The 72,089-nt window shown below is 41.1% G+C and overlaps 1 long non-coding RNA gene across 1 annotated transcript; it reads right to left on the reverse strand.

Moving 5' to 3' along the window:
- Positions 1-22,012: 22,012 nt before the first annotated feature.
- Positions 22,013-22,783, reverse strand: LOC134461498 (uncharacterized). Its single transcript, XR_010037301.1, has 3 exons — positions 22,643-22,783; positions 22,310-22,370; positions 22,013-22,190 (listed from the first exon to the last, which is right to left on the reverse strand). It is a non-coding gene; the product is annotated as an uncharacterized LOC134461498 (long non-coding RNA).
- Positions 22,784-72,089: the final 49,306 nt, after the last annotated feature.

Consider the following 72,089-nt stretch of genomic DNA (forward strand, 5'->3'; position numbering starts at 1 on the left):
TTCTCACATACACAATCTAGTATAAAAGCTTAAATCTCAACATAAAACATACACACACACACACACACACACACACACACACACACACACACACACACACACACACACACACACACACACACACACACACACACACACACACACACACACACACACACACACACACACACACACACACTAAGCTAATACAAAACATTTTAAAATGCTAAAACTGAACAAGAATGATAGAGAGGACGAATATGCATGAATCAGCACTCTTCTGTATTCTGTAGGTGTAAAATATGTCTGTGTATCTACCTGTGGATGTCAGAAGCAGGCCCCGCAGCTCTCATAGCACCGACAAAAGTAGTAGTATGCCTCTAGGCTGGTTCTGAGAGCAAATAGGTCTAACACAAATTAGGAAGCATGTTTGAAGTGTCCAATGGGAGGAGCTTTCTCAAGAGCATCGCTATTGGTCAGATGCAGTAGGAGGTTTAAACTTACAGAGAAGGGTTGGTTGGTGTCAGACAGTATCTGGTCTCTCTGGTGTGATTTATAAAACTTTCTCTAATCCCAACCAACTCTAAAGTTGCGGCACTTGTGCGTACCTGTGGACACACCCATAATTAACCATGAATATTCAGTAAAACGCCCAAAATTAATATTTATATCTGTGGAAGGTGTGCGAAAAGAAGAGTGGACATTTAACAAATGTGGAGAATACACTTTTATAGAGAAAGTTGAGCAATGTTGAGCTGTTAAGCTTGGGAGGCCATACAAAAAACAAATGCGAAATCCCTCGGATTGCAGCATGTGGGGTAGAATGCCCTAAAGTGGGACGATGCCTAATGTGGGACACCTTAAGGTTTAAGGGGTGTAGCTTTGCCCCAAGTTGGTAAATGTTTACAAAACTATAACCAAATAAAAGCCCTATCATCCTGTTATCATAATATCATGATTTAGTAAATGTATAGTAATACTCCAGGGAGGGGTTACAATTAAGAGGAAGGACCCTGGGTGAAGTCCATCAAATGGCAAATTACATAGCATTTGGCCAAATTTGTCTTTAGGGTATAAATCAATTCCAATCAAAACAACATTGTCATTTTTTTTGATAAATATGTTGGGTAGGTATATGTTCATCAGAAAATAATGTGTGGTGTATATAAAATTATGTAATATAATGTCAGCACAGCTATAGCCTATCAACACAACATTTGGGTCCAAAAACCGGAAGTTCTTTCCTCAAATAGAGCTGCCATGTTGAAGTGACCAATTGTGTGCAATGGGTTCAAACAGTCTCAGTCATATTTACCAATAAAAGAAAGCAAAATTAATTCATAAAACATGCTCTAAATGTGTAGCTGATATGTCTTAAAGAGTGGCAGATCACATTTTGAATTAATATTTTACACAAACATGTTTTAGAGACCTTTTAATATACACTGTCCCACATTAGGAAACTGATTGTCCCACTTTAGGGATAACCATGGTTTTTGACCAACTTACATTAATATCCACATTATTCAAATTAAAAACACTTAACATGTTTTTAAAGGTTTTATTTGATTAGAGAACAACTAGAGGGTGAAAAGGGTGTAATTTGTTTGTATTGAAATGTTGTCATTAAATTTTAATAAACCACCAAAGTTGAAGTGACAAAAATTGTCCCACATTAGGGCATTCTACCCTGGGTGGTAATTCACAAAGGCCACCAAACCAGAGGTAAAAAAAAGGATCTATTCTCCGCCTCATCTATATAGCGCGCCTCATATCCACCTTGTACGCTACACTGAGCAGTGTGCAGCTGTCTGTTTTCAGTTAAAGCATCTCCAACTCACGCCTTGATTGACATCTTCTAGTAAGCTACCACGGACACCTTCATGCACCAAAGTGATGTTTACACAAATTGTAATTAAAATAGGCAGGCAAACATGGATCACCCCTGAAAAATATAAGGCTATTGGAAGCTCAGTGGAAGCTTCAAGGTTTTAGGCTATAGTCAGGCTGCAGTTCAATTCCCACTTCTTACAGTTTATTCTCAACAATACCCACAGCTGCCAGAAGGCGGCAGTATTGAATTCGTAATTAATTATGGGGACCTACACATTGTTTCCTCCCATATCAACGAAATAGAAACCCCACAGCTGAGTTCATTTTTAGGTTATTAGGCATAATACATTTATGAAAGGCAAAGATTGCATGCAGTGCTCCCATCAGAACACTAATTAGTATGTAATATACCCTTTCTTTCACACCTAGATATGTCAGGCAACCATACATTACTGTAGTTCCAGGCGACCCACACGGTATCCCGACCCCGATGTGGAAAACACTGATTAGAGTTATAATCTTAACAACCGAGTCATCTAGGCATAATAGGCCACCCCCTGGCCAGTACACAACTGTTGACGGGCCTGAGCAGGGATGTACTGTATTTCTACTATCATGCCTATATTAGTCAGTAACTGCACTCTCAATGTGACTGGCTACAGTACAGCCCCTTTGCCTTCACACTTTTTGTGACTGGGGCCATAGTATGTGTGTGTGTGTGCAGAGGTTTCAAAAGTGAAAGTAAAAAAAAGGAAGACAGTTTCCTTCCAAATCAAGTAACTTATCTGAGTAACCAGTGGACCATATGTACTTGTCTTACGATCAGCTAACTCTGCACTGGTTGGATCAAGTTTGAGGTGGGTCCTTAGGTTTTCAGCGTTTTGTAAGTAACAACACAGTCTATCTATCTAATTAGGTACAATGGAGTAAAGGGTGTAATAGCTACGTAATGTCATGCACTAGTGTTGTTATTCAATGCTCAATGCTCAGACAGGATGATTGGAGCAGCAAATGTAAATGGTGGACCAGCCACACTACATAATGGGAAGTACAAAGTGCTACAACAATCAAAATACTGTAGACATCACATGGACACTATGTGAAGAAATGGACAGAAATGTGGTTTTCAATTGGAACATCTTTTTCTTCTTAAATTCGTCAGTAATCGGAGGACATTAAACATCAGTCATCATGAAGGGCCAATTATTCATTCTACATAGGAGGGTGGATGCTTGAGGATTTGCTGAGTGGGGGGGGGGGGGGGGGTGTTGAAGGATGACCATGTATGCCCACCTCCTTACTACATAGAATACAGTAAAGGGAGACTGACCGTCATGTAACAGTAGACGTAAACAATAATTGTAGATTTACAGTACAGTGTTAGGGGCACTGTGCCACTGGAAGCACATTGATCTGCCGAGAACCAGGTTACGGAAGCCCCACCTCACAACAGCCTAACACCTCAACTCCTCCTGCTGGCCAGCCACGGCATTGCAACAACAATGCCACAGCTTGCATGGGAGACAGTGGTGTAATGGTACAGTGGCCTTACGGACCACAAGTTATGGTGCAGTTGAGCTGTGGTGTGATCGGTGGTAGGCAAAATGGATTCAGTACTTACAATCAGGTGGCACATATTCCAAATGACCTTGTTTTACCCCTCCCATGCAGCCAGGTGATTGATTGGCTGGTGGAATGGTCACCTGGTTCAATTTGACAGGTAAACACCAAGTCATGGGGACATGGCACTAACTAATGAATCAGTTTTACCCATCATTTTGAGGACTGTACTTAAGGCTAAGACAGTTATCCAATCAGAGCCTTAAATCCCTTCTCTAAGGAGAGGGTGAGGATGAGGAGGATTGAGGGATGATCCTGAGAGTCTCAGGTCTCTGATCAGGCGTTGCAGGCTGATCAACTGACTCCACCTACGTCTTGCTGGCAGTGACACACCCTCTGAAACATACAACAATAAGCTGTGAACAATGTTTTTAAGTTTCTGCATGTTCACAAAAGGTACAGTAAACTGCTACCTTAAGTGGAAAGAATGAGTGTTAAATTAAATGCCAGGGTCCAGTATGCATAGTTGTGTTTACCTGGAGAAACGTCAACTTACGCTTCTCCAAGCTTGGTTATGCTTGAGAGAAAGGTGTTTTCATGTTCATCCTTTTTATTTCCTGAGGGCCGTTTGGCCTGAATCTGAAAGAATACAGTACGGAACATGTAAAAAAAAACCACACTCTCCCCCCACAAAAAATAAATGTTTCTGTAATTACTTACAGTAAAGGGATAACACAGGAAGCGAATGGGACAGAGAGACGGGGGAGGATTGGGAATGGTCCCCGGGGTTGGGCATGCAAGCCCAAATGTGGGGGGCTTAGCACGCTGTGCCACATCGCCCCCGAATCTAGCCATTCTAAAAAAGAAACAAAACCTGCAATAAGGGGCATGTGTTTACCGGTACCTGGAAATTGAAACCTACCCGAAACGTCAAGGAAGAATAAAAAATAATCCTGGTTGATTATTTCTCTCTTTTTTTTGTTTGACCTGCTCCTAGGTCAGACATTTTGGATATTAGAGCTTTTACTTAAAAAAGCTTTCTACTTAAAAATGAAACACAGCTAAATACAATGCATTGTAATATAATTACTATAAATTAATTTAATTATTTCTAATTCAACGCTTTAGTGGTGTGTGTGTCTGTGTGTCTGTGTGTGTGTGTGTCTATGTGTATGTGTCTGTGTGCGTGCGTGTGTGTGTGTGCGTGTGAAAAGTGGAAGTAGGAAAGGGTGCCACAAGTTTCAATTCTTCATGAAGGGTGAATACCCGAAACGTCACGGAAAAATAAAATAACAAATGGGAGTGGACTTTTTTCTCTTTCTGATCAGAGTAACATGACTCAGACTAGTGGTGTAAACAATGATCGATTCGGCGATCCAATCCAATGCGGGGCATGGACGATCCAGGATCGATGCGGCAAGTTCCAGGATCGATGCGGCAATGTTTTTAAGTTTCAATTACTTCTGTGGATATTTCGAGAGCAAATTAATGTTAAATTAAATAAAAGTACTTCAAAGCATTGCAAGACTGATACAGACTGATCCAGACTGATATAGAGCCAATAAATTGTTGCTCAGTATCTGACTACTTGCATTGCCTCATCATGACTGATTAAACATTTGCCTTGCTTTCAGTAGAAATGTATAGCATTGCAATGCATTGTAGAATTGAATCGGATCGAATCGCACAGAATCGAATCGAATCGGATTGCTACTTCCCGAATCGTGATCGAATCGGATAGTGAGGGCAGTGCCAATCCACACCACTAACCCGGACTCACATGCCTCAGACTAACATGAAGAAATGACTGAAGTTTTAGTAACAGGATTCACCAGCAATTGGCATGACCATCCATCAGAATAAAAGCCCCACTTCATGGGAAAGGGATTGCGTGTAGGGATAGCCGGGGCAGTAGAACAGGGAGGCAGTCAAGAACGGATCGGAATCACAGGCAGGAGTCAGAGAGAAAACAGGAAGGTTACTGGTCCAGGTTTGAAGACGATCTGACAGGGCTTGGCTGAAAAACAGGGCTTTATATACTGGGAGAGGTTAGTGGAGAAATGCAGTGCAGCTGGCAGAGTAATTTCCATGTTGTCCATGAGGTCAATTTCCATGTTGAAATTCAGGTGATTATGAGACCTTAGTCCATGCTGATGACTTCTGGCATGGTTGCCAAGTTTCAACAAAAAATAACATCAAAATGTTTATGTAGGGTCATGGCTGGTTGTCTGTATCCTCTGTCTGTATATTGTCTGTATTCTCTCTTGTATTGCTTGTATGGCATATCTTGCTATAGGCCTAGAGCTCGAAAGTGACGTCACTTCCCCCGATTTCATGGGACCTCAACAGCGTTTTAGCCGAAAATCGTAGCATGTAATCCAATGGCAGTATTAAAATGATATTTCGATCGCCTTCGAGTTGCGCCACAAGCTCCATATATGTTGTTTCTGATATTTTTATTAAATTTTTCGTACGAACCCCCAAACCTTTTAGAAAGCTGTGTTTCTTCACATTTTTCATGCAGACGGCCTCGGAACAAACTTCTGCATGAATAATCTTTATCTAGCCTCTTAAACAGCATATTTGGAGCTCAGCGCATATAATGACTGAGATCAGCAGATATTTACTCGCTACCACGTTGTTAGATGGTCAGCTTAGGTCCCGTGAAATGCGGCACTAAGGGGCGGGACTTTCAAGCTCTATGCCAAGCAACTTCCTCTTCCCACTTTCAGCTTTTTAAACAGCTCTGCATGTCTCTGTTCATGTTGTTTCTTGTTATTGTCAGGACACACTGTGCTGTTGCTGCTACTCCTACTTTGTGCAAAAGTGCCTCATCATGTCCCTCTCAGCTACAGGTAGGAATTCATTACAAATTTAGTTTAACACCAGAAATACACTAGCAACAAATATTATGATATAAATATGTCTTTCAAAGAAGGATGACGAGGCAGAATTCATTACAACGTAACTGAATGTTGATATGGCTGTTTTTCTGCTAGCAATCAAAAGGGTAATTTGGCAGTTAGGCCTACATGTTTTTACCAAAGCAACAACAATCAATTGATACCCTAATGTAATGTAATTCTGTTTTAAATGTTTTTCCAGATACTGTAATTATCAAGAAAAAACAGATAGTCAAGAAGACCAATTCTACACCTCATTTTAAGCCAAACTTCAGTAACCAGAAGGTAAACAAAAGTTTTAGTCGCATGTAGGGGAGAACAGGGTTGCTTGTCACAAGTTATGGTTGTCACACCCGTCATATCTCAGCCTCTGAAGGTCGCTGATCAAAACCGTTGACACAGAAATGTTTGAAAATAGTGTTGCAGGACATCTACGGGGTTGCTTGTCACATTTGAGCAAGGTGCCTTCCATGGAATCTCAAATGTACCTGACAAATGTAGCATCGAACCCATATCCTGAATCCTGAATTTCCCCCTGGGGATCAATTAAGTTTCTCTACTACTCTTCTCTACTCAACTCTACATAGAAATGGTTTCCTTGCAATACAATGTTTTTCCTGAAATCAGATTTAAGTAAAAAGTGTTACAACTGCTTTTGGAATGACTTCCTGAGGAAGTTGTTAGACTATTTTTAGTCTGTAATCATAGCCGTAGCCAGCTAAGAGGTCAGGAGCTCCCTAATTTCTCATGGAAAATAATATTGTTTCTAAATTATATTTAAAAAAATATTTTTTAATCTCTTTTTTTGCATACTTTCAATTGACGTTTCTATCACGTTCGTGTATGGGTGAGTGTACCATTGAAAAGATCTCTTGTTGCCCTTTCCACTGTTAGACCTATATATTACATTTGTGAAGCGAGAAGTCGGCTAGAAGTTAAGAGTTGCATAATCCACAAAAATATGATGATGAAATAGGATCGATTTCCTCAGCCATTCTGCAGCATACAGGTAGTACTTGTCATAGACTGAGCTTGCACTCTTTTATATCATGTCGTTGTCATGTATGTTTCATCAGTAATGATGCAGAGAAGCTTTTGAAAGACAACACCTGAATAGCCTGATTAGCAATACACACGTACACTCGCCTCCAAAAGAGTTGTCGCCTATCCATCTGTTTGGAATAACAGCTAATAACCTGACTTTCAATTAATCACTTGGCTTCAGAAGTCACTCATATGAAAGCTACAACCCTCTCGAATGAAAATGTATGTACAAAAATAAATTTCATGCACCAAAGACAGATTGACCCTTTATTGAACACAGACAGGGCAGATTTTCACAAGACAAAAGTTTTGTCGCCTATGGAACATAATGTGAAAATGAGCAGATAAGTCACTTCAAAACACTTCAAATACGCAGATCGGGTGTCATACTTAATCACTGGTTCACTCACACCTCTCCAGAAAATCAACTTTGGCCTTAGGTGTATGTTTAGGGTCATTGTAATCATGGAAAGCAACACAATGAAAAATCAATGGAGTTCAATGAGAGATGGTGACATATTTGCTATTCGTAGAGCAATACATTTTTAACTTCATGATGTAATCAATGATAAAAGCCCTCACACACCAGCAGCATGCATGCAGCTCCACATAAGAGCTGTATCCCTCCCATGTTTGACTTTAGGCACCATGTATTTTTTTTTCCAAATTCTTCACCTTTTACACCAAAGAAGTCTCTCCCACTGTCCTGTCTCAAAAAAGCCAGCCAAGAGTATGTCAGGCCTAATTCTGACAAAAATGAAGGCTAATGGGACTCATACTCTGAAATCAAGATCCCAAGATCAACCATTGTAGAACTGATAGCATCAGAACTATATGGTGTTGGAGATGAAGAATATGAAAAAAGAGAAATGGTGCCTAAAGTCAAACATGGGAGGGATACAGCTCTTATGAGGAGCTGCATGCATGCCGCAGGTGTTTGAGGGCTTTTGTCATTGATTAAATCATGAAGTTAAACATGTATTGCTCTACGAATAGCGAATATGTCACCATCTCTCATTGAACTCCATTGATTTGCATTGTGTTCCTTTCCATGATTACAATGACCCTAAACATACACCTAAGGCCAAAGTCGATTTTCTGGAGAGGTGAGAGTGATTCAGTGATTAAGTATGACACCCAATCTGCGTATTTGAAGTGTTTTGAAGTGACTTATCTGCTCATTTTCACATTATGTTCCATAGGCGACAAAACTTTTGTCTTGTGAAAATCTGCCCTGTCTGTGTTCAATAAAGGGTCAATCTGTCTTTGGTGCATGAAATTTATTTTTGTACATACATTTTCATTCGGGAGGGTTGCTTTCATATGAGTGACTTCTGAAGCCAAGTGATTAATTGAAAGTCAGGTTATTAGCTGTTATTCCAAACAGATGGATAGGCGACAACTCTTTTGGAGGCGAGTGTATAGGCTATAATCTTGAACTGGAATTTCCACTTTCAAGTTAATCACAAAATCAATGTAGCCCATAGACTTTCATAGGCTGTTTAGAAAAGGCTATACATGATTTTGAACTGTATTTTTCTATATTGGTCAATTAGCCTACTCTGCGCCTGGACAAAAAGCATTTGCTTATTATACCAAACACTTGTATAGACTACTTTTCCCAGATTTTCCAAACTAGCAGATTTTTGTTGGTTCTGTACGTGTTACTTTTTCAGAATGGGGAGACTAACTTAGAAGACAGCTACAGCCTGGAGGAGTGTCGACTCTTCATACTGCAATGGTCCAAGGAACTCAACAACCCGCCACAGGTACATTACACCTAAAGCATGTGTACATAATCACCACCCTGTACAGGTTTCGGGTTTTATACCATTAGACCCATTATTGTGATTGCGATTATGATATATTTTCCCACTTACTGTCTGACAACTGTAAGCAGCATAATTAACCTGAAATGGCAATGTTACATTGATGCCTTCATGTCCATTCTGTTTGTTCTGCTGCAGTTCTGTGACCCCCCTGATGTGTATGAAGACAAGAACGAGATGGAACAGACGGAGGCTAACAGGAGACTGAAGGCAGCCTAGAAACTGCTCTTCTCCTGGGCCACACAGTGAAATAGGCACAGGCGTGCATAGATCCTGCATGACATTATGTAGTTCATCATAACTAATTTAGAGCTTCTGTCTGTAACAGCCGAGATGTACCAAAGCAGTGAATAGAAGTCTTAATTGTACGTAGGCCTATAAGGTGTCCCAAATTTGTGTACAATTTGAAGCACCTTGTACACGTCATTGTACAACATGAAGGTTGTACTTGTACTTGTACTCTGGGTCCAACTCAAACCACAACCATTTATGAGCAAAGGCATTCATTCATTCTTTGACTGCCTTGTTATGATACTGGCTAAGAAAGTGGGTAGGCTAATAGCTGAATGTTCAGTTTCATTTTAATTCTTGTACTTCGAATCCCGAATGCCTGCTGTAATATTTGGTTATTTACTGTAAACTGTAAAAGTGCTACGTGGTTATGACTATGTGCCCTCGAGTGAGCTAGGCTAGACACCCCAAATTGTTATGTTGCCAACCAGTGATGGAACTGCGTATTTGTACACTCTTCCCACAGTGGTTTCCTCTTCTAAACAAAATGTTCTTTACTTCCAGTGCTTCTCTCATTCCTGCCAGAGATTCACATCCACCAATACTCAGCTATCCAACTTCTTTACATGGTGGATACGCGTTTTTGTGGGTGGACACCTGCTTGCATGCGCGCCCATAGAAGTACTGTATAATAATTATGACAATATCAAGAGAAGTGTTATCCGTGGGGAGCGATCCCCACGCTAAGTTTCATATGACTAGTATAAGGTCTGTATTTTTTCAATATTTCGTTAGTTTTGTAATATTTGAAGTGAATGGAAGCTGCAAGGTTAGGCTACAGTCAGTAGGCTGCAGTTCAACTTCCGCTGTCCACTTCTTATGGTTTACTCTTAACGATACCCACAGCTGCCACAAGGTGGCACTAGATAATCAGTAATTAATTATGGGGACATCACAGACATATGCTGGATCTCAAATGGTGCACTTGTGCACTAAAGTATTGATGTATCAGTGTGCATGGCGTATTACAGTTTTTTTCAATCGCTAACAAGCACTTACCCATACTTTGGATACTTTTTCTAAACTCTTAACACAGACTACCACCAACAAAACACAATTGGCCAAACAGTTAATTTTCTTCTCAAAAGCACACACTGTTAAATATACACAAAGTACTCATTTCAAAATAGATCACATCTTTTTCTGTACACACTCACTTTACCAAAACACTAGATATATGGCTCAAAATGAAATACATCTGTCAAAAAATAACACTTGTTGTCATTTCACAAGGTACATTGAGTCAATCAAATAACACAAGACTTCAAAACACTGGCTATTGAGAACATTACAAAAGTTGCATAGACTTTTATGTTCCAATTTTACAGGTAGCCTTTTGCATGTATTCAAATTATGCAATTCACTGCTTGCACTAAATATCCAAATGCAACAGCACTGTGACCTCAAGTGTTGTTGACATTCAAGATGATTCCAGTAAGAAGCATTTTTTTTTTACTGTTGACTACAGGAGGTACAGTAGAAATACTGTTTATAGTATGATAGAACATATACAATTCCAATATTACTTATGGAAAGTGAACAAAATATCATGAAACAAATACACATTACAGTAAAGCACAAACAAGACGGTTGCCAAGGGTGCCAAATGTCTTGGGAGGATAAAGCCTGAAAGTCCTGCATGGCCATGGAAAGCCCTTGCTGTGTTAAATGTGTAAAGAGTTTTGCAAATGTCGCTGAGAATTAGACAAAAGCTTGTTAGTAATTGAAACAAGGCCGACAGGCGGACAACAGATGCGTCCCTCTATGCCAGTTCCAACTATGCCATCCACCCCCCCCCCCCCAAACGCCCCCCTGGCCTCCTCCTAGCCTGTCAACGCCCCCCGAGGATGTACTTTTTGTTTATTGGTCATCATGGACACTCCAAATATTGTGGCAGGCAGCAAGGCAGCAAAATGGCGAGACATGGCTTTATTTTTTGCAGTTTAGGGTATAATAAGCTTATCATCATTATTGGATTTGGAAAAGAACCATAGGCTATGATTTGAAATTTCACATAGCCTAGATGAAGTGAACATTACAAATTACCAGACATTTATTAGGCCTAACAACCTTTAGTATCACGCCATTTCAGCAGTATGTGCATGTGGGAAAGAATCTAAACATCGACAAATAATAAATAAATAAAACCGTTTGGGTGAATCATGCGCTTATGGACTTTTTTTTCAATACCAGCTTCACCGTCAAGGCACAAAGCAGTGAAACTCAATTACCCAGAATGCTGCACGTGAGCTCTCTACCCGGGGTGGTGATTCTGGAAAACAAACATGGCGGCAACTCGCTTTACTACCTTAATAATGTGTTAATCCGACGCTAGATTTCTTAACTGATGAAAATCGAAGGCAGAAATCAACATTGTAGTGTCTAAATATGAGGTCGATTGGTCTATTTGTGGCGTACATCACGATCGGCTGAGTTGTTGGCCTCACGTTTGTCAGTTAGCCTGTGGCTAGGCTACTTTTCGCCAACGTTAGTATCCGGTTAGAAAGGCTATGCTTGCACGCATTCGCTCCGGTCCAAAATGGCAAGTCTGCCGCCTTGTGGCCACATGAAGGAACAATTGAAAGAATGCGTTTCAGACACAATTGAAGGAATGCGTTTCAGACGGACGGACGGACGGACAGACAGACCCTCTTATAGAGATGCTGGGACGCATCTAAAAACTGTAGTTAGTTAGTTAGTTAGTGCCCGAAGTGCACAAGTGCTCCATTTGAGATCCAGCATACACTCCACCTCTGAGTTCATATATATGATATTAAACATACAGACATTTATGGAAGTCTAAGATTGCATTCTGTATTTCCATTACAATATTATTATGTAATGTTATTATGTAATATAAATCAGTAATATTTTCAGAACTCTTTTTTTCCACACCTAGATATTTCAAGCAGGCCCACACAGGATCCTGACCCCAATGTTGAATGCACTGGTGTAAGGCCTACTCACTGATTACTCTAATCTGTATCTTTGGGCCTAGTGCAGGGGTGTCAAACGCCAGAGGGTTCAATCCGGCCCATATGTAAAAAAAAAAAAAAAAAAAAAAAATCTTTTTCAAAGAAATAACCGAAATACGCAATTACGCCACTGGGGGCAAAGTCGAGACCTGCATGACATTTACCCAATGGTCCTCTCTCTTATACTGTACGTAGTAAAGTGCACATCACACTTCTATTATAAATGGTGAATTTGTACTGTGCCAGGCATTTGATAAAGCTCATATATAGATCTCATATATAGAGATCAAATGTTAATACTTCTTATTGGTATTGTATTGGTATTGGTTATAATTAAATAATAAATCTATTTGTATTTGTATTGGTTCGTATTGAGCTCAAATGGGAAACGGGATGTTAAAGTGCATTAAAATGCAGGAAATTACATCTAAGAAATAAAAAATTTTCTGGGGGAAGACCCCCAGACCCCTGCAAAAAAGAACTGTCCCGTATTTCAGTCATTGACGGTTGCCAATGAATTACTGTAGGGTCATTCCACGCCAAATCAACAAGTGCCCGCGCACTTAGGTCTCAAAAAATTCTGAAAATATTACCAAGTGTACCCATGGTACTTAAGAGAAACACTGTAAATGTATTTGAATGTAAGATGTATACTCTCCGTGTTACAGCCAATTTTACTGGGGGAGGGGGGTGCCCATTTTGTTCACATTCTTTTTTTTGTCAAAGTTCACAAGCCCCTAGCTCAATAACTAAACCATGTATGAAGCTCAAATTTGGCATGCTGGTACATAGATAGGAATAGTTTGTTGCTAAACTGTCAGTTTTGGTCTGTATGATCGTGCATTGTCAAAGCATTCCCTCAAAGATGATACAAATTGTACTGGAGTTATTGGCTGTGCTCTGTTTATGCCTTCAGAAGACATATTTGTGCCCAACATAGCCTCTTGATTTTTTTCCCTTGTAGAGACAAGTAGGAACACTCTCATAAAAATCTATAAATAGAAAGGAAACCCCATCAGTGTTTGAAAAGAAGACCTCACAAGTCTGACAAATCATTTTGGGTGTCATTTTCAGAGCTCCAGAACCCCTTGTGGGATTGTCCACAGATTTTTATTTTATTTTTTTCTTCATTCTCCATGAATTCTTCTTTTTAAAAATGCCAATGAGACTTGTCTTATGTGATGTTTTCTTATTTAATTTCCACCCTGAACATGCACATGCACCATGCACATTGAGAGCAATATGTTTTCTATGCGTTTCTTCCGCTGCCATCTGCTGGTCAAAAAAAGTAACAACATGACTCTTTGTGCCTGACCTACTGTCTCTTTTGGTGTGCGAACCTGCTCCCACATTGAACGCTCGTGGGTCATTCCAGCTGGAATCAGCAAATTTCTGAAAAATCTCCCACTCAACCCCCTCGGATTTGCCTGAAAAAAATGTATGTGATGGCTTAAACATCCAATAGATCATATCCACAATATCAGAACTCAACTCTGGATACTTTTGGCACAAAAAATCTGTAAATAAGTACACCCCCTACGCTTGTTTTAGCGGCATTGCATGAGTGACCATGTTCAGACTCAATTATCTCCAGAACTATTTGTGTCAGATTAATTATATTTTCAGGGCTAAGAGTCCCAGACCTGAATATCATATATTACAATTTGCAGCACTGTAAGTCAAATCACACCGTAATAATGTGCCTCTACTCTGTGTAGATATCATATGTTCTAGGGTTTCCAAATGTCTGTAAAAACCTCAAAGTTCTACATGTAAGGTTCATCCTTGGTAAATGGTCTGATATGTACCATGACTTTCACATCATAGTATATCTAACAAAAGGCTCCAATGGTTGTTGAGATACAGAGGTCCAAAGATGGGAAAAAAAATAATTTGCACCAATGTTTGGAGCAATATACAACTAGTTAGGAACTTTCTGTTTGGTGTTTCTGAAAGAGGATGTTTTTTTAACAACATATACAAAAATTGGGATGGTGTTTTGCCCCATTATTTTTATAATGAATTTTAAAAACTCAATTGGCTACAATTACTTGAAGCTATGAGGACCATGTCACCAACCGACTTGTCGCAACTCTCAAATCCATGGCTCTGATGTCACCTTAATAGTGAAAACAAGATGGCTACCCTGTGAATGACAAAGCAAATTCTAGGGAAACCATAACACTTGTAAATGAATTGATTGATGCCACACAGCAAGAATAGCACATTGCACATGGCTTTGATAGACATTAATAATTTTAATTGTAAAATCATAATAATCATCATCATCATTTTAGTAGTAGTTGTAGTGGTGGTAGTGGTAGAGGTAGTAGTAGTAGTCTTGGAATAAAGTGGTGAAATAGGAGAAGATTAAAGAATTGTAGCACTCTTGTTTGCAACAAGGACTCCCATCCTAACTAGTCTTTCAATCAGCACCTGTAACTTTATATTTGCTATGAAGCTTGTGTGTGTGTGCAAAATAACTTAATTCATACTGGCTACAGATTCCCTCAGACAATTTTGACAGCATGGTCCTGGAGTTTTAGTTGGAAGAGTTTGCTTGCATGCAGTATTCAATATCAGGTGAATATTGAAGGCACAGGAGTTCATATTGGCACCAGACAACCAGGTGGTTCTTGTCACATTGTAGCAATCTACAATGTAATTCAACTGCTTGCATTAATATAATATTATACCACTGCAATGCTAAGAAGGGAGTTGTAGATTATCATCAGTGATTGTAGACAATGTTCAATACTTGTAAAGTTCATCATCACATTGATCCAGGTGAGATGGTGGAAGCCGAAAGGAAGCTTTGCAGCATGCAAAAGCGTTCAGATATGGTGGTGGATTGGGGGCGGGGCACAGTTCTACAGTCAGGGTACCTCTGTCGTGGTGACTGTTGGCGGGGGTGGGACTGTTTTATGGTCGCATAGGAAAGTAAAAGTTGATTAGAGATGACACATAGGAGGAGACAGTTTGTAAAGAGGTATCCTGATTGTAGAACTTCCCGCCCCCCATCATCCTCCCCTGACGGAAGTGCCCTGAGCATGGTGGTGGTATCCTTACTGAAATCAATACCTATGTTGCAATAAAGTTTCATTCAAAGTTTCATTCAGGTGTTCCTCATTAAATTGCCAATGACAGATGGTTGCACACAACAATATGAATGAAGATACCTAATGCATCATCAATGACAATGGCAAGCTACATTATATAGTCAACTCATAAGGTGCAGCTGTTGATTGAAAGTTAAGTGTGTATAAAATAATTTGTCACAGGCCAGAGCAAGTTCCTGACTTCTTTAATACATTTTTTTTTTCAAATATTAAATCACCATTAAGGAAGTCAAGGTTGCATCAAGGAAATCATATCAACACCTTGTTTTATTTCCAGAGGTTGTGTTTTTTTTTTTTACTTCTCTCAAAATGGTACTTCTCTCAACCATCTTGAATTTATTGCTAACGTAGCGCCAGTGAGAACATGTTGCGTAGTCACTTGATCATCTGGCCGATAGTAAACTTCAAAAAATGAGGCCAGGGGCCCAGAAAAAAGTCAGAAATACTGAGCTGAACAAACAGCTTTGCCTGGGCCCGGGAGAAAGTCGTCTGAAGAGACCCCTTCCCAATACATGCAATGTAATGAGTACCCAATCTTGATTCCCCCATGTCCTTGGCCCAGAACAATTCACCACTTCCGCTTCCCTCTGCACTATTTGATCACAGGCTTATGTCACACCGCAATGCGCTTTACGATCATTAAAAGGAATGAGGCAAAACACCATTCTATTTTTTTGCTATGTTGTTAATAAAAATATCCTCTTCCAGACACAACAAAAAACAAGTTCACAGCTGGTGTCATACTATGGAGGTATTGCTCTAAAAAATGGTGGGTTTTTTTTTCTTTGGATGGATTTGAGGGATGCATGCCACACTTGAGATTTGAAAAGGCATTATACAAATAAAGGGGAAAAACACCATCCCAATTTTTAGATATGTTGTTAATAAGAATATCCTCTTCCAGAAACAACAAACAGCAAGATCACAACCATCGTCATATATTGGAAATATTGCTCCAAACAATGGTGTATTGTTTCCTTCCCATGATGCTGACTTCCTGGAACTATTTTGGAACTATGCCATTGGCTCCATGAGCCGCCATCTTTGTGTGAAAATGGAACACAAAAATCAAGGGGATTGGCCACCTTCTTAGGACGGAATTGAGGGTTAAGTCAGAAATACTGAAACACTAAGCTGAACAAGTATAAAATCACCTATTTGGTATCAGAGATTTTAGGTTTTAGTGTACACTGACTTGGCTATTCATTTTAGGTGTAGTAAACCCAATTTTTTTCTAAGGTAACAGGGCTTCTAAGGTACACCTGCATGTAACACAGGAATGAGTTTTTAAAATTCATTATAAAAATAATGGGACAAAACACCATCCCAAATTTTAGATATGTTATGAATAATAATATTATCTTTCAGAGACACCAAACAGCAAGTTCGCAACTGGTGTCATAGATTGTGAATATTTCTCCAAATAATGGTATAAATTAGTTTTTGCCCATTTTTGGACCTCTGCATCTCAACCTTATATTAAATATGATGAATATGATGTAATGTGTCAAAGTCATGGAACATATCTGACCATGTACCAAGGATGAACCTTGAATGTTGAAATTTGAGGTTTTTAAGGACATCTGAAAACCCTTGCAATTTTAATTTAAAAGAAAAGTCGAGGGCCAGCATTAAGGTGTAATTTGACATACAGTGCTGCAAATTGTAATGTATGCTTGTCAGGTCTATGACTCTTAGCCCTGAAAAAAATAATGGATCCACCACAAATAGTTTTGGAGATAATTAAGTCTGAATATGGTCACTCAGGCAGTGACACCAAATCAGGGGGAGGGGGTGTCCTTATTTACAGATTTTTTTGTGGAAAAAGTATGCACAGCTGAAATCAGCAATGGTGGATATGTTCCATTGGATGTTTAAGCCATCACATATATATATTTTTCAAGCAAATCCGAGGGGGTCGAGTGGGGACCATTTGCTGATTCCAGCTGGAATGACCCTCCTGAAATCATTGATATTGAAAGGGATTCCTGCACCCCTGCACAAGGACTCTCGGGTGATCATGTCTGGGCAAAATTTGCATTTGATTATTTAGTCTTTACATTAAATGTTATAGAAATCATGTTGCTCTCTTTTTGCATTTTGCCCATGTTCAGGGTGGAAATTAAAAACGAAAACATCACATAAGACAAGTCTCATTGGGATTTTTAAAAAGAAGACTTCTTGGAGAATGAAGAAAAAAATAAAATAAAAATATGTGGACAATCCCACAAGGTGTTCTGGTTCTCTGAAAATGACACCCAAAATGATATGTCAGACTTGTGAGGTCTTCTGGTCAAACACTGATGGGGTTTCCTTTCTATTTATAGATTTTTATGGGAGTGTTTCTACTTGTATCTACAAGGGGAAAAAATCAAGAGGCTATGTTGGGCACAAATATGTCTTCTGAAGGCCTAAACAGAGCACAGCCAAAAACTCCAGTACAATTTGTATCGTCTTTGAGGGAATGCTATGACGATGCAGGATCATACAGACCAAAACTGACAGTTTAGCAACAAACTATTTCTATCGATGTACCAGCATGCCAAATTTGAGCTTCCTACATGGTTTAGTTATTGAGCTACGGGCTTGTGAACTTTGACAAAAAAAAGAGTGTGAACAAAATGGGCACCCCCCTCCCCCAGTAAAATTGGCTGTAACAAGGAGAGTATACATCTAATATTCAAATAAATTTACAGTGTTTCTCTTAAGTACCCTGGGTACACTTGGTGATATTTTCAGAATTTTTTGAGACCTAAGTGCGCGGGCACTTGTTGATTTGGCGTGGAATGACCCTGTAATCAAATCAACGAAATGTTGCATAGGATTATCAATATTGCTCTGCTTTCTCATCACACTTTTAAAACATGCTGAAAAGATAACGCGATAGTACTGAAAACTAATCCTCTGCTTTAAGGTTTTTTTTGCGATGATGTTACTAATGCGGCCCGCTTGAGGTCCACATGGGTTGTATGCGGCCCCCGGACCAAAATGAGTTTGACACCCCTGGTCTAGTGTATGATAAATCCCTTTGGCCGTGTTCATTTATGGAGGCCCCCCATACTGTACGTGTGTGTACATAGTGAGAATAGAATATGGTCACCACCAAGGGCGATGGAATTGTTATTAGCCTTAACTGCATTTAATCTGTGAATTTCCGATATTCTTTTAGCATATTTCTAAAATACCAGACTTAGATTACTTAAATGTCCTCATAGTTTTGAAGAAAGTAGTTAGTCGCGATAGTATTTATATTCCAATACAAGCATCAAGAGCACAGTGAGTGGAGTCTTCCCATGACTCAGACTAACATGACTCCAGGTTTTCACGTGGCAACCACATTGCTAGTTATGAGGATCACCATTTTGTCAGAACACTATCCACTCTCCTGGTGCAAGCCGGATAGTGATTTATTCATTTGCAAAAAAAATTATCAAGGCTGAGAATTATTAATAGGCTTCTGTAACGTGAGAGGTTGTTGTGAAATGTACTGTATGTGTTTAAAAATACAGCATTTTGTGACGGTTTGATTTACAGTTGTCTTGACACTTGTGTACTTGGTCTGTGGGGTCATTCTAAGTGTGTGTGTGCGTGCGTGCATGCGTGCGTGCGTGCGTGCGTGCATGCGTGTGTGTGTGTACTTTGACGTCACTGCTATTGGAGCACACCAACAAGGTGGGGCCCAAATCCTTGACCCCACAGGCCTACACTACAAAGCTGGTTCAGGAGCTAACCAGGTCCAGCCTGGAGTCATCATCTTCTTAAGAAAATGGGGACCCCAGGCTCTTCTATGAGATGATTTCTTTTAACTTCCTGAGACAGCTTTGTAGTATAGGCCCCACAAGTTTCGACCCCTTTTGCTGGGGTAGCTTTTCTGTTACTGGTAAACGTAAAAGTGAAAAAAAAACATTTCCTCACTGACAGGTCAAGGTTAGGGATTGTTTGTTGTTGTAGGGAGGGCCCCACAAAGACATTAAGGTGTGTGTGTGTGTGTGTGTGTGTGTGTGTGTGTGTGTGTGTTTTTTTGTCCCGTGTAACCCGATACTATCCTGAGTTGACAGCTGTTCACTAACAACACCTCAAGCATGCAGCCATACAGCACAGGAGCAGACATGCCTTTAAATGTATTTATTTCAATAGTTGAGACATCTCAAAGTGCAAAGTGCTCATATAACATTTACAATCCGTACAATTATAAAACAAGACTAGACACTATGTTAATATTTTTTGACAAAATTAGTTTTTAACTTCATTTAAATATGTCAGTGTGACCCATCAGTGCTCAGACAGGATGATCAACATCCTCTCTGCAGCTAATATAATGTACCTGTAATGTGCCATCCTCACTGCAGCAAATATAATGTAATGTGCCATCCTCACTGCAGCAAATATAATGTAATGTGCCATCCTCACTGCAGCAAATGTAATATAATGTGCCATCCTCACTGCATAGGGGGGTGGATAAAGTGCAAAGTGCTACAAGAACATGAACAATCAACATACTGTTTAAAAAGACATCACATAGAAACTTAAAAAACACGCCTTTTGACATTATAAAAGGTGTGTGTGTGTGTGTGTGTGTGTGTGGAGTGGGGTGGGGGTGGGGAGGGGTTGGGATGACCATGTGTTAATAACACCTGGTTGTTTGATTGGCTCAAATGACTGAAAATCAAATGACTGTTAGTCTCATGCCATTTCTCAATGTTCCTAGTGTGCGCCTTCCACGTGTGAGCCTAATTATCCACGCTCAGTATTGGATACTCCGTACAGTTCACCAAAGAGTATCCAATCACTGGGAGTGACTAATTAGGCTGATACACTTGGAAAGGCACACACTAGAACATTGATAAATGCCCTTAGTAACAGCACACACAGTCGATAGACATCACCGTTTTTCAGAATAAAAGCCTAAAAAAAATATCACAATTTATAGCCTTTGTTCTCGTGAGATTATCGGATTGGTCTCGACTGGAGTCCAGTATTCCATGATGTCCATTTTAGGCCTTGGTGGGGGACCCTCACTACATAGAGTACAGTACATCCAAACTGACAATAACAAAATACAATGACAATATATAGCAAAAAAACGTAAACAAATGGCAATAAGCAGAAACATCACATGAATACTGTAAAAAAAAAAAAAAAATCTGGACACTGTGATGACTACCTACGTAAACAAATGACAATAAATATCACATAAATACTGTTTAAAAAAACATTTCTGGACACTGTGTGATGACTCACTACAGAAATCCAAACTGACCTTCATGTTACATTAGATGTAGATGTAAACACTAATGAAGGATTTACATTTACCGAGAGCCAGGTTACGGAAGCTCCACCACACAACGGCCTAAACCCTCAGCTTCTCCTGCTGGACAAGCACTGCATTACAACAACAATGCCACAGCTTGCATGGGAGACTGTGGCGTAACGGCCTTACAGACCATAAGTTATGGTGCAGTTGAGGTGTTGCGTGATCGGTGGTGGGCAAAATGGATTCATTAGTTAGGCCTACTTACAATCCAGTGTCACATATTCCACATATACCTTGTTTTACCTGTCCAATGCAGCCAGGTGATTGATTGGCTGGTGGAATGGTCACCTGGTACAATTTGACAGGTAAACACCAAGTCATCGCAACATGATCTGGCACTTGATTGTAACTTATGAATCATTCTGAGGTGTGTGCTTTGCGCGACAGTAAGACAGTTCTTTAAAGGTACACTGTGGGGGATTTTTAGTTGTTTATTTCCGGAATCCATGCTACCCATTCACTAATATTACCTTTTTCATGAATAGTTACCAGCACCATCAAATTCAAAGTATTCATTATGACAAGGAAAAAATTGCACTTTTCATACATGAAAAGGGGGATCTTCTCCATGGTCCGCCATTTTGAATTTCCATAAATAGCCATTTTTAGCTGCAAAAATGGCTGTACTTGGGCCATACTAGAAAATATTAGTTTGTTACTTTGTAACGAATTTGGCAATAGGCAACCCAGTTTCAATGAGCAGCATAGTTGCAGTACCTTTTTTGACCATTTCCTGCACAGTGTACCTTTAAAGGGACAGTTTGGTCAATTTCAACATGCAGTTGTAATGCTCACACTACCCTGGACTTGTCAGTGCCTGAGATTTTTTTTTTCTTCTTCTTCAGCCGTTTCCGAGATCCTGGTCATTGTAATGGGGGCAGCTCTTTGTTTACATTTCAAAAAAACATTTTTATTTATTCCCAAAAACATCCAAAAGGTTATAAAACATCAGTAGACAACTAGCAAACAGCAGTACCTTTTGGGAAAATATTTGGAGTTGGCCTATGTTTAATTTTTTAAAAATGTAAACAAACGCTGCCCCCATTAGAATTGCTCATATCTCGGAAAGGACTGAGCCGAAAAATGTGGCATCACCAGGTACTGACAAGTCAAGGGTAGCGTGAGCAATACAGCTGCATGTTGAAATTGACCAAACTGTCCCTTTAAGTCATTGCCCAAGTTGAGCGTGAGGATGAGGAGCCTTGAGGGATGATGCAGGCAGTTCAGGCCTCTGATCAGGCGTTGCAGGCTGTTCAACATGATGCAGGCAGTTCAGGCCTCTGATCAGGCATTGCAGGCTGTTCAACTGACTCCACTGGTTTCTTGTTGGCAGAGAACACACTCTGAAACACAACAATGACCTTTGCTCATCTTTCCGCATGACTGCTAAACTGTTACCTTGTAAGTGAAACCATTGAATGTTAAATGCATATCAGAGTTCGGTATGCATAGTTGTGTTTACCTGGAGAAATGTCTTTAGCTTGTGGACGACAGAGCGTTGGACCAGGACACTTGCTGTGAGTCTGAAAGAATACAGAAATTATACATATATAAAAATGCACTGCCCCCAACAAGAGTAATACATTAGAATAGAAAGTAATATGAGGTTGTGCGATGGCTTGTCTCATTTCTCTATTTCTCTCTCTCCTTCCTTACTCCCACTCTCTCAAGCACACACACACACACACACACACACACACACACACACACACACACACACACACACACACACACACACACACACACACACATACACACAACACACTCTTGTCAAGCTTGTATCTCTGGACCATACCTGGGGCTGTGTGTCCAGCTGTGTGGCCCAGGAGGAGAGCAGTTTCTGGGCCGCCTTCAGCCTCCTGTCGGCCTCCTCTGGATGGGTCTCTTTCTTCTCCTCATACTGCTCCCAGCTCCCACACACATCAGGGGCTCCACACAACTGCAATGGACACACAGGCCTGTCAGTACCATTTAATCATTTAAGACTTTTGGTGACATTCAGGTTATAACAGAGGCTCTGTGCAAAGGGGATAATCACCACACATCGTGCTGTACCTGGACTAGGCCAACACCACTATGTCTAATATCTATATCTGAATTACCTATGCAGGTTGTTGAGCTCCTTGGCCCACTGCAGTATGAAGAGTCGACACTCCTCCAGGCTGTAACGGTCTTCCTTCAATATGGTCAGAAGACTTTGTCCATTCTGAGAGAAAAACACAGCATAGTGGTGACAGCACACTAGACCTCTACACCTCAATGCTGCACATTCATTCAGTAACAAAACAACATGGCCGCTCATGGCAGCAATGAGGAATTAAATGAGGAATAATGTGTTTGTCTGAGGGATCAGTACAATGGCACACACGTCATTTTCGTCAGGAAGAAGATAACATGTAGGCCTATCCCTAATCTACACACATCATTGGTTTTAATATTGTGTTTACCTTCAGTTGACTAAAATTCGGACCAGACCAAATCATTGAGCGTGTGCCACGCAGAAAATATACTTCAGATGACGGAATTCTTCTCATGCCAGCAGCATATAAAATACCTGCAAAAGACAGTAAGGACAGTGATGAGAGTCACACACCCTGTGTGTTATATAGTCTATAATATAACATATAATCATATGCAAAAGATCGATCCACAAAGTTCTGAATCGATATCACACTTTTCCAATGTGAATCTGTATTGGCTAACGGAATGATCTTTTGAACCCAGCGTTAGATTGTGTGTGTGTGCGTGCGTGCGTGTGTGCGTGCGTGCGTGCGTGCATGCGTGCGTGCGTGCATGCGTGCGTGTGTGCGTGAGTGCGTGTGTTTGTAGCAGCCTGAAACATTGTATAATGTATATTAATATTCATATAATAGACTTGTTCCTGACCTTCACTCCTAAATCTTTGTTTGGATAGACAGAACTGGGGAATAGCATCCTGTAGGAAAACACAAAGCATTCATTTCAAAGCAAAACACATACTTATCGTAATGCAATGTCATATAATATAAATTAATTTAATGATTTCTTATTCAGTATTTTAGAGGTAAATGTAACTTTTTGTATGCTGTCTCATTAATGGCAATTGACTCATAACCACGTACTGATGAAGGCTTGATAGCCGAAACGCGTTTGCTTTTTAGACCTGGTGGTAATATAAATAAATAATGAGACGCAGTTTGTGAGTGCGGATTTTTCTTCCTTAAATTGACCTTCTTCCTTACATTTAACCCATTACACTTTTGAACAAGAGTCATATAAAGAGGGGGCAGTCATACTACAAAGTGGGCAACTTTAACTCAATTTTTTTTATTCCACTGAGGTTTTTTTTTACCCAAAATACTGGGACCAAATTGACATTTCTTTGGCATTTTACAATCTCCATTTAGGTGCACGTCTATAGAGAATTGTGACACACACCGTGTGTGCAGGCCTGGTAATGACAATGGGGATTACGAGTGAACTTGCAACTTGCTTTATGTAAAAAGCCCTTTCCTTCTTTCAGCTCTATATGGGATCACATGTACACAGTAGGCTTAATATCACCCAGATATCTGCAATATAACACATTATGCACAACATAAAGCCTACCTTTAGGTCCCTGAAGCTGGGTTTCCCAAAAGGTTGTGAACAGGTTTCATGACTATTTGTTTTCTTCCCATGCCTGCTGTCCACTCTTGCAAGTGTTGAGTCTTCAACAGATTATGAGAAAACATTTCAAATGGAACTTATTAAAACTACAGTCATTGTGTGACTGTAAGCAAGGTAGGCTACAATTGTGGACAGACTTGCACTGCTGACATCATCTAACAAAAGATGTGGTGTGTGTGTGTGTGTGTGTGTGTTTGTGTGTGTGTGTGTGTGTGTGTGTACGCGCGCACGTGTGTGTATGTGTGTGGACTTACCTGTGGCTGAGAGAATCATGATGAGAGACACTTGTATTCATATCCCAGACAGCAGCGACAGCAGCAGCAAGATCACTGAGGGCCCTGACAATAACAGGATGAATAGTCTGGCTGAAATGTAGCTATTGTTAAAGTTGAAGCTCCAAAAGTCTTGTCTTCTGAAGCGCTAGTTTTTCACTCTATGTTTTCCTCCTTGACAGTATTTTGAGTTTTCCTGACCTTCTGTGATTCACATGTCTACGGCGAGCTTTTATAGCAGCAAATCCTCCCGGTCCACTTTCACAGGGGCGGGTCGCTGGGCTGGTCAAGCCAGATTCCGGAGCCTCTAAGCTCCCCCCCCCACACACCTCTCTCTCTCTCTCTCTCTCTCTCTCTCTCTCTCTCTCTCTCTCTCTCTTACTCTCTCTCTCTCTCTCTCTCTCTCTCTCTCTCTCTCTCTCTCTCTCTCTCTCTCTCTCTCTCTCTCTCTTCTTCACACACACACACACACACACACATATACACACTGAAAAAGAAAGATTATCCAAAAGTTGTAAACATCACACACATAACAACTTTCAAAAATCAATCCAACAGCATCCAACAGTACAGCCATTCTCTACTATACCTTTGAGAAAGATTTGCAATATTTGCAATTTCTTTCCATGTACAGTGTGCAAAGTTCATAACTCAATTACTCCGTCATTTTTATACAAAGCTGGAAAGAACATGGTAAAAGATCTGTACAACAGGAACCCTATGCAACCGGCCATACTGCAGTCATTACCTGCAGTTTATTATGAACAAAGTTAACAAAGTGGGTTAGCAATTAGCAACTGAAGTTCTTCTTGAAGTTCAGATGCTAATACCACTATGGAGAACTGATTAATGGTATATTCACAGTACAGGTAAATGTTATATGGGATGATTTTGGCCTTTACATGTGTGCTGAAACATACCTGTTGTTCCTATCTATCAGAGTTCCTTTTACATTTCAAAGGTGGGAAAGAAGCAGGTGGAGTCTCTCGATGAATCTAAAGCTCTCATCAGAGACTTGGCTGGACAGCGGGACAGGGTGTCCCAGGTAGGCCTACAAACTGAAGAGCGTGAGTGCTTTATCAGCATGCCGAATCACAGATACCATCAGGCCTGACTGTGATGCAGAGATTTTGATCACAGTCAGGCCTGATGGTATCTGTGATTCGGCATGCTGATAAAGCACTCACGCTCTTCAGCTTGTAGGCCTACCTGTGACACTCTGCCCAGCTGTCCAGCCAGGTCTCTGATAAGAGCTTTCGATTCATCGAGAGACTCCACCTGCCTCTTTCCCACCTTTGAAATGTGAAAGGCTCCCTGATAGATAGGAACAATAACAGGTATGTTTCAGCACAAATGTAAAGGCCAAAATCATCCCATATAACATTTACCTGTACTGTGAATATACCATTAATCAGTTCTCCACAGTGGTATTAGCATCTGAACTTCAAGAAGAACTTCAGTTGCTAATTGCTAACCCACTTTGCTAACCCACTTTTTGGACCACAGAACGTTTGACAGAAATATATATATTAACATGACTGAAAAAATACAACACAACTTTTTCTATAGGAACACAAACAAGTTTTAGCATGGCTGTGAAGTAAGGCCAAGGGTGCCAAGAATGGCTGTGGCATGCCGTTGAGCTACATGTTGTAACATGCTGTGTTGAGCTTACCCGCAGAAAAGTCTTTATTTTGTTGTAGAACAGTTTTATGTGTGCCTTCTTTGCAACAAAATTGGATTGGTGGTCCTTCTGTAATTTAAAGTGGAAATTAACTTGACATAAATGTACTACAGACAGGCCTGATAGTAGACAGGCCTGATAGTGTGCCAGGCCTGTTTGAGTCAGGCCTGCTATGCTATGCAAAATGACCTACTTGACCCAAAACAGTCTGGCTTCAGAAGTGGCCACTCTACTGAAACTGCCTTACTGTCAGTAACAGATGATTTAAGGGTTGCCAAAGCTGAAGGAAAATCCTCCGCACTTATCCTACTGGACCTATCTGCTGCCTTTGATACGGTCAACCACGACATACTTCTTACTATACTCTCAAGAATGGGCATCATAGGCACAGTTCATTCCTGGTGCAGCCTCTTACTGCAGCTGAGGTCGCTGGCGACCCTATTCACTTGCTGAAAATTAGTGGTGTGGATCGGCACTGCCCTCACGATCCAATTCGATCACGATTCGGGAGGTAGTAGATCAGATTCGATTCGATTCTATTAGATCCAATCCGATCTGATCCGATTCAATTCTACAATGCATTGCAATGCATTACATTTCTAATGAACGCAAAGCAAATCTTTAATCAGCTATGATGAGGCAATACAAGTAGTCAGATACTGAGCAACAATTTATTGGCTGTTTTCTGTATCAGTCTGTATCAGTCTTGCAATGTTTTGAAGTGCTTTTATTTAATTTAACATTCATTTGCTCCCGAAATATCCATGGAAGTAATTGAAACTTTAAAAAATTGCTGGATCGATTCTGGAACTTGCCGGATCGATTCTGGATCGTCCATGCCCCGCATCGATTCGGATCGCCGAATCGATCATTGTTGACACCCCTACTGAAAATGCTTATCTACATCATAACAACATTGCTATGACATTACAGACAGTCATAGTGATACGCTAAGGGGTTAAATCCTACCTCTCTGGGCGGTCATTTAACATGTCATGGCAATTGTCCTCAACTCATCACCTGTCCACAGGGGTGCCCCAATGGTCGGTGCTGGGACCCCTCCTATTTGCCATGTACACTTCCACTGTACTGTACACTACCTCTCTGGCCCATGTCATCCGTGATCACGGCTTCTCCTACCACTGCTATGCTGATGACAAAGCTATTCGATCCAGAGGACTCCACTCTCTCTGCACGCATCTCAGCCTGCCTCTCTGATATATCCACATGCCTGAAGGAACATCACCTTCAGCTGAACCTCGCTAAAACTGAACTCCTGGTGATCCCAGTCAAGGACTCATGTTGCCACGATCTCAAACTCAGTATGGGCTCAGTCACTGTAGCCCCAAAGAAGTGTGCAAGAAACCTGGGTGCAGGGATGGGCAAAGATACAGTTACATGTATTTTCAATACAAATACAAACTAGACTGCCTGTGCAGTCGCCTTCGACTGCTTAAGGTATATCCCCGAAACGCGACGCTTCCAGTCCCCCATCATTCCTACCACTCCCGTCCACCATTTCGTAAACGTATATACAGACGTGACATGACGCGCATAGGCTTAAAACCAAACGACTATTGTGAAAATGAAGCAAAAAATGGGGCAAATGGTAATACTGTTTTAATGGTTCAGTGGATATACCACATTAGGTACAGTGTAATAACCAGTGTAACAATATTTAATACAATGTAATTTTTTTACTTACATCATGTGTTTGTGCGTAAGTGGTATTACATGGTATTGCATATTGTTACACTGGTATTACACTATATTACATGGTATTGCATACTGTTACACTCGTTACTACACTGTACCTGATATTGTATATTGTTACACTGGTATTACACTAGTATTAAATTGTATTAAATATTGTTACATTGGTTATTACACTGTACCTAATATGGTAGATTCACTGAAATGGTGAACCATTAAAATAAGGTGTTACCGGGCAAATCAATCCACCCAGTCAGAAGTTATGGGCCAAATGAAAATTCCGCCATTTTGAAAGTGTTGTCTTCCAAACTCGAATCAGTTCATGAACCTACCCTAGAGCATTCACACTCAAAATCTGGGACAAATCCATCCAACCGGTCAGTAGTTATGGGCCAAACAATAATTCGGCCATCTTGAATTCAGCCATCTTGAAAGTGTTGACCTCCAAACTCGAATCAGTTCATGAACCTACCCTAGAGCATTCACACACCAAATCTGGGACAAATCCATCCACCAGGTCAGAAGTTATGGACCAAACAAAAATTCGGCCATCTTGAATTCAGCCATCTTGAAAGTGTTGACCTCCCAACTCGACTCAGTTCATGAACCTACCCTAGAGCATTCACACACCAAATCTGGGACAAATCCATCCACCCGGTCAGAAGTTATGGACCAAACAAAAATTCGGCCATCTTGAATTCAGCCATTTTGAAAGTGTTGACCTCCAAACTCGAATCAGTTCATGAACCTGTCCTGGAGCATTCACCCAAAAAATCTGGGACAAATCCAAACATCCGTTGAAAAGTTATCGCGTTAACACGGAAGACCTTACGCGGCGGCGGACGCGGCGGACGCGGCGGACGCGGCGGACGCGGCGGACGCGGCGGCGGCGCACGCAAAACCATTACATCCCCGACGCTCCGCGTTTCGGGGATATAAATACTCAGCAAAAAATGTTACAAATAAGATACAAAATACATAACTGTAAGAGTATCTAATATTGAAATACAATATTTTGCATTTTCAACAACACAAAATACACAACAAATACAACAAAAGCCATTGTGTACAAAAACTACCAATTTGACTTACACAATGAAATTAATTGAATAATTAAATTCTGAGAAATGAAATGATGATTAGAAAACAAACAAAAGCTCAAACAAGAAAGAAAGAGGCCCTGCTGTAGGCCAAGTAAGTAGGACCTATGTATGGCCTTAATCATGCCAGAGGGGAAAACACAAGACCATGAATAATACTGGAGGATAGCTGGAGGATGATGCTGACATGTATAGGCAGAGACGAATGTTGTATGCACAAGCTAACATGTTAGTAAGAAAATTTCATTACTGTCCTGATGATGTGAAAGTAAGCTTGTTTCGTGCCTACTGTAGCCCTATGTATGCAGCTCCATTATGGATCAACTATAAAAAAGAGACAATGCGTAAACTCCAAGTAGCATATAATGACTGCCTAAGGATATTGCTGAAAAAGCCCAGGAGTTGCAGTGCTAGTAAACTATTTTGTGACTCAGGACTATGTACTTTACAGGCTCTCCTGAGGAACCTAATGTTTAAGTTCATGTGCCGTTTGGATAAGTCTGAAAACTGCATTATAATGATGCTCACAAGTGCCAGATATAGCTCTGTCCGTTACCAATCATATATGTGGAAACATTGGTATGGCTGCCTTTTAAGACCGTCATGACATAGTTTGTATATGCTTTGGCATCATTGCTGTTTTTTTGTGGGTTTTTTTTAAAATTATTATTATTTCTTCTTTTTCCTGCACATTTTATTTCTATGTATATGTTGTGTGTCTGCCTATTGGGCCCTGAGCCTGTAATAAAGTTTATATAATACTATATAAGGGAGATATACTGTAGGCTGTGTCATCATAACTAATTTTTCAAACAGCTTTGCATTCCAACGTTGGCGATGGGGCCGGTTTATGAGGCCTGCAAATGAAAACATCTCTCAACTGGTCACCCTTCACTCTTGGCTTAATTTTTCAGTGCCATAAGAATAGCAGTCATTTCTGTGACAAAGTAGAGATACAAGTGCTTTTAAAAAAAAGTGCACTATAGGATGGTGGCCAGAGTAGGTATTGCAACTATACTGCTCATTGAAACTGCGCTCCCTATAGCATGGTGGCCAGAGTGGGTATTGCAACTATACTGGTTGGCTCTATGAGTGCATTCCAATATGCAACCTTGCTTCCTCCACTTGTGCTTGTGGCCTCGCCCCGCCTCCTGGCCCATCCTCCGTGGAGAAAACAATTAGGTTTCCCAGCTGTCAGCCTAGCCACAACAACTTTTACAGGACTGTTTTTCATTCACCATCCCAATTGCAAATGAGACAAAGACTTTACAATTAAGCTTTTATGAGATATTTAAATGTAATGCTGTTGTCAGTGATGTCATCCCGACATATTACTTCCTGGTACGAGGCCACAAGCAGAAGTGGAGGAAGCAAGGTTGCATATTGGAACGCACTTCATACAGCTAGTTTTAAAACAACATGCACAGGTAATATCTCAATTCTACACGAAAGGCCCTAAATGGCAAACTGAAAGCAAGTTTGAATGACATGGGGAAAACATTAACACCTCATTGAGGAATGAATTAAATGATTAGCCAATCACCTTCAAACAAATTGAACTTCCTGTTCAGTCAAGCCTTAAGAAATCCAAGCATGTACCTCCAATTCAGCTAGGGGCATTCATATACTTTTTAACCTACAGCACCATCTTGTGTTCATATTGTGTAATAACATTCTTTAGAACAAAGTATTTGTATTTGTAGTTTTGTGAAATTAAGGAAAGTATTTTGATACAAAATACAAATACATGTAATTCACTTATATGAAATAAAAATACAAAATAGTATTTTGTATTTCAAAATGTATTTCAATTAGATGTAATAGCAATACTGCCCATCCCTGCCTGGGTGTCATGAGTGATGACCATCTATCATTCTCTGACCACATAGCCTCGGTTGCGTGGTCATGCCGCGTCTGTCTGTACAATATAAAACAGATCAGACCGTACCTGACCCAACGTGCCACTCAGCTTCTGGTACAGGCCTTGGTCATCTCTCGCCTCGACTACTGCAACTCCCTCTTGATTGGTCTTCCAGCAATAAGACCCTTACTGATGGTCCAGAATGTGGCGGCACGTCTGGTGTTCAACCAAACCAAAAGGGCACATGTCACCAGGCCCGCCAACAGGGGGGGGACAAAAGGGCTTTTTGTCCCGGGCCCAGAGATAGGGGGGCCCAGAGCTGGGCCCTCATTAAGTTTGTGATTAATGGTTCCATTTCATTTCAAAATAAGTTGGTCTTTGAGAGAGGGAGAATGCGCTATATTTGCATTAAATAAATTATGCAGATATTTTGCCTTTCCTGTCCTTAAAAAGGGATCAAGAACTCGCACCTCCCCCACCCCCAGTGCACAAATGGTTTGGTCGGTCATTACGAGAAAGAAAAAAACGTCTTCAACTTAACGCGGCTCGTGCCAATTTGCCAAGGTGTCTGAAGACGCAGTCGTTCAAACCAGGAGGGCAGAAAATGAAGGATAGGAGAGAAATAGGCTAGAGGAAGACAGCAGAAGCCCCAGAAATTCAGCAAAATATTCTTCAGATGATGCAGGTACTACTAACAATAGCAGAGGACACTAACAAAGCAAAAGTTTCCCATCCTCAACAGACACGCACTGCACTGCAGCATTCATGTTGAAAATGAGATAAGTCACATCGATAAACACAATAGAAAACGGGCATCGGATCATTTTATAACAGCTTAGTAAAATTGTGTTTCAAATCTGACCATAAGTGACCTTAGCTAAGAATATGCACATTAGCCCGGGATCATACCGTGATGAGAAGTTGCGCCGCACGCAGGGAGAGAGCAAGGGAGAACTTTTAAAACATTAACGTGACATAACATCACGTGATGTCATAACCTCTTTGGCAGGATACGGGAAGACTTTGAGATCCATCCTTCCATAATTTAATCCATTCTTTTTCATGTTCTCATAGCGGGAAAATTGCCTGTCAACTGTGTTATCAACATATTCATAAGAATCTGAATTAGAAATCACATGTAGAAAAACACAGATAAAGCATACACATACATGAATTGATTAAGGTGTTGTGGTGGAACTTCTGAGGTCCTCAGTTAGCACAACACCATAAAAATGGCTGAAATGTCAAGCCGTGTTACCGTCAATGGTGTTACCATTAACTATGACAGTTGAGGAGGAGTATGTTTTTGCTCATTTATATCCATATTGACAGACAAACAAACAAAATAATTTGTGTTCTAGGGAGATGGGTTTGTCTGCTCTGTTTTTTCTCCTAAAAAAGTGCCGACTTGTTCCCCTGCACTGCTGACCGTAACACAGTTGAGTAACACGGTTGACTGTTTTGAAAGTGTTTTTGTGCTATTGATCCCTTATGTGTTGGAAAAATCCTATGAACAGACACTAGGGATTATCTCTGGAGAAAGAAGTCTTGTGTAAGGAGGGTGACTAAATTCAAATCAGACGTTACAGGGATTTATAATGAAAAATGTGTCAGTCTGTATCACAGTGAATCATAAAATCCTACTTGTGAAGCACAACAATCACATTTTCTATATCAGTTGCAGAGGTTAATGACAACTAGCGAATTTAGCGATAATTGCTGAGGGACATAAGCACTTTCAAATGTATGTTGTTGACATAGTATTTGTCCCTAACACTGTTGACAAAATAATCAAGCAAATGTTCGCTTTCATTAGAGTATTTATCAAATGATTTAAGATTAAGCTTGGCAATTTGTTTGTTTGGAAACTTAAATATATACACTTTGTAAATATCTAGGTCATGAAAAAATACTGATAATTGACATTTTGCTTTTGCCAAAAGCGTAGGCGAATCGTAGAATCATTCCTATGTGGTATTTATGCAGGGAAATCGCCATTTCACACTGAAGAAAGGTGTAAGCCCGAAACGCCTGTGATGTGAGACGATTAAAGAAAGAAAACAGAAATCTGATTAGTGCTTCTTTATTCACTTACTTTTGGTATTTATGCAAGGAACACAGTCACAGTCACAATGTTTCCATAATAGATCTTCTTCAGGCATAACAGCATCAAAGCCGATAATCATGTAGCCAGGCTTAAGAGTACAAAGGAGCCTCAACGTTTACTCAGAAGGATGTGAAAAATGTGAGCAGGATTGCCATTGTCAAGCCTTGCCATTGTCAAGTCACTGTCAAAGAGGTCAATACTTACCTCCGGGACTAGGTGAGGCAAACAAAGTGAGATTGGCCCAGGTATGAGTAACTGCCACAGGTGCTTTCACACAACACACACACACACACACACACACACACACACACACACACACACACACACACACACGCACACACACACACACACACACACACACACACACACACACACACACACACACACACACACACACACACACACACACACACGCACACACACACACACACACACACACACACACACACACACCATACTGCCTGCAGTCATTACCTGCAGTTTATTATGTGCAAACATGCAGAGAACTTAATCACAGTGATGCATCATGCTGATAAACCACTCATGCTGTTCAGTTTGTAGGCCTACCTGGGAGACCAGCTGTCCAGCCAAGTCTCTGATGAGAGCTTTAGATTCATCGAGAGACTCCACCTGCTTCTTTCCCACCTTTGAAATGTAAAAGGAACTCTGATAGATAGGAACAACAACAGGTATGTTTCAGCACAAATGTAAAGGCCAAAATCATCCCATATAACATTTACCTGTACTGTGAATATACCATTAATCAGTTCTCCACAGTGGTATTAGCATCTGAACTTCAAGAAGAACTTCAGTTGCTAATTGCTAACCCACTTTGCTAACCCACTTTTTGGACCACAGAACGTTTGACAGAAATATATATATTAACATGACTGAAAAAATACAACACAACTTTTTCTATAAGAACACAAACAGGTTTCGGCATGACTGTGACTTCAAGGCCAGGGTGCCAAGAATGGCTGTGGCATGCGGTTGAGCTTCATGTTGTGGCATGTTGCATTGTGCTTACCTGCAGAAAAGCCTTTATTTTGTTGTTGAACAGTTGTATGTGTGCCTTATTTGCAGCAAAATTGGATTGGTGGTCCTTCTGTAATTTAAAGTGGAAATTAACTTGACATAAATGTACTACAGACAGGCCTGATAGTGTATCAGGCCTGTTTGAGTCAGGCCTGTTTGAGTCAGGACTGATATGCTATGCAAAATGACCTTCTTGGCTCAAAACAGTCTGGCTTCAGAAGTGGCCACTCTACTGAAACTGCCTTACTGTTACACTATGTAAATATCTAGGTCATTTAGTTGAAAAAATACTGATAATTGACATTTTGCTTTTGCCAAAAGCGTAGGCGAATCGTAGAATCATTCCTATGTGGTATTTATGCAGGGAAATCGCCATTTCACACTGAAGAAAGGTGTAAGCCCGAAACGCCTGTGATGTGAGACGATTAAAGAAAGAAAACAGAAATCTGATTAGTGCTTCTTTATTCACTTACTTTTGGTATTTATGCAAGGAACAAAGTCACAGTCACAATGTTTCCATCATAGATCTTCTTCAGGCATGACAGCATCAAAGCCGATAATCGTGTAGTTTGAGCCATGCTTAAGAGTACACAGGAGCCTCAACGTTAACTCAGAAGGATGTGAAAAATGTGAGCAGGATTGCCATTGTCAAGCCTTGCCATTGTCAAGTCACTGTCAAAGAGGTCAATACTTACCTCCGGGACTAGGTGAGGCAAACAAAGTGAGATTGGCCCAGGTATGAGTAACTGCCACAGGTGCTTTCACACAACACACACACACACACACACACACACACACACACACACACACACGCACGCACGCACGCACACGCACACACACACACACACACACACACACACACACACACACACACACACACACACACACACACACACACACACACACACACACCATACTGCCTGCAGTCATTACCTGCAGTTTATTATGTGCAAACATGCAGAGATGGTATCTGTGATGCATCATGCTGATAAACCACTCATGCTGTTCAGTTTGTAGGCCTACCTGGGAGACCAGCTGTCCAGCCAAGTCTCTGATGAGAGCTTTAGATTCATCAAGAGACTCCACCTGCTTTTTTCCCACCTTTGAAATGTGAAAGGCACTCTGATAGATGGGAACGACAAGAGGTATGTTTCAGCACAAATGTAAAGGCCAAAATCATCCCATATAACATTTACCTGTACTGTGAATATACCATTAATCAGTTCTCCACAGTGGTATTAGCATCTGAACTTCAAGAAGAACTTCAGTTGCTAATTGCTAACCCACTTTGCTAACCCACTTTTTGGACCACAGAACGTTTGACAGAAATATATANCGGGTCATTCCAGCTGGAATCAGCAAATGGTCCCCACTCGACCCCCTCGGATTTGCTTGAAAAAAATATATGTGATGGCTTCAACATCCAATAGAACATATCCACCATTGCAGATTTCAGCTGTGCATACTTTTTCCACAAAAAATCTGTAAATAAGGACACCCCCTCCCCCTAATTTGGCGTCACTGCCTGAGTGACCATATTCAGACTTAACTATCTCCAAAACTATTTCTGGTAGGTCCATTATTTTTTCAGGGCTAAGAGTCATAGACCTGATGAGCATACATTACAATTTGCAGCACTGTATGTCAAATAACACCTTAATACTGGCCCTCTAATTTTCTTTGAAATTAAAATTGCAAGGGTTTTCAGATGTCCATAAAAACCTCAAATTTCAACATTCAAGGTTCATCCTTGGTACATGGTCAGATATGTGCCATGACTTTCACATCACATCATATTTGATATAAGGGTCCAATGGTTGTTGAGATGCAGAAGTCCAAAAATGGGCAAAAACTAATTTATACCATTATTTGGAGCAATATTCCCAATCTATGACACCAGTTGTGAACTTGCTGTTTGGTGTCTCTTAAAGATAATATTATTATTCATAACATATCTAAAATTTGGGATGGTGTTTTGCCCCATTATTTTTATAATGAATTTTAAAAACTCATTCCTGTGTGACATGCAGGTGTACCTTAGGAGCCCTGTTACCTTGGGAAAAAAATGGGTTTACTACACCTAAAGTGAATAGCCAAGTCAGTGTACACTAAAACCTAAAATCTCTGATACCAAATAGGTGATTTTATACTTGTTCAGCTCAGTATTTCAGTATATCTGACTTAACCCTCAATTCCATCCTAAGAAGGTGGCCAGTCCCCTTGATTTTTGTGTTCCATTTTCACACAAAGATGGCGGCTCATGGAGCCAATGGCATAGTTCCAAAATAGTTCCAGGAAGTCAGCATCAAGGGAAGGAAACAAAACACCATTGTTTGGAGCAATATTTCCAATATATGACAGCGGTTGTGAACTTGCTGTTTGTTGTGTCTCGAAGAGGATATTCTTATTAACAACATATCTAAAAATTGGGATGGTGTTTTGCCCCTTTATTTGTATAATGCCTTTTCAAATCTCAATGCAGTGTGGCATGCATCCCTCAAATCCATCCAAAGTGGCATCATGAAAAAAACCCACCATTTTTTAGAGCAATACCTCCAAAGTATGACACCAGCTGTGAACTTGTTTTTTGTTGTGTCTGTAAGAGGATATTTTTATTAACAACATAGCAAAAAAATAGAATGGTGTTTTGCCTCATTCCTTTTAATGATCGTAAAGCACATTACGGTGTGACATAAGCCTGTGATCAAATAGTGCAGAGGGAAGCGGAAGTGGTGAATTGTTCTGGGCCAAGGACATGGGGGAATCAAGATTGGGTACTCATTACATTGCATGTATTGGGAAGGGGTCTCTTCAGACGACTTTATCCCGGGCCCAGGCAAAGCTGTTTGTTCAGCTCAGTATTTCAGATTTTTTTCAGGGATTCTGGCCTCATCTTTTTAAGTGTACTATCGGCCAGATGATCAAGTGACTACGCAACATGTTCTCACTGGCGCTACGTTAGCAATAAATTCAAGATGGTTGAGAGAAGTACCATTTTGAGAGAAGTCATAAAAAAACAACCTCTGGAAATAAAACAAGGTGTTGATATGATTTCCTTGATGCAACCTTGACTTCCTTGATGGTGATTTAATATATATATATAAAAAAATGAAATGTATTAAACAAGTCAGGAACTTTCAATGCTCTGGCCTGTGACAAACAATTTTATACACACTTAACTTTCAATCACTAACTGCATCTTATGAGTTGACTTTATAAAGTAGCTTGCCATTGTCATTGGTGGTGCATTAGGTATCTGCATTCATATTGTTGAGTGCAACCATCCATCATTGACAATTCAATGAGGAACACCTGAATGATACTTTGAATGAAACTTTACTATCATTGTACAGGTGCAACGACATTTGTACCTTGAAGGACAATGACAACATAGGTATTGATTTCAGTAAGGATATCAACACCCTGCTCAGGGCACTTCGGTCAGGGGAGGATGATGGGGGGCGGGAAGTTCTACAATCAGGATACCTCTTTACAAACTGTCTCCTCCTATGTGTCATCTCTAATCAACTTTTACTTTCCTATGCGACCATAAAGCAGTCCCACCCCCGCCAACAGTCACCACGACAGAGGTACCCTGACTGTAGAACTGTGCCCCGCCCCCAATCCTCCACCATCTCTGAACGATTTTGCATGCTGCACAGCTTCCTTTCGACTTCCATCATCTCACCTGGATCAATGTAATGATGAACTTTACAAGTAATGAACATTGACTACAAGCATCCAAACCACGATTGTTGTAATCACTGCTGCTAACTTGCAATCCACTTGTCAGCATTGCAGTGGGACATTATTATAATGACGCAAGCAGCTGAATTAGATCGCAACAATGTGACAAGAACCACATGGTTGTCTGGTGCCAATATGAACTTCTGTGCCTTCAATATTCACCTGATATTGAATATTGCATGCAAGCAAACTCTTCTAACTAAAACTCCAGGACCATGCTGTCAAAATAGTCTGAGGGAATCTCTAGCCAGTATGAATTAAGTTATTTTGCAATACAGCTGATAACTTCACGAGTAAGACACAAGCTTCATAGCAAATATAAAGTTACAGGTGCTGATTGAAAGACTAGTTAGGATGGGAGTCCTTGTTGCAAACAAGAGTGCTACAATTCTTTAATCCTCTCCTATTTCATCACTTTATTCCAAGACTACTACTACCACTACCACTACCACTACTACTACTACTACTACTACTACTACTACTACTAAAATGATGATGATGATGATTATTATGATTTTACAATTAAAATAATTAATGTCTATCAAAGCCATGTGCAATGTGCTATTCTTGCTGTGTGGCATCAATCAATTCATTTACAAGTGTTATGGTTTCCCTAGAATTTGCTTTGTCATTCACAGGGTAGCCATCTTGTTTTCACTATTAAGGTGACATCAGAGCCATGGATTTGAGAGTTGTGACAAGTCGGTTGGTGACATGGTCCTCATAGCTTCAAGTAATTGTAGCCAATTGAGATTTTGAAGTCCGTTATAAAAAGAATGAGGCAAAACACCATCCCAATTTTTTTATATGTTGTTAAAAAAAACATCCTCTTTCAGAAACACCAAACAGAAAGTTCCTAACTAGTGTCATAGATTGGAAATATTGTTCCAAACATTGGTGCAAATTATTTTTTTTCCATCTTTGGACCTCTGTATCTCAACAACCATTGGAGCCTTTTGTTAGATATACTATGATGTGAAAGTCATGGTACATATCAGACCATTTACCAAGGATGAACCTTACATGTAGAACTTTGAGGTTTTTACAGACATTTGGAAACCCTAGAACATATGATATCTACAAAAAGTAGAGGCACATTATTACGGTGTGATTTGACTTACAGTGCTGCAAATTGTAATATATGATATTCAGGTCTGGGACTCTTAGCCCTGAAAATATAATGAATCTGACACAAATAGTTCTGGAGATAATTGAGTCTGAACATGGTCACTCATGCAATGTCGCCAAAACAAGCGTAGGGGGTGTCCTTATTTACAGATTTTTTGTGCCAAAAGTATCCAGAGCTGAGTTCTGATATTGTGGATATGATCTATTGGATGTTTAAGCCATCACATACATTTTTTTCAGGAAAATCCGAGGGGGTCGAGTGGGAGATTTTTCTGAAATTTGCTGATTCCCGCTGGAATTACCCTATATTAACATGACTAAAAAAAATACAACACAACTTTTTCTATAAGAACACAAACAGGTTTCAGCATGACTGTGACTTCACGGCCAAGGGTGCCAAGAATGGCTGCAGCATGTGGTTGAGCTACATGTTGTGGCATGCTGTGTTGAGATTACCTGCAGAAAAGTCTTTATTTTGTTGTTGTAGAACAGTTTTATGTGTGCCTTCTTTGCAAGGAAATTGGATTGGTGGTCCTTCTGTAATTTAAAGTGAGAATTAACTTGATATAAATGTAATACAGACAGGCCTGATAGTGTATCAGGCCTGTTTGAGTCAGGCCTGTTTGAGTCAGGACTGATATGCTATGCAAAATGACCTTCTTGGCTCAAAACAGTCTGGCTTCAGAAGTGGCCACTCTACTGAAACTGCCTTACTGTTACACTATGTAAATATCTAGGTCATTTAGTTGAAAAAATACTGATAATTGACATTTTGCTTTTGCCAAAAGCGTAGGCGAATCGTAGAATCATTCCTATGTGGTATTTATGCAGGGAAATCGCCATTTCACACTGAAGAAAGGATTAAGCCCGAAACGTCTGTGATGTGAGGCGATTAGAAATGAAAAAAGAAATCTGATGAGTGCTTCTTTATTCACTTTCTTTTGGTATTTATGCAAGGAACACAGTCACAGTCACAATGTTTCCATAATAGATCTTCTTCAGGCATAACAGCATCAAAGCCGATAATCATGTAGCCAGGCTTAAGAGTACAAAGGAGCCTCAACGTTTACTCAGAAGGATGTGAAAAATGTGAGCAGGATTGCCATTCTCAAGCCTTGCCATTGTCAAGCCAGGCTAAAGAGTACAAAGGAGCCTCAACGTTTACTCAGAAGGATGTGAAGAATGTGAGCAGGATTGCCATTGTCAAGCCTTGCCATTGTCAAGCCAGGCTAAAGAGTACAAAGGAGCCTCAACGTTTACTCAGAAGGATGTGAAGAATGTGAGCAGGATTGCCATTGTCAAGCCTTGCCATTGTCAAGCCACTGTCAAAGAGGTCAATACTTACCTCCGGGACTAGGGGAGGCAAACAAAGTGAGATTGGCCCAGGTATGAGTAACTGCCACAGTTGTTTTCACACAACACACACACACACACACACACACACACACACACACACACACACACACACACACACACACACACACACACACACACACACACACACACACACACACACACACACACACACACACACACACACACACACACACACACACACACACACACACACACAGTGCACCTGTAAAGTATTTTCTGTGCTGTCCTGTTTCACAGTCATCTCTGGGTTTGTGTGCAGTGCAGTCAGTATCAGTGGGTCTTTCCAATAGCCAAACTTGCATCCTCCCCAAGTGCTTGTGGCACCGGCGGGGTGGTGTCACAAGATGTCATTGGCAGCATAAGTTGAATTCAACATCTTGCAAAAGCGCAACTGAAAGTTTATTTTCTTCATGGGACGCACCCCAGTTTGGGAAACACTGGACTACATCATGATGTCCGACCTCAGTGTTGTCAGAGAATCTCTAACAGGGAGAAGGCTCAGTCTCATTGGTTCCCATTGTAGCCAGTTAGCTTTGCATGCATACTGCAGTAACGAGCGTAGGCCAGTCCATGTGGGAAAATGTATGGAATGGAAAGGGGAACCCATGCTAAATACATTGCTACTGCGATTTCCAGTCACAAATATTATCAACAAAACATTCCTGGTAAACACTATGACTGTTGTTTAACAATAGGCTGTATTGACAAATCGTTCAGGTGTGTAGTTTTACAGCAGGTTAGAAGATTTCAACCTGTACTCGCTAGCATCGCGCTAATGTTTGTGGGTTTGGCCCCATAAAAATTGAGCTTTGTGACCCAGTATATAATAATCTAGTGGCGCAAAACAATCGAAACGCTACTCAAATGGGGTCTTATTATTTCTAGCTTCGAACTTAATATTAATATTTCAGGACAAAAAATTATAAAAAAATCACAAAAATTATAATGGTAGAAAACTCCATTGACACCCATTCATTTTGCACTGGCCCGTGGTTAGGGTTAGCCAGTTGTGGCTAGTAGCTAGTTCCGTGAGTGAACACCCCCTGGTGTTGTTTCAATGAGTTTACTGAGAAATGTGAGCTTGAGCTACCTATCTTTTCCAAGTCAAAGTGGATTTCCCACACCTTTCCAGGACTCAGCATTGATCTTGACTGCCCCCTTGTGTCTGCTTCTGGTTCTCCCCTGGTTTGACAGAGGAGATACTTGTGGTTGTGGCCTACACTGAGACAATGCAGGCTACGCAAAAACTTACACACAAACTCAATATGGTCACCACTACAGACACCCATTTCCAAAACAGGAAGAACCCTAACCAGCAGACAGAAGTGACAGTGCAGAATGAGTCATCAATGTTGTGTGTTCACCCAGTATGAGACGTGTGACTCAGCACTGCCGTCCTGAGGGCCAGCAGACAGAAGTGTGAGTGCATAATGAATCTCTTATTCTTGACGCCACTATTGTCAATGCTGTGTGCTTATGGGTGTGTGAGCTGCCTATCCTGTCCAGGTCAATCTCCCATGTCTTTTCAGGACTCAGTAGCGATCTTGACTGCCCCCTTGTGGCTGCTTCTGCTTCTCTGCTGATTTGACAGAGGAGACACACGTGCGGATTGGCTGTTTGAGATGTTTCACATTTGCTACGCTTGTTTCCAGGTGCCCTGCAGCTTCCCGTTGATTGTGGATTGTGGATTTATAATGTAATTCGTAATGTATCTATATAATGAATTATAATGTACTGTATAATGCTTTTTGTAAATGTACTTATGTTTTCATGGTTGAGTTGTTCACATTTGTTTTGCTTGTTGAAAGCTTGTTTTAATATTTGATTATTTACAGCAAACGGTTTCTGTGCTACGTGGTTAGACTTAATTCAGACTAGAGCAGGGCGGAACAGCAGCGAGACGACTGAGGTCTTTTTGATTAGTTTTGGACGGCGTGTTCTACTCTGCCTTTCACTTCACTTCAGCCAATAGGCCTACATAATATAATAATGCCAATATTTAGGAGAAGTGTTAACTGTGGGGAACGATACCCACACTTAATTTCACATGACTACTTTGAGGTCTGTATTTTTTCAATATTTCGTTAGTTTTATAATATCTGATGTCAATGGACGCTGCAGGTTAGGCTGCAGTTCACCCTCCTCATCTTACAGTTTATTCTCAACCATTCCCTCATGTGCCAGAAGGGGGCAGTAGTAAATCAGTAATTCATTATGGGGACCGCATACACAATCACGCCACAGCTGAGTTCATATAGAGGATTATAAACCTACAGACATTTATGGATGAGATGACATTTTGTGTTTCCATCGGAATATTATGTAATATACAATATTAATCAGTAGGCCCAATATTTTTCAGTAGTCTATTCTTTTCACACCTATATTTCAGTTGGCCAATGGTGCCAATGGTGAAGACACTGGTGTAAGGCCTGCTGTATGATGAATCTCTTTTTGTGTGTTTAGTTTAACCCAGTGGTTCCCAACCTTTTTCTTAGGGGACCCATGTTTTTACTATTTTAAGCTTTGGTGACCCAACCACGCGAGCGCCCGCACGAGACGGAGTCACAAGATGCCCTCCGTTTCCTGTGATAACTTATTTTAGTTATTTTATTCCTCAATTCGTCTTTGGTCAAATATAGAATACATGTTTAATGTAGCACTTACAATTTGTTGCGTCTATGCATTTATTAGTTAAATGCTTTGTCTTTTATTCAACATGAGCTATATATATTTAAAACGAAACCCCTTAAAATCAAGAGGGCTCCGCGACCCCCGTTGGATCTTTGGCGACCCATAAGGGGGGTCCCGACCCATAGGTTGGGAACCACTGGTTTAACCCAATGGTCCACTCTCTGATCTCTCTTACACTGTATATGTAGTAAAGTGCACATCACACTTCTATTGCAAATGGTGAATTTGTACTGTGACAGGCGTTTGATAAAGCTCATATATAGACCTCATATATAAAGATCAAATGTTAATACTTCTTATTCATATTGTATTGTCTAATTCAATAATAAATATAATTGTATTTGTATTGGTTCGTCTTGAGCTGAAACAGGATGTTAAAATGCGTTAATATGCAGGAAATTACATCTAAGAAATACAACATTTTCTGGAGGAAGACCCCAGACCCCCCGCCAAAATGAGCTGTCCCCTATTTTATTCATTGACGGTAGGCAATGAATGAATTAAATTAATTAAATAAATGACATTTTGCATTGCATTGCATTGCTTTCTACATATTCAACAGACCTGCTGAAAAGGTTTTTTTTGCGATGATGTTACTAATGCGGCCCTCTTGAGGTCCACATGTGTTGTATGCGGCATAGTAGAGAATAGAATATGGTTATCTTATATTCTTATATTATCATTTTAGCATATTCCTAAATATTTTGTAAAATATCAGACTTACATGGCTTCATAGTTTTGTAGAAAGTAGGCTATAGTATTTACAGTGAGGAGAATAAGTATTTGATCCCTTGCTGATTTTGTTGGTTTGCCCACTAATAAAGACATGATCAGTCTTTAATGTTAATGATAATATGTATTCTAATATGGAGAGACAGAATATCAAAAAGAAAATCCAGAAATTAACTCTAAAGAATATATAATAATTGATTTATATTTAATTGCGGGAAATAAGTATTTGATCCCCTGCCAAACATTAAGAGTTCTGATCCCGCAGATCAAATGGCACTTCCAATCAACTTGTTATCTGAATTGAACACACCTGTTAATAGTAACCTGCACAAAAGACACATTGAATCGGCAGAATCAGTCCATAGAATCAGTCAATCAATCAAACTAAACTCGCCAACATGGGACAGACCAAAAAGCTGTCAAAGGATGTCAGGGACAAGATTTTAGAACTCAATAAGGCTGAAATGGGCTCCTGGATATTAAAGAGCAAACTGTTGGTGCATTTCTTCCCAATTTTAGGACATAGAAAATGATCATCAATCATCAATCTTAGGCCTGTCTCTGGTTCCATACAAGATTTGACCTTGTGGGAATTTAATAACCAGAAAAAAAGGAGATAAAGCACCTTAAAACTGTATGGGAGGAGCTAGGAAATTATCTCAAGGCAGCTGGGACCTCAATCACTAAGAAAACTATTGGAAACACTTGATACCACAGCGGATTAAAATCCTGCAGTACATGTATGGTACCCCGGCTTCAGAAGGAACCTGTTCAGGCTCACCTGAGGTTTGCCAATGAACGTCAAACTGGATTAAGATATGATTGGGAGGTGCTGGAATCAGATAACACCAAAATCAAACTGTTTGGCATTAACACAACTCTATGTGTTTGGAGGAAGAGAAATGCTGCCTATGATCCCAAGAACAACACCTTCTCCAACATCATAAATGAAAGTGGTAACATTATGTTTTGAGGTTGTTTGTCTGGCCAAGACACAGGACAACTTCACATCGTCAAGAAATGGATGGAGGGAGACATGTAAACGTACAATGCTGCATGCCAACCTCTTTCCCACCACCACTAGACTGAAGGTGGGTCATGGATTAGCCTCCCAAAATGATAATAATCCATAACATACAGCCCAAGCAAAGAAGGAGTAGCTCAAGCAGAAGCACATTAAGGTCATGAAGTGGCCTAGACAGTTTCCAAACATTAACCCTATAATAATCCTGTGAAGGGAACAGAAGTTCCCATTTGGCAAGCTACAGTCATACAACTTAAGTGATTTAGAGATGATCTGCAAAGAAAAGTGGACAAAAATCCTTTCTAATATCCCCACAAACATTGTCATTAACTGAAAGAAACATCTGACCTCTGTATGTGAAAACAAGGGCTTTGCCACCAAGTATTTTGTCTTTTTTGACTAGAGGGGTCAAATACTTATTTTCCTCAATGGAATACAAATAAATTAAAATATATTCTTCAAAGTTATTTTCTGGATTTTCTTTTTGATATTCTGTCTCTCTATATTATAATACATTTTATCATTAACATTATAGAATGATCATGTCTTTATTAGTGGGCAAACCAATAAAATCAGCAAGGGATCAAATACTTATTCTCCTCACTGTATTATGGCCCAATTCCAAGCATCAAGAGCACAGTGGGGAGTGTGTGTCTGTGTGTGTGTGTGTGCGTGCGTGTGTGTGTGTGTGTGTGTGTGTGTGTGTGTGTGTGTGTGTGTGTGTGTGTGTGTGTGTGTGTGTGTGTGTGTGTGTGTGTGTGTGTGTGTGTGTGTGTGTGTGTGTGTGTGTGTGTGTGTGTGTGTGTGTGTGTGTGTGTAACCAGATACTCCCTGAGTTGACAGCCGTTCACTCACAACACCTCAAGCATGCAGTCATGCAGCACATGAGCAGACATGCCTTTAAATGTATTTATTTCAATAGTTCAGAAATCTCAAAGTGCAAAGTGCTACTATAACATTTACAATCAGTACAATTCTAAAACAGGACTAGACACTATGCTAATATATATATATATTTTTTTTTTACAAAATCAGTTTTAGCTTCATATAAGTATGTCAGTGTGACCCATCAGTGCTCAGACAGGATGATCAACATCCTCACTTCAGCAAATATAATGTACCTGTAATGTGCCATCCTCACTGCAGCAAATATAATGTACCTGTAATGTGCCATCCTCACTGCATAGGGGGGTGGATAAAGTGCAAATTGCTACAAGAACATGAACAATCAACATACTGTTTAAAAAGACATCACATAGAAACTTAAAAAAACCACGCTTTTTGACATTATAGTATGTGTGTGTGTGTGTGTGTGGAGTGGGGTGGGGGTGGGGAGGGGTTGGGATTATCATGTGTTAATGACACCTGCTCAAATGACTGAAAAGCAAATGACTGTTAGTCTTATGCCATTTCTCAATGTTCCTAGTGTGCGCCTTCCACGTGTGTGAGCCTAATTATCCACGCTCAGTGATTGGATACTCCGTAGAGTTCACCAAAGAGTATCCAATAACTGGGCATGACTAATTAGCCTGATACACTTGGAAAGGTGCACACTAGAGCATTGATAAATGCCCTTAGTAACAGCACACACACTCGATAGACATCACCGTTTGTCAGAATAAAAGCCTAAAAAAATCACTATTTATAGCCTTTGTTCTCGTGAGATTATCGTATTGGTCTCGATTGGAGTCCAGTAGTCCATGATGTCCATTTTAGGCCTTTGTGGGGTTTTGGGATGACCCTCACTACATAGAGTACAGTACATCCAAACTGACAATAACAAAATACAATGACAATAACAATAGCAAAAAAACGTAAACAAATTACAATAAATCATCACATGAATACTGTAAAAACAAAAACAAAATCTGGACACTGTGTGATGACTACCTACCTCACTACATAAATCCAAACTAACGTTAGATGTAGATGTAAACAATAGTGAAAAAATTACATCTACCAAGAGCAAGGTTACGGAAGCTCCACCTCACAACAGCCTAAAACCTCAGCTCCTCCTGCTGGACAATCACTGCATTACAACAACAATGCCACAACTTGCGTGGGAGACTGTGGCGTAACGGCCTTATGGACCATAAGTTATGGTGCAGTTGAGCTGTGGCGTGATCGGTGGTGGCCAAAATGGATTCATTAGTTAGGCCTACTTACAATCCAGTGTCACATATTCCAAATGCAGCCAGGTGATTTATTGGCTGGTGGAATGGTCACCTGGTTCAATTTGGCAGGTAAACACCAAGTCATTGCAACATGATGTGGCACTTGATTGTAACTTATGAATCATTCTGAGGTGTGTACTTTGAGTGACAGTAAGACAGTTCTTTAAAGGTACACTGTGGGTTTTTTGTTGTTGTTTATTTCCGGAATCCATACTACCCATTCACTAATGTTACCTTTTTCATGAATACTTACCACCACCATCAAATTCAAAGTATTCATTATGACGGGAAAAATTGCACTTTTCATACATGAAAAGGGGGATCTTCTCCATGGTCCGCCATTTTGAATTTCCATAAATAGCCATTTTTAGCTGCAAAAATGGCTGTACTTGGGCCATACTAGAAAATATTAGTTTGTTACTTTGTAACGAATTTGGCAATAGGCAACCCAGTTTCAATGAGCAGCATAGTTGCAGTACCTTTTTTGACCATTTCCTGCACAGTGTACCTTTAAGTCATTGCCCAAGTTGAGCGTGAGGATGAGGAGCCTTGAGGGATGATGCAGGCAGTTCAGGCCTCTGATCAGGCGTTGCAGGCTGTTCAACATGATGCAGGCAGTTCAGGCCTCTGATCAGGCATTGCAGGCTGTTCAACTGACTCCACTGGTTTCTTGTTGGCAGAGAACACACTCTGAAACACAACAATGACCTTTGCTCATCTTTCCGCATGACTGCTAAACTGTTACCTTGTAAGTGAAACCATTGAATGTTAAATGAATATCAGAGTTCGGTATGCATAGTTGTGTTTACCTGGAGAAATGTCTTTAGCTTGTGGACGACAGAGCGTTGGACCAGGACGCTTACTGTGAGTCTAAAAGAATACAGAAATTATACGTATATAAAAATTCACTGCCCCCAACAAGAGTAATACATTAGAATAGAAAGTAATATGAGGTTGTGCGATGGCTTGTCTCATCTCTCTCTCTCTCTCTCTCTCTCTCTCTCTCTCTCTCTCTCTCTCTCTCTCTCTCTCTCTCTCTCTCTCTCTCTCGCTCGCTCTCTCTCTCTCTCTCTCTCTCTCTCTCTCTCCCCCCCCCCCCCCCCCGGCCTCTCTCACATAACACACACACACACACACACACACACACACACACACACTCTTTTCAAGCCTGCATTTCTGGACCATACCTGGGGCTGTGTGTCGAGCTGTGTGGCCCAGGAGGAGAGCAGTTTCTGGGCCGCCTTCAGTCTCCTGTCGGCCTCCTCTGGATGGGTCTCTTTCTTCTCCTCATACTGCTCCCAGCTGTCACACACATCAGGGGCTCCACACAACTGTAATGGACACACACACACATCAGGGGCTCCACACAACTGTAATGGACACACACACACAGGCCTGTCAGTAGGCATGCTGGGGGGATTGAAGGGTGAGTCATATCTGAGTGAATGGAGTCTATGGGATAACATATGCAATAGCCTATTACACAGGTGTTATGAAGTACAGTAGTCATCCCTACTCATGTGAATTGCTCCATAAATCTGCAGAGATATTCATATACCGGTACATTAGTCATTACACTGCAGTGACTTGGGGAGTACAGTGTTTGGCTGTTACAGTGTAGCCTCTTTGTGCAGATGGGCCTGTCGTCGGGCCTATTTTTTTGCTGAAAAGATCAATTACAACCAGGGCTCTAAATTAACACCAGCCGACCGGCCAAATGCTGGTGAAGTTTTAGTTTGGTTGGTAGAAAAGACCAACTTACTAGCCACTTTGACCCATTAGTGAGTGTGTGTTTGGCTAGTAAGATTACCATTTACTAGCCATTTTGGCCGGTGACAAAAAAAAGTTAATTCAGGGCCCTGACTACATCATATTATTATATGGCCCTCTGGAACTCTTGGGTAAAAGTTAAAGACTTTTGGTGACATTCAGGTTATAACAGAGGCTCTGTGCAAAGGGGATAATCACCACACATTGTGTGGCTAGGTCAACACTACTATGTCTGAATTACCTGTGGCAGGTTGTTGAGCTGTGATCTGAAGTGTTATTTACCTGGGGCAGGTTGTTGAGCTGTGATCTGAAGTGTTATTTACCTGGGGCAGGTTGTTGAGCTGTGATCTGAAGTGTTATTTACCTGGGGCAGGTTGTTGAGCTGTGATCTGAGGTATCATTTACCTGGGGCAGGTTGTTGAGCTGTGATCTGAGGTATTATTTACCTGGGGCAGGTTGTTGAGCTGTGATCTGAAGTGTTCTTTACCTGGGGCAGGTTGTTGAGTTCCTTGGCCCACTGCAGTATGAAGAGTCGACACTCCTCCAGGCTGTAACGGTCTTCCTTCGATATGGTCAGAAGACTTTGTCCATTCTGAGAGAAAAACACAGCACAGTTGTGACAGCACACTACACCTCTACACCTCAATGCTGCACATACATTAAGTAACAAAACAACATGGCAGCTCATGGCAGCAATGAGGAATAAAATGAGGAATAATGTGTTTGTCTGAGGGATCAGTACAATGGCACACATGTTGTTTTCGTCAAGAAGAAGATAACATGTATTCCTAATCTACACACATCATTGGTTTTAATATTGTGTTTACCTTCAGTTGACTAAAATTCGGACCAGACCAAATCATTGAGCGTGTGCCACGCAGAAAATATACTTCAGATGACGGAATTCTTCTCATGCCAGCAGCATATAAAATACCTGCAAAAGACAGCAAGGACAGTGATGGAGAGTCACAAACCATGTGTGTTATATAGTCTATAATATAACATATAATCATATGCAAAAGATCGATCCACAAAGTTTTGAATCGATATCACACTTTTCGAATGTGAATCTATATTGGCTAACGGATTGATCTTTTGAACCCAACGCTATAGTGTGTGCGTGCGTGAGTGTGTGCGTGTGTGTGTGTAGCAGCCTGAAACATTGTATAATGTATATTAATATTAATATCATAGAGTTGTTCCTGACCTTCACTTCTAAATCTTTGTTTGGATAGACAGAACTGGGGAATAGCATCCTGTAGGAAAACACAAAGCATCCATTTCAGTATGAAACGCAGACACATGCTAACTGTTCTGTTGAAAATACTAAAAATTGTTGTATGGCTACACTGCACTGTACAACCACAATTTAGGTGCAAGCATTGGGATGTGACATGCATTGTGTGTAGGCCTGGTACTGGTAATGGGGATAACGAGTGCACTTGCTTTATGTAAAAGCCTTTTCCTTCATTCAGCTCTATTATATATATGGGATCACACGTACACAGCAGTGCTTGACATTAACTTTTTCAGTCACCGGTCACTGTGGCTAGTGGTTTTCCCGAGTCGCTAGCCATCCAGCTATTCTACTAGCCACAAATTTGATTCTTATCTTTGTTTTGTCGTAGAGTAGAGTAGAGTAGAGTAGAGTAACATTTATTAATCCTGGAGGAAATGTAAGTGTCTAGTAGCATACATACAAAAATAAATAAATAAATAATTTCACATTAAGCATCAAGATATAAAAAAGTCTCTCATTTCAATAGTTGTTACTGATTGTTGAAGGAGGGATGGGAGGAGGATGGAAGGGGGCATGGCGGGGGGGGGGGGTTATGCGATCCAGTCACCAATAATTGTCATGACGCTATACATCTAATAATTGTCATGACGCTATCTAACCTCAGAAGATGAGGTGCTTAAAGCAAGAAGATAAGTGTAAGGGTTTCTACATGGAAATAAAACAAACAAATAGAGACTGGTTAACTGAGCTTTTCCTTGAACTTAAATGCAAACAATTGTACAACAAGGGGGAAATTGGAGAATATACGCTATTCTGATATGTCATCATACCATAGAATAAGCTACCTGCCAAATTGGCTAGTGACACTGAAATTGTTACCAGCCACAGCCAAGTTTTACCAGCATTTGGCCGGTTGGCAGCTGCCAGTGTCAAGCCCTGATACACAGTAGACTTAATATTTCATCACCCAGATATCTGCAATACAACACATCATGTAGCCTACAACTGAACATACAACATTGCATTTACCTTCAGGCCACTGAAGTTAGGTTTTCCAAAAGGCTGTGAACAGGGTTCATGACTATGTGGATTCTTCCCATGGCTTCTGGAACTGCAACTCTTGCTAATCTTGACGGTAAGGGAATCTGAGAAAACATTTCAAATGGAACTTACTAAAACCACACAATTATTGTGTGACTGCTGACAATATCTCTAACAGTCTATGGAAAGGTGTTATGGCCTATTCTGCTGTGCAAATTACTCAGAGCAATTGAAGTAGTTGAATAAAAGCAAGGTAGGCTACAATTGCGGACAGACTTACACTGCTGAAATCATCTAAAAAAAATGTGGTGTGTGTGCGTGTACCTGTGTGCATGTGTGCGCGTGTGTCTGTGTGTATAGACCTACCTATGGCTGAGAGAATCATGATGAGAGACACTTGTATTCATATCCCAGACAGCAACGACAGCAGCAGCAAGATCACTGAGGGTCCTGACAATAACAGGACGAATAGTCTGGCTGAAATGTAGACTTAAAGCTCCAAAAGTCTTGTCTTCTGCTGGGCTAGTGTTTCACGTTATGTTTCCTCCTTGTCAGTCTTTTGAGTTGTGTCTTTTATAGCATGGCACTCCAGCCAGTCTTTTATATTTCTCCAGCATGCCACTCCTGGCTCCTGTCTGGGCGGGTCATCCGTTCTGTTAGTTAGGCTACTCACAGTTGGCATTCCTGCCTGATATAAACAATGCAGCAATTTTGTCTTCAAGGAAGGTCATGCTTTTGACAGTTCCTGTCTGTTGGCATTCCTGTATTTCTGAATAGCTATGTTTGCATGCAAGGTTGTGTGTGTGTGTGTGTGTGTGTGTGTGTGTGTGTGTGTGTGTGTGTGTGTGTGTGTGTGTGTGTGTGTGTGTGTGTGTGTGTGTGTGTGTGTGTGTGTGTGTGTGTAAGCCTTCTGTTGTAATGCAGGGTGGCATTCCACCGCTTTGGCTGAAGACCAAACAAAGATTCTCTCTCTCAACTCTCTGAGTAGCCTATTAACACTTTGGGGAGAGTTATGCTAACACTCCACATACATTGGGACACATTGGTACAATAGGCTATAAACATATTCATAGTGTTAAGATTAACACTCTCCTTGTGGCGCTCACTGAACCGGTTACCAACCGGTTACCAACCATCGCCCTGCCCAGCAGAGTAGGGGTGTGTCTGGATATGCAGGCAGGGCAGGTCAGATTTGATGATGTTAATAAGAAGATGAGGCGTGAGATTTNTAGATTCAAGGCAGACTTCAGCAACTCTGAGAAAGTTTACCCAGTCTTTGGCTGAAGTCCAAACAGAGATTCAAGAGTCAAGGTCAGTAGAAGGACATTCTGAAACAGTGGAATACATGAATACTAATATAGAGGACAAAGATTCTGGAAAGATGTGCCCAAGTCTGTAATCTACATACGATTCACAGTGTGTTTTGTATTTTAACTTATGGCCCATTTTGTAACCCATGCTAAATATATGAAAATATATTCACAACATATTTTATTTCACTTTGTGGTGAGGTTTGTTACCCAAACCCATATAAAACATATGAATATATTTGTTGAATTAATATTGTAACTTGTGTAAAATATATGAATACAGTAGGCTATAGGCCTATATTTTGTATTGCCCTTAGGAGCTGTGGACCACATTCCAGACACAGGTAGCCTACATGGGCTTCGGTTCCATTGAAATTATACTGTAGTAGCCAACATGCTAATAGTACTGTGATGAATTATCATAACATTGTTTACAGTATTGTATACTGCAATGTGACAACAACCTCTTTGATGCCTCTTCCACACAGTAAAAAAAGAACTGTTGTTTTTACGGTAAACTGCTGGCAGCAGTGGTTGCCAAAGTCTACCCTTAAATAAATAACAGTATATTTCCTTTTTACATTTTACGGTAAAATTATGGCAGCAGTGGTTGCCAAAACGTACCGTTAAATAAATTACGGTAAAAAATTATATGATATTTTTACGGTGAAATAATGGTAGTAGTAGATATCAAAACTATACCGTTAAATTACGATACAAGTTTCCCCTCATGTACGGCAAAAACATGTGTATACATTTTAAAGGGTGGTTTTTGCAGTATTTTACAGTAAAAAAGCATTGTACCGTTAAAAGGGGGGGGGGGGTGTATGGGGCTAAGTGTGTGTGTGTTTGTGGGTGTGAGTGTGTTTGTCTGCGTGAGGGGGGCTAATAAGGTGAGTGAAGGTGTGTCTCTGTGTGTGTGTGTGTGGGGGGGGGGGGGGGGGGGGGGGGGGGGGGGGGGGGGGGGGGGGGGGGGGGGGGGGGGGATTGGACGGATTATATTCAGGTGAGTTCAATTATAGAGTTACAATCAGACAACTGATTGGACTGATTATACTCAGGTGAGTCCAATTATAGAGTTGCAATCACAGACAACTGATTGGACTGATTCTACTCACTGGAGTCCAATAAACATCAACCTAATTAGATACCTAAATAAATGCTCAATTGTCATATTGTCTAGTGCAGGCAGGTGGACCAGTCTAGTATCATCTTTGAAATGAAGACCAAAGCTAGCGGGGCAAGCAAGCTAACAAACAAGCTAGTTAGCAAGCCATGCAACCACCCTTACAACGTGACCTGCTAGCCGGGCCGGCCTTACAGCCAGCCAGCCACCCAGCTAGCTAGCAACCAGTGAGCAGTACAATGCAACAGTCCCTGTTTAAATACATGTTCAAGTGAACCATGTGACCAGGCCCGTTTCTAGGATTTTGGGGGCCCTAGGCAATGGGTTGTCGGGGGCCCTAGGTCATTTTTTTGGACGGGGGAGCCTGACAGGGCAGCCACGGCGCCAGAATTTCTGTTTCGGATGGGCCACAGAAATTAGCACACATTTCTGTATATTTGTAAGTATATCTGTTCATGGGAAAACATTTCAGAAATTTCACCTTAACACAATGAACAGTAGCCAGCGTATAGTTTATACAGCCACTTCGATTCATTTTTCACTCGAAATAATTTGAAATGCAGCCATTACTGTTTCAAAATGTACCTGCCTATAACATTGAATATGACACCCACTATGGAAATAGTAGACCTGTTATTCTACAATCTGCATGGTGCTTTGTTGTTTCTCAGTAATCGGGTTAGGGTGGTCCTCAGGCAGCCAGTATTTTCTTTCAAAAATGTTCAACTTGTTTCAATATGCCAATCAGTGACACACAGTCTCTGGAGCTATGGACTGGCCCCAAGCAAGGAATCTAACCAAGTTGCATTTTTAGGCTTATAGTCAACTCTCTGTGGGCCTGCCTTCTACATTGCTACTGGTGTGTAGAAACCAACAGGCAGCAGTCTTAAAGGGTGAATCAGGCGTCTTCTTCTCTGTGGTGTGGTGAGTGAGTCTAGTCTGGCCAAGTCAATGCCCATGTCTCTGGGTGGCTTTGTTGGTTGTCAAGGAGGCCATCGTAGGATACACCAAACAGCAATCAATTCATTTTTCTTCTTGTTTTGTGATTAAATGAGATGGGAAACCATCAGAATCAGTCTCACCACCCACACACCAGAGAGAGAGAGAGAGAGAGAGAGAGAGAGAGAGAGAGAGAGAGAGAGAATCACAGAGAGAGAGAGAGAGAGAGAGAGAGAGAGAGAGACCACCAAAGAGAGAGGGATATTGGGGGGGTGGGGGTAACTGACGGGCAGAGAGAGAGAGGGAGAGAGATAGGCAGAGTGAGACAAATAGAGGTAGAGAGAGAGAGCGAGAGAGAGAGAGAGAGAGAGAGAGAGAGAGAGAGAGAGAGAGAGGGGAGGAAGGAGAGAGAGAGAGAGAGAAAGATGGAGTGAGCCAGACCCACCAAAGAGAAGGGGGATATTTGGGGGGGGGGGGGTAACTGTGAGAGAGAGAGAGAGAGACAGGCAGAGTGAGACAAATAGAGGTAGAGAGAGAGAGAGAGACCACCAAAGAGAGAGGGGGATGGGGGGGGGGGGGGAGTAACTGACGGGCAGAGAGAGAGAGAGAGAGAGAGAAGCAGAGTGAGACAGAGAGAGAGAGAGAGAGAGAGAGAGAGAGAGAGAGAGAGAGAGAGAGAGAAGACAGAAGAAGAGGAGAGAGAGAGAGAGAGAGAGAGAGAGAGAGAGAGAGAGAGAGAGAGAGAGAGACAGATGGAATGAGCCAGACCACCAAAGAGAGAGGGATATTGGGGGGGTGGGGGTAACTGTGAGAGAGAGGGAGAGAGATAGGCAGAGTGAGACAAATAGAGGTAGAGAGAGAGAGCGAGAGAGAGAGAGAGAGAGAGAGAGAGAGAGAGAGAGAGAGAGAGAGAGAGAGAGAAACCAAACAGAGTGACCGTGTAATGTGAGAAATCAGTTGGACAACATTACCGGAATGTTCCCATACAAGACACAGAGGCTCTGTTGCAAAGCAAGTTGGAGCCGGGGCGAAAATAGAAACCTCTCCACTGATTGCATTGGAGAGTAAAAGCAAAACACAGGCAACACAACAAACACACATACATTGAGCCCTCCAGTAGTACAGCATGTAATAAATGTAAACAAGTTACGCAATCTAAACGTCATAAGCAAGTACATCCAAGCACCCTCAAACAACTGTACATTTCTGTTACTTTACTGAATTAAATTGGACTTTTTTTTGTTTAGAATGAATCGCCTACATATGTAAGATTCTCTTCCACAGAGTTTTGTCTCTTCTTTTGTTGTAAACCCTGACCTACATTCAGGCATTGTAAACACAGTTTTAGGAGGTGCTCCCTCTCATGGTAAAGCACGTCAAAACACAGATTTAAACAGCTTATGCAACTGGCATTATCCGCCCAATTGACCTTTCCGCAAACTCCTCCCCCCTTAGCAACGGTTGCTATGTGAGTCAAGCTTTCAAGTATTCCAGGTTCTCAGCATTAGAATGAATGGCATGTGACATGTTTTCACCCCTGTCAATTTCGGCTCTGCCCATAGAAATCACAAGCAATTTGTTGAGAAACAGCAAAATATAAGATAAAAGTTGACAAAAAGGTCTGCAACAGGCTTATGAAGGCTACATCCACAACATTTGTGTTTGTAGCCAGATGAGACAGAGGGTAAAGCCTACAGATTCCAATGTAATAGGCCTAGGTAAGCACCTCATAATTTACAAGAGCAGCAGTGTTTATGTAGACCTAGACCTAAAGCAGCAGGGTAAGTCGCCTTTATCACACGTTGCATTAAAATCCACATGATTATCATATTTGTAGCATTAAATCCATGTGATGGTAACAGATGCCAAATGTAAACATTCCCACCTGTAGCGCTCCAGTCTATTGCTCCCACATCGTTGGCTTGGCTTGTTCAACACATTTGACCTCATGCAAGTGAAAGGCAACCCTTTGGAACCCCAATCCTCCACAAGCTTCACACAGCAATGGCACAATGATACCAAAATAAAACCAGTGCCTGTGTCATCTGTGGTTGCTCCAAAAGCAAAGGTGTTTCTATAAGGTGTCTCTTACGGTCACTAGGAAACCAGTAAGCCTACATTAAAGTTCAGTAAATAGATACATAAATATTTCCAGTAATCTACAAATACATTGGCTACATTGTAAACAGTGGAAGTTAGAGAGAATTTCGTTGTAGGCCTACTGCCCTCCCCCCTGGAACTTCAATGTGACAGGTGACAAACTGGCTCTCCTACAAAGGCAGACAGGAACACCTGAGCTATTTGGTGCAAACCCGCTGTGGACATCACTGTTGCAGAACACACATACCCTCTTGGAAGTGGCTTAAGTCATCAGGTAATTCACCATGACATGAAATGGGTTAAAGCATTTAAGCAAAAAATGAAAATACACAGGTCATGACAATATGCATGATGATGGATGGTATTTAATACACAATAACAAAATAATCAATACATAATACACAATAAATACACACAGGATCGATGTTGACTGATTAAATATTGTGCTCACATTCTGTAAACTGATGTGGAATCTGAATGAATCTTTTGTAACCATATACTTGTCTAAATGTCATCAGTGTCAATAACAGCTGACTACACAAAGGAAGGTCTGGTGTGCCACTGTACCTGGATTATTTGAAATGTTGAACTCATACAAGGTATTAAACTGCTCATAGGTGAATCAAGCCTACTGGAAATAGCCTAACACATCACTTTCATGCACAGACTATGGGTTTAACACCAAAGTAGTGTGTAAATGGAGTTTGTATCTAAGTTGTTGGAGCTGGACATCCTTTGCCTCTAGTTGTACGGTCAGCTTGGTTATCTCAGCCTTCTGAGTGGCCACCATGTCCCTCAACATCTGAAGCTCATCGCCATGATCAGTGGTGGGATCTGTACACAACGAACAACAACAGGAAAAGTTAACAAACTGCATATAAAATATCATCACACACACACACACAAACACACACACACACACACACACAGACACACACACACACACACACACACACACACACACACACACACACACACACACACACACACACACACACACACACACACACACACACACACACACACACACACACACACAGATGTTTGTAGCACTTTGTTCCAGTGTTTAGCTGTTCAGTGGAGTTTCAGCTCTCTCCTCGTACCCTGTAAACAATCAGTAAGACTCTCCATTACATTTTCATAGTAATACAAGGTTGATGCACGTTAGTGTAGGGATAAGATGTTTTGCTGATGTTTTGAGTTGATTTGAGAATGATGACTGTGTACAACAATCTCCATTTATGTTGCAATGTATAAATCATGTATGTCAATCTAAATCATATCTGATTGAAGGCACTAAAATACAATGCACATTGTGAAGCACAGCACATCTGGGATCTTAAATCAATACTATTAATTATTATTCAATCTCAGTTCAGTTGCAATGGTTACATGAGGTGGGATTTTAACGCTAATAGCAGAATACTTTGCCCAGCATAGCTGATGCTTGTTTACCACAGGCAAACAAGGGGCATCCCACTTTAAATGCCATTGTACAAGATAAACTTTTCAACTGCACACAACATTAACATTACTTTGGTTGCTACTTGCATACAGCACAATATGAACAGTTCTCAACAGTGACAATAAACTTACAGTTAGCCTATGCTAAATGAGGCTTAGTCATTCAATCCAGCTGTGTTATTATGATCATCCACACAGTTCTAGCTGCCCAAAAATGCAAGGTAGTGCTACTGAATTGTATTTGAAGTTGTGGTATTATCACGTTTTCAATGAGGTAGGTGGATTTTAGCGATATTAAGATAGCTGCTTACCTTAGCTTGCATAGTGGCTTCTGTTTACATGCTGCTGGTGGTGGGGTAGTCCACATTGTTTAGTCCACAGCAGGCATTTCTCCATCTCGGTCTTTGGTTTTGGGAAGGGATGAAATGTAACCCCTCCCTCCAACTTTTTTGGATCTCCGTTGTCGGAATTACACACGCCATACGCACAACATTTCATTTTATCTTCCAAACTCGGGATCTCTCTCATAGACTTCCATTCATCAAAATGGCTGGCTTGACCTAGGTCCCGAGCTTAGTAACTGTTGCTATGCTATGATTGGTCAGTTACCGTTTTGGGGGTTTGGCCGCGGAAAGGTCAATTGTCTGTCAGTAGGTGAATTCGACATGTGTCAACGCATGCATGCGCATTTAGACAGCAATGCACCCTGGATGGAAAATGCTGCATGACGGTTAGATTTCCTGTCAAACTTCGAAATTTCGTCGACGTTGCGTTGACGAGGTGACATGTCACATGGTGTAAAACTATCGCGGGATGAATGCGGCTGCAGTCAGATCTTGCAACCTCTGCAGTTGCTTATCCCCTTCAACGCTCGTCGGCGGACTGCCTCCGAGGTCACGCGCCCATGAACTGGTTGGTCAACAACTCACTCACGTGTGTACATGGGTCTTGTCTCACACCTCTACACAAGTTTGCGCAGGTCCCCACTTCAGCTCCTCCTCACTGCCTGTCCCCCCACTCCTCACACGTGGTGTGTTAGTAGAGCAAACCGGTGCGAGCTCATCGTCTCGTTCATATTTGTGGCCGACTGCAAATGCGCTGTATTTAATAACACCCACATCGTGACAACAAGTTCTCGCTCACGTGCTTCCGTCAATGTTGATCGACAGCATAGAACTCGTATTCACCTACTAAGTGCATTCGATTTCGCATCAACGCATGCATGCGCATGAAGACAGCAATGCACCCTGGATCAAAATGCTGCATGACGGTGAGATTTCTTGTCAAACTTCGAAATTTCGTCGACGTTGCGTTGACGAGGTGACATGTCACATGGTGTCAAATTATCGCGGGATGCATGCGACTGCAGTCAGATCTTGCAACCTCTGCAGTTGCTTATCCCCTTCAACTAGTGATGGTAGTCTGGCACAAGCGCGCCGGAACGTGTTTCAAACCATCAACTGCGAAAACCATTAAACCACTGTTCCGAAGTTTGCTTCAGTACGGAAAAACCACGTGATATATGACGTATGAAACAGTAAACTGGTTCAGTTTTCCGAAAGTAGCTTCAGTGTTTCGCTCTGCCACACAAACCAGCAGGAGCGTGCAAATGTGTTTGGCCTGTTGCAGAGCCGTCTGCCAGGTTGCAGTGGAGAGAATAGATATTTTATTGACTGTCATTAGGCCTATAAGTCCCACTTGATAGACAAGTAGACAACATCATCATAGGGCCTACGTTATGAACACAACAAGGAGAAGACATTAATGGCCAGCAACGCTTTATTCTGATCGCCCAAAAAATAGCCTAATGAATAAATAAATGTGGCATCGTAGCCTTTGTAGGCTAATGTCGTCTACCTCAACTGCCTCATCATCAGTAGCCCAAAATGTCAAAATGTCTGGAAGTTAGTGTGCCAAAGTATGAGCTCAGTCTTGGGGGTAATGTGTCGCAGATGATGAGGGCACATCTCATCTTATCGAATCGAGTCCGTTTAATTGCAAACATGGCTTTTCACCAGGAGAGGGCCCTGGTGTTTCCCCGGACGATTACAAGTTCAAAACAGCGAGTTTTATCCTTCAATACGCTGGCCTCTCGTTCACTGCCATTCATTTCGAGACTGCCTGTGACCCTCCGAGTGCTCCGCCTCCCCATTTTGCATACGAACCGACTGCCTCAATGCCCTCGGGCATTTGTTTGTGTGGCAGATTGGGCTCCACCCCTCAATCTGACTGATTTTGGTCCTTTGACTGACTGACTCTTTTTAGTGGGCAGTTTGAGTTGGCCTTGTTGAGCAGTGAGCTCGCTACACATTATCACCCTACAGTTGCAGTAAGTAGGCATTTCCATCCTCCGTTTCAAGGTTTTCCCCAATGCCAATTAGTAATGGTTGTGTATTGTGTTACAGGTGGATTTATTCACAGTTCCACTGGTCAAGGGAGAGTCGCTGTTCTGCTGCAACTGGGTTAGCGCCCGTCCATGCTCCATATGCTCTTTGTTATTTGTGCTAGATGTTTGTGATTTAGATTGTAACAAGATGTGCTAAATGATGAGCAGATGTGACGACTAGTAGTTTTTATCTGTGCTGTACAAGATTTGGTCCAATAGTACATAGGCTATCTTTGAGGGGAACCAATCCTTCCAGTGTGCGTGTGCAGTGCAAGAAGATGCTGTAACAGTAGCCAAACAGCTTCAGAGGAACAGCAACCTTGTTTAATTTCAATTACTATTTTTTGTGAGTTGCATGTGCTTGTTTTATTCATTTCTTTTGTGATTGCTTGCTGTGTAGTACTCTTGCTTGCCCTCATTGAGGCCCTGTATATTTGTACATTTGAAATTATTGCTATTTGCACAGATCATTGCATGGCTGCTAACTCATGTCATACATTTGCCATCTGAGAGTGGAAATGAGATGCATTTAAAAAGAGAATACTGAAAATAAACACAAAGCACATGGGACTCCTTTTTCTCTGTCTGTTCTTACCTGATCCTGAGTGGGGAACTTGGTTGAAATGTATACTGAAAGGGCTGTAAAACAAATTCCTGTTACATTCGGTTTGCATTCGTGTCATGCGTCTTCCAAGCCCCTGAGAGCATCTACTAAGTGTTCGTCAAAGTGACGGATAGCATCTTTAAACGCTTTATGTAACGTCCTTTCTTCATGTTGGGACATGTCTCTCTGTCCAGACCTGGCCTATTACTTTTGCTATAGCTGATGCTTAGCGCTCAGGGTACACTGTGTGCCTTGGCCGAGCACTGACGTAATAGCCCAGTCATCCCTCTCAAAATAAAGACCCCCAAAAAATGGAAGCCAGCCAGCTGCTTCCCCTAAGGTCTCCTCTGAGACTGAGCCAATTCCTCTAGACCAGTGGTTCCCAACCAGTGTTGGGAGTAACACATTACAAAAATTATCAGTTACTGTAATGCATTACTTTTTGCTGTAAATCATGTAAGGCATTACAAGGATTCAAGGATATTTATTTGTCATGTACATAGAGACACTTTCGTGTCACTTGTAATGAAATGCATGGCCCGTGCAAAACAAGTGTGCAGAAGAAGGCTGAAGAAGAAATAAAAAATTAAAAAAAATAAAAGGTGTGTGTGTGTGTGTGTGTGTGTGTGTGTGTGTGTGTGTGTGTGTGTGTTGTGTGTGTGTGTGTGTGTGTGTGTGTGTGTGTGTGTGTGTGTGTGTGTGTGTGTGTGTGTGTGTGTGTGTGTGTGTGTGTGTTCAATCAAAGTAATTAGGAGGAATTCAGTAAGCAAATGGCATGAGGAAAAAAGCTCTTTCTCAGTCTCTCAGTTCTAGCTCTGTGACAGCACAGTCGCCTTCCAGATCTCAGTTTTTTAAATAGTCCATATCCTGGGTGTGACTGGTCTTTGAGAATGCTATGGGCCCTAGATAGCACTCTCTTTATATGTCTTTCACGGCAGGCAGGTTGACGAATACAGCGCTCAGCAGAGCGCACTATCCTTTCTTTCTGTTCACGCACTGTGGCGTTTCCGTACCAGGTGATGATGGACCCTGTTAAGATGCTCTCCACTGCTGAGGAGTAAAAGGCTTTTAGGATGGGTGTGGAAACTTTGAACTTTTTTCAACAGGCGCAGAAAGTACAGTCTCTGCCTGGATTTCTTAATGATATTGTGTGTGTTTTTTGTCCATGTTGTGATGTGAACACCAAGGTACAGTATATCACGAAAGTGAATACACCCCTCACAGTTTTGCAGATTTTTGAGTATATCTTTTCATAGGAAAGCATTACAGAAATGTAACTTTGACACAATGATTAGTGACCTTTCAACAACATATTTAACCGCTTAAATTTCTTGTTCACTCAGAAAGAACCAAAATACAGCCATTAATGTTTGAACATGTACTCACAAAAGTGAGTACACCCCATATTAAAATCCGGTAGAGAAGGGGCTATGTTGGCTCGAATCGTCTCGAAATGAAACGAAATGAAAAGGGATAACAAGGGAGGTCATCCGTGTGCGTTTCAACCTTTCTTTGCATTGAACTTTTACATTTTGAGTCTGCATCTGGCTTAAATAGATTGGTGTGAGATTTGAATGCAATCCTATGGAGAATATCATGATCTGCTTCAGTAGTCACAGTGCATGTTGACATGTATGTGTCTTTTAAGTCTATTTCAGATTGCCAATGTTGACAACATTCATGCATCCCCAAACCTTGTCAGTCCCACTACCATGCTTGGCTTATGAGAGGATACACCGTTTTTGTACAATTCACTTGTTTACCACCACACATGCTTGACACCATCTAAAGCAAATTTGTTTATCTTGGTCTCAAGAGAGATGAACAGACCAAGGATATGGATCACTGGAACCATGTTGTGTAATCTGAAGAGACCAAGATAAACAAATTTGCTTTAGATGGTGTCAAGCATGTGTGGTGGTAAACAAGTGAGTTTTACAAAAAAGGTGTATCCTCTCATAAGCCAAGCATGGTAGTGGGACTGACATGGTTTGGGAATGCATGAATGCTGTCAACATTGGCAATCTGAAATACACCTAAAAGAAACATAAATGTCAACATGCACTGTGACTACTGAAGCAGATCATGATATTCTCCATAGGATTGCATTCAAATCTCACACCAATCTATTTAAGCCAGATGCAGACTCAAAATGTAAAAGTTCAATGCAAAGAAAGGTTGAAACGCACACTGATGACCTCCCTTGTCATCCCTTTTCATTTCGTTTCATTTCGAGACGATTCGAGCCAACATAGCCCCTTCTCTACCTGATTTTAATCTGGGGTGTACTCACTTTTGTGAGTACATGTTCAAACATTAATGGCTGTATTTTGTTTTTTTCTGAGTGAACAAGAAATTTAAGCGGTTAAATATGTTGTTGAAAGGTCACTAATCATTGTGTCAAAGTTACATTTCTGTAATGCTTTCCTATGAAAAGATATACTCAAAAATCTGCAAAACTGTGAGGGGTGTATTCACTTTCGTGATATACTGTATTTAAAGCACTCTACCCTCTCAACAGGATGTTTACAGATGGAAGGTGGAGTGTAGTTTCCCCTCTTTTTCCGAAAGTCCACCACCATTTCCTTAATCTTGCTTACGTTTAGTGCCAAGTTGTTGTGCTGGCACCATTGTGAGATGTTAGAAACTTCATTTATGTATGCCTGTTCATCATTATTATTGATCAGTCCCACCACTACAGTGTCATCAGCAAACTTGATGATGGAATTCTGACTGCTGCTGGCTCTGCAGTCATGGGTGTAAATGTTGTAGAGTAGGGAGCTTAACACACAACCTTGAGGTGAGCCAGTGCTGATGGTGAGGGTGTTAGATGTTGTGCCACCCACTCTAAAAACCTGCGTGCGGCTTGTGAGAAAGGCAAACAGGGCAAACATCTGTAACATTTAGAGAAAGGATGTCTGTGCTTCAGCCGTTGTGGTGCTCACAGTCCAGGACTTTTAGAGGTTTTTTTTTTTTTTTTTTTAAATACCTCTAAAAGTATGCTTAGTGCTCCGGTCATCCCTTGGTCTTGTCACTGAGAAGCAGCCCAGTTTGTCTTTAATCTGTAACATTTACTTAGTTACAGTGCTAAGTAACTTAAGTTAGTACAATGCATGTACTTTGGCCTGGTGTTCACTGTGGTGGACCAGAATATTCCTGAACCTGGTCGTGTTTAGTCTGCATGCCAAAACACCTTCTGGACGGGAGGTGAAAAAGTCATGACACATGTGCTTGATTTACACTATAAATTGCCAGATCCATATTTAGGCCTACAGGTATTTTGATGAAAGTAATAAAGTAATGCAAAAGTAGTGTAATACCTCACAACATGTACAAGTAACATGTAATCAGTAATGTATTATAGTTTTTTAGTAACTTGCCCAATACTGTTCCCAACCAGGGGGACGTGTACCACTCTGTGAGCATAGTTACATTGGCATTGAGGAACAGATTGTATGCGTGAGGGGGGTATGGCATGGTATAAAAAAAAGTTGGGCAACACTGCTCTATAGGCCTCATAGCTGACCTTGTGGGTTCATCATCAAGGCTGCCAGTATGTAGTCATGTTGTGTGCTGGTGTTGCTTCATTACGTGTTGCCAAAACAGCTGTTGCCGTCGCTGCTTTGTAATCGTGCCCTGGTGATGGTTTTTGAACTAGAGCATGACACAGGAGTGGATAGGCTTTTTTAATGAAAAAATAAGCAAGCATTCCTGCTCTCATTCATTTGTATTCCCGCTCCTGGCCGCTCCCATTCATTTTTATTCCCGCTCCTGCCCGCTCCCATTCATCTATATTCCCGTTCCTGCCCGCTCCCGTTCATCTTTAAAATTTTGACTCCCATCCCGTGGGAATCCCGCAGGACACGCGGGACCCACGGGAATTCCAGAAAAATGTCATCCTCTATTTTGAACTGACAACATCAGAAGGCATCAGTCATTGCTCCCAAATAAAGATGTAACTATGGAAAAACAGAGCTGTAGTGTAGGACCGTGACCAGCAGCAAGACTCATCTTCTAATGACGACAGATGAGACATTACAACACTAGAAAGAGTGTATACTTTCAGATCACTTCAGATCACTGTGAAGTAGAGGGAGTTCAGACTGGGGAAGACTAGTGATGTGCAACCTGGATTCATTAGTTTACAATCCAGTGCCACATATTCCAAATAACCTGGTTTTACCTGGACAATTCAGCCAGGTTGATTGCTTGCTTCACTGTGGTGGACCAGAATATTCCTGAACCTGGTTGTGTTTAGTCTGCATGCCAAAACACCTTCTGGACGGGAGGTGAAAAAGTCATGACACATGTGCTTGATTTACACTATAAATTGCCAGATCCATATTTAGGCCTACAGGTATTTTGATGAAAGTAATAAAGTAATGCAAAAGTAGTGTAATACCTCACAACATGTACAAGTAACATGTAATCAGTAATGTATTATAGTTTTTTAGTAACTTGCCCANTACTGTTCCCAACCAGGGGGACGTGTACCACTCTGTGAGCATAGTTACATTGGCATTGAGGAACAGATTGTATGCGTGAGGGGGGTATGGCATGGTATAAAAAAAAGTTGGGCAACACTGCTCTATAGGCCTCATAGCTGACCTTGTGGGTTCATCATCAAGGCTGCCAGTATGTAGTCATGTTGTGTGCTGGTGTTGCTTCATTACGTGTTGCCAAAACAGCTGTTGCCGTCGCTGCTTTGTAATCGTGCCCTGGTGATGGTTTTTGAAGTAGAGCATGACACGGGAGTGGATTTTCATTTTTCAATGAAAAAATAAGCGAGCATTCCCGCTCTCGTTCATTTTTATTCCCGCTCCTGCCCGCTCCCATTCATCTTTATTCCCGCTCCTGCCCGCTTCCGTTCATCTTTAAAATTTTGACTCCCATCCCGTGGGAATCCCGCAGGACACGCGGGACCCACGGGAATTCCAGAAAAATGTCATCCTCTATTTTGAACTGACAACATCAGAAGGCATCAGTCATTGCTCCCAAATAAAGATGTAACTATGGAAAAACAGAGCTGTAGTGTAGGACCGTGACCAGCAGCAAGACTCATCTTCTAATGACGACAGATGAGACATTACAACACTAGAAAGAGTGTATACTTTCAGATCACTTCAGATCACTGTGAAGTAGAGGGAGTTCAGACTGGGGAAGACTAGTGATGTGCAACCTGGATTCATTAGTTTACAGTCCAGTGCCACATATTCCAAATAACCTGGTTTTACCTGGACAATTCAGCCAGGTTGATTGCTTGCTTCACTGTGGTGGACCAGAATATTCCTGAACCTGGTCGTGTTTAGTCTGCATGCCAAAACACCTTCTGGACGGGAGGTGAAAAAGTCATGACACATGTGCTTGATTTACACTACAAATTGCCAGATCCATATTTAGGCCTACAGGTATTTTGATGAAAGTAATAAAGTAATGCAAAAGTAGTGTAATACCTCACAACATGTACAAGTAACATGTAATCAGTAATGTATTATAGTTTTTTAGTAACTTGCCCAATACTGTTCCCAACCAGGGGGACGTGTACCACTCTGTGAGCATAGTTACATTGGCATTGAGGAACAGATTGTATGCGTGAGGGGGGTATGGCATGGTATAAAAAAAAGTTGGGCAACACTGCTCTATAGGCCTCATAGCTGACCTTGTGGGTTCATCATCAAGGCTGCCAGTATGTAGTCATGTTGTGTGCTGGTGTTGCTTCATTACGTGTTGCCAAAACAGCTGTTGCCGTCGCTGCTTTGTAATCGTGCCCTGGTGATGGTTTTTGAACTAGAGCATGACACGGGAGTGGATAGGCTTTTTTAATGAAAAAAATAAGCAAGCATTCCCGCTCACGTTCATTTTTATTCCCGCTCCTGCCCTCTCCCATTCATCTTTATTCCCGCTCCTGCGTTCATCTTTGAAATTTTGACTCCCATCCCGTGGGAATCCCGCAAGACCCGCAGGACCCACAGGAATTCCTGAAAAATGTCATCCTCTATTTTGAACTGACAACATCAGAAGGCATCAGTCATTGCTCCCAAATAAAGATGTAACTATGGAAAAACAGAGCTGTAGTGTAGGACCGTGACCAGCAGCAAGACTCATCTTCTAATGACGACAGATGAGACATTACAACACTAGAAAGAGTGTATACTTTCAGATCACTTCAGATCACTGTGAAGTAGAGGGAGTTCAGACTGGGGAAGACTAGTGAAGGGCAACCTGGATTCATTAGTTTACAATCCAGTGCCACATATTTCCAATAACCTGGCTTTACCTGAACCAATTCAGCCAGGTTGATTGGTTGCTTGAATGATCACCTGGTTGGATTGGACAGGTAAAATCGGGTCATTTGGAATATTTGGCAATGGATTGTTAACTAATGAATCTAGATTGTGCATCACTAGGGAACACAACCTTCAACATGAAAAGTGCCAAATTGCATGACTTGGTGGACCATTACAAGAGTCGGGAAGTAATGAAGGTAATATACAGTAGTACACATTGTGTACTTTATATCTAGACAATGGGATACATTGTGTTTGCACACTGTATATAATGTACACTGTGCATAGATGACTCCAAGACATATGATATGACCATATTTACAGAAACACTGATGTAAAGTGGTCCTCGTGAAAAGAGATATAGCTGTTATCGAGGTAAGATGTCTACAAGCGATATGTCTACAAACAAAGCTGGGCGGTGACCCAAGGGCCACCAGACGGTGACTGTAACAGTAAAATTAACCACTGTGAGATCCCGCAGATACCTTATGAAAGTCTCTGGTGTAGTTTCAGTACTGCAAGACCACAGCAGACACCAGCTGAACATCTGCTGATACCCCAAAGAAGAAAAAACACATTTTAATGACCTGCCTTAAATGTGTGTACATGAATTCAGATTGTCGACATCTGGACATTTAGCACCATCATGTATTCACAACATGCAAACTGCAGAGACTTAACCACTTAGTGCAGAACCTCTGTGATAGCCATACTGTCACCAAAATGGCAATGATCAAGTCTTAGTTGGCTCTCTGCATTGTCATAGCAATGCTAGGATGTAGTTGAGTGTTTTCTGCAAAGAGGCCCGTCAATAGGCCCATCTACAGTGAAAGGCATACGCCAGGCCCAGCTCTAGCTGTTTACATTCTGATTCTACAGTGTGCTTAAGGCACCATGTGAAGGTCTACACAGCAGCTTTGCCTCGTGATGATGGTTCTAGTGTGTGGTACATGCTCTGACTTCTCCCTGAGAGGAGTGTCCATGAAGCAACCAAGTGTTCCACCCTGTTCTGGAGTTAGTCAAATGGGTGAGGTGCAGTCAGGGCTGGACTGGCCATCTGGCATAGCGGGCATGTGCCGGTGGGCCCTGCACCCTTGTGGGTCTCTATTTTCAGAAATGAAATTCTGCACTTCTAATTATGAGGGGGGCCCCTTTAAGCCAAAAGTGCCCCGGCCAGAGGTGGAAAGTAACTAATTACTTTACTCGCGTTACTGTAACTGAGTAGCTTTTTTGTGTACAAGGACTTTTTAACACTTTTTTACACTTTTTAAAATGTGTAATTTTACTTTTACTTAAGTACATTTTCTTTCGAGTAATGTACTTCGGTACATTTTACAGCACAAGCGTTACTGAGTAAAAAAAAATAAACTCTAGAATTCTAGCCTAGTTTATAAAGTGCGTGCGACCTGTCTCTCACTCAAACGATGATGGCTGACATGGAGGCTGACGATGGAGATTCACTTAACTCAGAGGAGATCAACATTAGCTGTTCTTCCTCTAACCCAGTGCATCCCTTGCACATCTAGAGGCAGAAAACACTGATTGTTAAAAAAATAACTTTTTTTTTACTTTTACTCAAAGTACATTTTGAATTTCTTTACTTTTTACTTTGACTTGAGTAGATTTTTTGACTGGTAAATTTACTCGCACTTGAGTACATTTTCAACAGAGTAACAGTACTTGTACTTGAGTACAGCATTTTAGTACTCTTTCCACCTCTGCTCAAACGTGAGTAGGCCTACACCCTGTTATAATCCCATAGAGAGAATAATGATCTGCTTCGGTAGTCACAGCATTCCTGTCCTGATGATGTGAAGGTAAGCTTGTTTCGTTCCTACTGTAGTCCTATGTATGCAGCTCCATTATGGATAAACTATAAAAAAGAGACAATGCGTAAACTCCAAGTANCATATAATGACTGCCTGAGGATATTACTGAAAAAGCCCAGAAGTTGCAGTGCTAGTAAACTATTTTGTCACTCATAGCTGGGTCTCTTACCGTCCAAAAAGGGCCTAATCGTTACGCGCTGGATAGAAGCACCAAAATCGGTGTAGACCTTCCTTAGGGTGTTCTCCATCATTTCAGAAGGGGTGCCCCAAATTTCAATATCATTAAGGTCATTTTTATGGGGTAAATCCAAGATGGCTGCCCAAAACGAGCCAATAGTAGTAAAATGCTGTACTGCCTGGACATAATGGTGTTATGGGCCAATCCACCTACAGTGCCCTCCATAATTATTGGCACCCCTGGTTGCTAAAAGCCTTAAAATAAATTCAGTGTTTATTGCAGAAGAATACTGTCACACTGAAAATTGTAGGAAAATGTAGCCTTCAACTCAAATGAATTGTAAGAAAATAAAAAAATCCCTGACTAAAAAATAATTATTTTTCATTAAATCACCTGTTCCACAATTATTGGCACCCTTAACAATTCCCAGGAAATAAATATAATTGAAGCATTTCTGTCATTTCTACAGTAGTTTACAAAGTTTACCAGAGTATGTAGGAACATTTAATTAGTAATTCATCACTTCCTGTTTCCCTGGGGTATAAATATGACGTGACACCGAGGCCATTTCTCTTATCCACTCTTAAACATGGGAAAAACAAAGGAACACAGCATACAAGTGAGGCAGATGTGCGTCGACCTTCACAGGTCAGGCAGAGGCTACAAGAAGATTGCCACTCAACTGCAGCTGCCCATATCCACTGTGAGAGGAATAATTAAGAAGTTCAAAACAACTGGAACAGTGGTAAACAAGCCTGGACGAGGACCCAAGTTTATTTTGCCACCACGCACAGTGAGGAGGATGGTAAGAGAAATCAAAAGATCTCCAAAGCTCACTGTTACAGAATTACACCAAATGGTAGCATCCTGGGGTCACAAAGTCTCCAAATCAACCATCAGGCGCTGTCTACACGCCAACAAGCTGTTTGGGAGGCATGCACGGAGAAAACCTTTCCTCACTCACAATCATAAACGCAAGCGTCTGGAGTTCGCCAAGCGGTATTGGGGCTTCAACTGGGACCGTGTGCTTTGGTCAGATGAGACCAAGATTGAGCTTTTTGGCAACAAACACTCTAAGTGGGTCTGGCGTACCACGAAAGATGCGCATGCTGAAAAGCACCTCATACCCACTGTGAAGTATGGGGGTGGGTCAGTGATGCTGTGGGGCTGTTTCGCTTCCAAAGGCCCTGGGAACCTTGTTAGGGTGATTGGCATCATGAATGCTTTGAAATACCAGGATATTTTAAATCAAAATCTGTTGCCCTCTGCCCGAAAGCTGAAGCTGGGTCGTCACTGGGTCTTTCAGCAAGACAATGACCCTAAACATATGGCCAAATCTACACAGAAATGGTTCACCAGACACAAAATCAAGCTCCTCCCATGGGCATCTCAGTCCCCTGACCTCAACCCCATTGAGAACCTGTGGGGTGAGCTGAAGAGGAGAGTACAGAGGAGAGGACCCAGGTCTCTGGATGATTTAGAGAGATTCTGCAAAGGGGTCATTCCAGCTGGAATCAGCAAATTTCTGAAAAATCTCCCACTCGACCCCCTCGGATTTGCCTGAAAAAAATGTATGTGATGGCTTAAACATCCAATAGATTATATCCACAATATCAGAACTCAGCTGTGGATACTTTTGGCACAAAAAATCTGTAAATAAGGACACCCCCTACGCTTGTTTTAGCGACATTGCATGAGTGACCATGTTCAGACTCAATTATCTCCAGAACTATTTGTGTCAGATTCATTATATTTTCAGGGTTAAGAGTCCCAGACCTGAATATCATATATTACAATTTGCAGCACTGTAAGTCAAATCACACTGTAATAATGAGCCTCTACTTTTTGTAGATATCATATGTTCTAGGGTTTCCAAATGTCTGTAAAAACCTCAAAGTACTACATGTAAGGTTCATCCTTGGTAAATGGTCTGATATGTACCATGACTTTCACATCATAGTATATCTAACAAAAGGCTCCAATGGTTGTTGAGATACAGAGGTCCAAAGATGGGAAAAAATTAATTCGCACCAATGTTTGGAGCAATATTTCCAATGTATGACACTAGTTAGGAACTTTCTGTTTGGTGTTTCTGAAAGAGGATGTTTTTTTTAACAACATATCAAAAAATTGGGATGGTGTTTTGCCTCATTCTTTTTATAACGGACTTCAAAATCTCAATTGGCTACAATTACTTGAAGCTATGAGGACCATGTCACCAACCGACTTGTCTCAACTCTCAAATCCATGGCTCTGATGTCACCTTAACAGTGAAAACAAGATGGCTACCCCGTGAATGACAAAGCAAATTCTAGGGAAACCATAACACTTGAAAATAAATTGATTGATGCCACACAGCAAGAATAGCACATTGCACATGGCTTTGATAGACATTAATTATTTTAATTGTAAAATCATAATAATAATCATCATCATTTTAGTAGTAGTAGTAGTAGTAGTAGTAGTAGTAGTAGCAGTAGTGGTAGTAGTAGTCTTGGAATAAAGTGATGAAATAGGAGAGGATTAAAGAATTGTAGCACTCTTGTTTGCAACAAGGACTCCCATCCTAACTAGTCTTTCAATCAGTACCTGCAACTTTATATTTGCTATGAAGCTTGTGTCTTACTCGTTAAGTTACCAGCTGTATTGCAAAATAACTTAATTCATACTGG

This window comes from Engraulis encrasicolus, chromosome 13 (genome assembly GCF_034702125.1).
Source record: "Engraulis encrasicolus isolate BLACKSEA-1 chromosome 13, IST_EnEncr_1.0, whole genome shotgun sequence".
Classification (NCBI taxonomy): domain Eukaryota; kingdom Metazoa; phylum Chordata; class Actinopteri; order Clupeiformes; family Engraulidae; genus Engraulis; species Engraulis encrasicolus.